General features: G+C 37.3%; 1 protein-coding gene across 3 annotated transcripts; it reads right to left on the reverse strand.

Annotated features, from left to right (window-relative positions):
- Window positions 1–48,294: 48,294 nt before the first annotated feature.
- Window positions 48,295–52,218, reverse strand: LOC127092913 (7-hydroxymethyl chlorophyll a reductase, chloroplastic). 3 transcript variants are annotated; one of them, XM_051031804.1, is made up of 18 exons: window positions 52,032–52,218; window positions 51,873–51,954; window positions 51,646–51,730; window positions 51,061–51,172; window positions 50,784–50,868; window positions 50,626–50,667; window positions 50,450–50,528; window positions 50,268–50,319; window positions 50,107–50,169; window positions 49,883–49,950; window positions 49,739–49,800; window positions 49,597–49,624; window positions 49,437–49,516; window positions 49,221–49,290; window positions 49,087–49,144; window positions 48,922–48,986; window positions 48,737–48,831; window positions 48,295–48,652 (listed from the first exon to the last, which is right to left on the reverse strand). In XM_051031804.1, the coding sequence occupies exons 1-18, from the start codon at window positions 52,099–52,101 to the stop codon at window positions 48,562–48,564; spliced, it is 1,287 nt and encodes a 428-aa protein (XP_050887761.1). In that variant the 5' UTR covers window positions 52,102–52,218; the 3' UTR covers window positions 48,295–48,561. The 3 variants fall into 3 exon arrangements, with proteins under 3 accessions (XP_050887761.1, XP_050887760.1, XP_050887762.1); XM_051031803.1 differs by having other exon boundaries at window positions 49,883–50,016; window positions 52,032–52,216; XM_051031805.1 differs by lacking the exon at window positions 52,032–52,218 and having other exon boundaries at window positions 49,883–50,016; window positions 50,784–50,908.
- Between the last annotated feature and the right edge of the window lie 19,871 nt (window positions 52,219–72,089).

The raw sequence follows: 72,089 nt of genomic DNA on the forward strand, positions 1-72,089 counted from the left end.
TTGACCAAGCCATATGAGTTTCCTCCTCAAATCTAGCATCTCTTGACCAAACCTCTTCAAACCTGAAGATAAACTTCCTCTTTTTCTGATGTTGGATTGGTTTTGCCTCCAACTTAATCGACAACACTGCATGGTTAGAGTTGCTCCTATAAATGTGCCTCACAGAAATGGGAGAGAACCTATTAATGAAAATTGAATTCCCCCACATCCTATCAAGTATGAATTAAATGTCTATGCACCGTATATTCCATTAGTCCACGTGAAAAGTGTACCCAATAAATCCCACATCTAACAACTCGTAGTCCTTAATTGTGTGTCTTCCTCAAGAGAGTTGATTGTTAGTCCTAGCAATGCCTCTAAGTTTGTCTTCTGCACTCATTGGGTCATTAAAGTAACCAAAGAAGAACCACATACCTATGATGGGCTTCAAACTTTGTAGAAGTTTCCAAGTTTGTCGGCTTTCTCTCTCTTCCGAATAGCCATATATTCCACCAAAATGAACCTTCTTGTTGCCTTCTTCCTGTTCAAAGAAGCCACATATGTGGTTTATGGATTATGAGGTGAAGGTTACCTTGACTTCATCTCTACACATAAGAGATAACCCCTAACTCTTTCCTTTCCTTCACCATTACAATCCACTCGTAACCCAAGACTAAAATCATATTTGAGTCTAATCTTTTCACCTCATAAGCTTTAAGTTTTGTCTCCATTCAAAAAACCAAACTCGGATTTTCAATTCTTGTGAGCCTTGACAAGGCTCAAACTATACGGGGATTCCCTAACCCCTAACCTATGGTAAGTTATTTTTGTTGATTTCTCCCTCTTCAATCTCTTGTCTTCTCTTCTTGTCTCCCCTTGATATATTCATAGGGGTCACATTTGTTATTTTAACCTCGACATGTTGCCTTTTTCCCAATTCCACTTCCGTCTTCCTTTCCCTGTTAGTTGTCTTTGTTTTGTTTTCTCTCGGTCATTTCCATTTAGGTGGGGCCTTTTTCTTTTTTTCAACTCCTTCCTTGATATTTCCTCTGCTACTAGAGATCACTACAGCTCCCAGGGATTCCCTTACACTCTCCACTTCTTTTGTTCCCCTAAAATCTTATGCCACTTCCTTATTCCTTTCATTTGATTCTTGTCCCTTTCTCCCTGAGCACTTCTATTGTTCTTTTCCATCTTTTCCGCCACTTTTTATAACACTACACTTACTTTGGTTTTGGGATTCAAAAAGGTTTCTACAAAAGCTCCTAGAGCTTGGTTTATTCTTCACCCCTCTACACAATCTCGTCATAACCCTCCATTCCACCTTCTCTTATCTCCTCGCAATCTTTGAGTTGGTGTCCAATCCTCCCACAAACAAAACAAAAGGTTGGAAGCCTTTCGTACTTAAATAAGACCTTTAAGCTCTTCTCTTGATACTTTAGAATGGTGCCTCGCTTGAGGGGTTTAAGGAGGTCCACTTTAACTTTAATTCTCAAAAACCTACCCATTCTATTTGATTCCTTTTGGTCGATTTCTACAAACTTCCCCACGATGTCTCCTAGTTGTTTTGCCATCATCTCTGACCTCAACTTCAAAGGTTGGTCGTAGACTCTGGTCAAGAATGTCACACCCCAACTCTTAAATAGAGTATATTATTTAATTGTTGGTGTGAATTATTCATTATATCTTATTTGGATATTTTTCAGAGTATGAAGGTATTTTTTAATTTACTAATTATCGGGGTTATGAGATTTGAGAGCAGATAATTAAAATAATATTATTTAGATTATTGCAAATAATTAGGCATATTAGTTATTTGGTAATAAGATAAAATAATAGAAATTATATAATCCCGATTAAATAATTATTTAAGTTGAATATTTATTTAATTTAATTAATAATTTAATTGAATAAATGGGAAAATAGGCCATTTTTGTAAATAGAGAAGAGTATGAGGCGAGAGGAGAGAAATTTAGATTAAATTGGGAAAAAAGAGTAATTTTGAGAAATAAGACCATATAAATTCTAAAGTGTGGAGAGAAGTTAGGTTTTAGAATTTTTTTGGCATACATGAAAAGGAGGCAGACGAAACAGAGAGGATTTTGGGAAGAGAAGAAGAGTCTAGGAGTGGAAACCCAAAAAGATGTTGGAATCACTAACCTTGTTGTGGTGACCAAATGAGATTTGGGATAAATTTCCTATGTTCACCGTAATATGATTTGTTTTTTATAAAACAATATGAGTTTGTATATTTCTGTAATGTGTTTGGCCAAATAAGATTTGAGCAAAATCTTATTGGCAGTGATCGATGAATAACTCAGTATTTTGTTGTATTACTGTAGGTGACCAATTGAGATTTTGGATAAATCCCCAATGACCACCGTAAACATTTTTGTTGATGCATGAACTTATTTGTCTGATGTGAATATAGGTTTGGTTGTAACAATTGTATTGTAATAGAATTTTGTTGGAGTTCGTGTAGTTTTTTTAGTGACCTAAATCGGTCGAGTTTTCCCAAACATTTTCAGGAAACTTTACTATGTACTTTTCAAAAAAAATCCCAAATGTCAGAAACCTATTTTTTTCAAAAACGGGACTTTTTAACGAAACAAAAGAAAATAGAAAAACGTAAAAAAATCGCAGGTAGACTTAGAAGGGGATTGGACACCTTAAATCTCGACATATCTTGAGTTTCAGGAGTCAGTTTGAGATGTTGCCATTTGAGTTGGAAATATAACACTATAATCTTCATTTTGAAGTAGAGAAATTGAGTTTAGAGGCACTACAACTATAGCAGTTTGTTGGTTTTTATACCAGATGCATAGCCAATTTTAGTCTTGCGTTTGTTATCATGTTTCACGCGTAACTTGAGTTTTGTAAGTCCTTTTGGGATGTTATCCGTTGAGTTAGAAAAAGAGCTTAATGAACTTTCAAATTGGAGAGTTTCATAATTTTATCATGTGTATATAATTTTTCGTGCTATTTTGAAGTCAGACATTCCGTTTTAGAGTTTATGCAAGAATTGTCACAATAATGCTAAACTGAAACGAATGGAACTGGAGTTTCGTAAATTCGCTTGACGTGCGGTTAAGTGCATTTGAATGATTGTTTAAAGAAATTTAAAATTGGAGAGTTTCATAATTTTATCATACGTCTATAATATTTGGTTCTGTTTTGAGGTGAGATATTGTAGATTTAGGTCCAAAGCTTTGAGCAAATTTTGGGTGTTTGACCTTTCGTTACCTTTTGATGAGTTTATGGGTCTTATTTTATTTGTTTAGAGTTATTATGGAGTTATCATAGTTTCTTTTGAGTTGGTGAAGTTAGGGATTAGAATATATGATACACTTGAGCTGAGTTTGGAGCACTATTTACATTATAAGGTTACCATTTGGGAAATTTTAAGGAAAATTATCTTATATGTCCTTTGTAGAGGTATCACTCATGAATATTACACTTAGATAAATTGAGTACTTTAGAGTAGTGTAAGACCCCCATTTTGACCCTAAGATCCCTCATGATATCTCATCATATGCATTGGCATTGGGATCACACCTTGACATCTTTCTTACCCCTCATTCATTGGGATTATATTGGGGGAGATCACCAAGCACCATGTGATTGTATCATACTTGTTATTTTATTATTTTTACTAACCAAAATACCAAAAATATGTCTTTGCATTTGCCTAACTCTTTTGTAGGTAGGGTACTTGATCACCCTTGATCTATCAAGTTCACATCTAGGGTTTAAGACCCTCCTTGCTAATAACTCAACCAAGGAATGATCCACAATGGCTCAAGGCATCATATATGAGTCCCTATGATCTTTACATGTTATTTTTTATCAAAAATTCTTCAAGAGTTTGGAATTGGTTTGCCTTGGAAACCCTAGTTCATATGGGTATCTTATGTGACTTCTTCACCAAGCTTATTCACTAATTGGTCAAATATTTCAAAGGACACTTCAAATTTCATCATATGCCTATATTATCTCCCATGAGTCCAAAAAGTCAAGAGAATTGCAAGCTAGCAAGTTGGTTGATGATGGTTGACTAGAGGAATTCATCTGATCTAAACTTGGGTCCCCTAGACCCTATCTCCTACAATTTTTATCATATGAAAATGATTACAAGAGAAAAGTTACTCTCAATTACATTAAAAACAACTTTAATGTTGAGGTATAGATCTAGGTTTTCTTGGAAAGTCATATTTTATGGTGAAAGATTATAGGTCATCTTGTCTAAACCCTAATTTGGAGGTCAACTTCCCAAAGCCATAAGTTGCTCATTGTTTATGATATTAAATATTTCCAAGATGCACAATCAAATTCAAGGTGTCTACTTCAACTTTAATGTTTGGAAGAATAGATAATTAAACTTTTATGAGCATGTGATATGAGGATACATTATAGGTCATTTTGGAACAATACCATTGAACAAGTGATTTTCCTCAACTTCAAAAATGCATAACTCATTCATCCCAAATCCAAATGAGGTCAAATTTGTGACCATTTTTAAGCTTTTTGAAAGAGATACAACTTTTATGAAGACACGTTTCTCATTTCAAGCTCACATAAAAAAGTTACCCAAGGTGGAACAAATGAACATATGGCTTAACACTTAGAATTTTTTTTGACATGTTGAGATTTCCAAACTTCCACCTCAAAATTCATCATGATACAAGCTTCAAATGGAAGCGTGTTAAACATAAGAGTTATTCCTCTCGATCTAACCTTTCCAAAGAGTCCAATTTCATCCATTTTGGACAAGGTTTGAGGGGTTTGCGTATGGTCTGAATATGGCTGCATCATTTGGCAAGGATCAAACTTCAAACAGCTGCACACTTTTGCCTTGCATCCCAATCCACTTTCAGACTCAATTGCACTTGCTTATGGACTTAATTGAGTAGCTTCATGGGCCTGTACATGCCCATGTAAGCTTGCATCATGCATTTGCCAAATTTAGAAACATTTCGGAAGGTGCAAATAAAATTTGAATTGGATATAAATAAGAGCCCTTGGCATCAGAAATAAGGACCTTTGCGCGCCAGCTTTGCCTCCCACACTTGAAACCCTCACATTTGAATGGAAAACTGAGAATTTTCATTTGAAAATTAAGTTTTAATCTCACTGTTTGGAGATTAAAAAACTCCAGGATCCAAAGCTTTGTACCAATCCTAAGCCACTTCTGCAAGCTTCCTAAGCATGATCAAGCACGAATTGAAGCAAGAAAGATCAATTTCTGCAAAGCATTAAAGGTATATTTCATATTTTTTCTTCTCTTCAATTCTCTCTCATTTCTCATCAATTCTCTTAGATCCTTAGTTGTCTGAAGTCCTACCAATGTAGGCAAGAAGATTGATTTTCTTTGAGGTCAAATCGAAGCAGCTCAGTTCATGTACCTCAAATTTCAACTCCATGTATCTCTCAATATACTTGGAGTTGGGTTGAATTGAGGTCATTTTCGTGATCAGTGCCATTTTCTCTTTAAGATCATGTCCTTCTTTTTCATTTTTGGGATGGTGATGAGTGGACAAGTCCGGGCAAGGTCGCCTGAGAAGATGACTGACGCTTTGCTCCGGCAATGAGGTGGCGTGGTCCAGAGCCACATGATCAGTTCAATCTGTTTTAATCTTGAGCGTTCCTTTTGAGTACCATTGTGTGATGCGTTGACTCGTATGTTTGGTGGAACGCGTGTTTAGACCACTTGATCTACCACCTTAATTAATGAGGGAGATCAAGTGATCCACGTTTTTTCTGATTAATTAATTATCATTTTATTTGTTTTATTTTCATTAATTCATATTAAATTTAATATTGATCCAAAAAATATGAGAGTTTCACCAAAAAATTTAAATAAAATCCTCTTCCATTTTCTGAATTAAAATTATTTTTGGATCATTATTAATATTTTTCATGATTTAATTGATTTTTTGAATATTTTAAATTGTTTAAAAATACTTTTAAGTTTCCAAAAATTATGAAAAATTTTCTCCAAGGTTCTTTGACCTTGTTTGACCTATGATAAATCTCATGGACATTTCTTTGGTGTTTTGATGAGGTTTTAGGAAATTGACCAACCATTATTTAATTTAATGCATATTTTTATTATTTTTAATTGATTAAATGCCAAATAAATTGTGTGGAGCCATTTTAATTGACTTTGTGAGTTTGACTTGTGTTGTTGGGCCTTGGTCAAGGTTAATTTACTTTGCTAGGTTAAGATCATTGTATTTAGGGGATTGATGGAATGTACATTCCATCTCCGAAAACGAATGAATGATCTTAATTTGGTAAAAGTCTTCCTTTGATCAATTTGTGTTTGATCCATCCCCCCTCCCTCTTCATTTCATTCCCCTTCTTTATTCATTCATGTCATGGACCTATAATATCTCTATATCCTAAGGCTAGTTGGTTGTAAAATCAACATAAGTATGGATGAGATTAGGTCCCCCACTTTGCATATTCTTTTTGTGTGTGGTATGTTTCATGAGCATAGTCCATTATACTATGTCTCTAACATGTATTAACACCAAAGTTCTATTACCCGACCTCAAATAGTTATGACTTTTACATAAGTCCAATTACGATTGCTTAACATTGCGCTAAATTTGTGACACAAACGGCATAGCATTCTAGTTAGTGAGATTGAAAGTCTCCCCTCTTTCATGGTATTATGTGGAAACTTGACCTTTTTTCCTTCCTTTGAAAGATGTCTTGGTTCAAGGATCCATGCTTGTGATAAGTGGGTTGAGTGTTCTCCAAAGAATGACTTAAACAAAAGCAAAGCAAAAGCAATACTAACTTCTAATCCACTAACAACTAATCTTTAATTTCAAGTCATTTACTTTTAATGCACTTTAATTTTAAGCCTTATTCATTTTCCATTATTCATACCATTCAAGTTGTTTACTTTAATGTCATTTTCACTTTGTCCACTTGGACCATATTTTGTGATATATTGTGTTTGTATATACTTGCTTTTTTGTGTGGTATTTTGACTTTAATGTACATAATAGGAACAAAAACCCTAAAATACATTTTGTGTGGACTGTTGGTTTGATATGAGACTCTTGGACTTAGAATCTAGGCAACACTCCCTATGCAAAGGACTTGGCCAATGCAAAATTTCTTGAAACCAAGTGCTTGTGAAGTGAACTTTCATCTAATACAATATTGAAGATCCATTTGAGTTCATCTGCAACATGATCCTAGTGAAGCTGTTATTTTGAACCTGCGACTAATGTCATCTTTGAAGTCATCTGATACATGGGAATTTGGAAGAAGATCATGGGGTTGCTAAGCTTGGATGTGGCTATCTTTATTTGATGCCTTACTCTTCAACTTGCTATCTGTATATTGATTATTGTTTGATTCAAAAGTCCAAGGGAAATTTCGGTTTCTATATGCCATTCTTGTCTATTGGATTGCATCCCATTGGTCAGATCTTTTCAACTCTCAAATTTTAAATTTATGATTAGGATTAGTCTCTTCATCTCCTCCCTATTTCTTTAATTTCAAAACCTCTCCCTCCTTTCAAAATCTTTTTTGCTTTGTTTGTTTTCTAAACCTTGACTTTATTGCAAATTAGAAACTTTGGCCTTATTCCATTGCATTTTTTAAACTCTCTTTCTTAATCAAACTTGTACAGACACAAGTCTGAAGGTCTTGTCAAACACAAAAATATAATTAATGAATTCTTTTCTCATTCCTCCACTCCATTTTGTTACAGACATCATTTATACAAAAACAAATATGCACACAAAAAGGGCTCTATAGGAGTACCTGGGACACTTTGGGTGTTAACACCTTCCCTCTGTGTAACCAACCCCTTACCTGTAATTTCTGGAATTTTATTAGTTTTGATTTGAAAACTTATTATCTTTGGGTTTTGTTCGTACATTTCCCTTTTTCCCTTAGAAACAATAAAAGCGCGTTGGCAACTCTGGTTTTACTGACGTATAGTTTATCCATAGCTTGATGGTCATGAATTTACCGCTACAAGTAGCTTTGGGGGTACTCAAAGGTTATTTTGAGCATTTTCTGGAGTTTTTGGAGTCCGGAAGCCCTTCGGTGGCATTTTAAAGCATCTTGTGACATTAGAGTCCTTTTGGTGACCTTAGGGTCACTTTTGAGTAAATTGAGGGAAATGCTTGTCATTAACCTGTTGATGGTCTGACATAATAATAATATTGAGTTTTAAGAGTTTTTGAGAAAATAATAAGTTTTTGAGAAACTATGATTCCTTGGGACTTTTTGAGTTGTTTTGAGTAATTTGATGAGTTGAGGACAATTGATAATAATATAACTTTATATTTTGAGATAAATAATTAAATTATTTTGAAAATATATTTTAAGTATAGTAATCCAGAGAGGGATTACAATTATGACCTTGAACGGCGTTTTGAGCATAGTAATCCATAGAGGGATTATAGTGATGGTCGAGTATGTCGAATTATAGGTTCAATAGTGGAACCTTTTGTGAATGCTTGAGACTTGTGTGTTGTTATGATTTTGAGATGATGATTATGTTGCATGTTGTGTTGTTATGATCATGCATTCATGTATTTCGGAGATAAGTAGGACTTCGGTCTATTTGGTGGCCTTAGTTCTATTTTGTGGGATTGTTGGTCTAGTTGAGATACCAAAGGTGGGTCTCATATTTATTTGGTAGGGATCATCGGTTCAGGTGAGAGACCAGAGACCGTGGAAGAAATCAATAACATACCTCTGATATCCATAAAAACTTGGTACCACATGCATTTTAGATAGAGATTGTGGCATTGCATTGCATTTGCATTATGAGTTGTTTGATTGTGTTTGAGTGTGATTGAGAATACTATTATATTCGTTATCACTATCCTATTTTGTTGAATTTCAATGTTACCATTTGTTAGATGTATTCTCACCCCCTTTTTGTTGTTGTGGTGTTTGTACTCTTCGAAAATACAGACAACCAAGTACTCAACAAGAGTAGTTGTTGTGAGTTGGAAGATAGCCTTGGAGGTTGTCTTTGTTTAATTTATTTATCGCTTTTAATTGGTATTTATCTGGTCTGATCTGTAACACTAGGGAAGGGCGCACTATTTAATTTGGAGTTTTCTGCTGAAATTTATTTTCATTATTTGGTGACTTATTCTATTATTGATGCTATGAGGATTTTTTGTTCTCAGCTGCGAGTTTGAAACTGCTTTAATGAAATAAATGATTTGTGTGAAATAATATTCCTAAACATGTACTATTTTCTCTTTTATATTAAGATTAGGGGGTTAGAATGTTAGATAATGGTATCAGAGCAGGTCGGTCCTTCCGACCAGGTTTTGTGATTTTATTTGTTTCATGTTACGCGACATGTGTGTGAAACACTGTCGGTGCTTGTTTATTTTTCTTACTGCTTGCAGCAGAAGAGGGATTGAAACAATTAGGGGAGAAGCTTCTGCTTCTCTAAGATTCTTCTGAAGTGGAGAATTAGTTTAACGTGCCGCTGATTGCAAGAGAGCATGTGTTATTGAGGCTATATTGCTTCTTGAACCCGTAAAGAGTATGGATTCGAGTTTTATTCTGCAGGTCAAATCAAGATTTCATCAAGGGAGAATGATGAGGTGCACGTGATGTTCGCATCCTTGAGAGTGGAATGTAATGTGGTGGCTAAGTGATATGATAACGATGTGTGGGATTCCTGATGTGTCCCCTAAGGACATTGTGACTTTCCATTGAAGAGAGAAGTTAAGTTCGCCATAGATTTAGTAACCAATACTAGACATGTAACAATGGCACCCTACAGAATGTCTCCAGCTGAATTAAGTGAGCTGAAGAGTCAACTGGAAGATCTTCTTAATAAGAAATTCTTCAGACCAAGTGTGTCACCTTGGGGAGCTCCAGTGTTGTTAGTGAAGAAGAAAGACAACAATATGAGGTTGTGTGTTGGTTACTGTCAACAGAATAAGGTTACCATCAAGAATAAGTATCCTCTTCCCAAGATTGACGATCTGATGGATCAGTTAGGGGAAGCATGTGTTTTTAGTAAGGTCGACTTGAGTTCAAGTGATCGTTAGATTTGAGTGAAAGATGAAGATATTCCAAAGACTGTGTTCAGGCAACTATACGGTCACTATGAGTACTCGGTAATACCATTTGGTGTATTTAATTCTCCTGGTGAATTTATGGAGCATATGAATAGGACCTTCCACTCTTATTTAGATCAGTTCATAGTGGTTTTCTTGATGAGATCAGAGAGAGTCAGAAGCTGGATGTAGCCTTGATTGATTGTTTGTCATCAGCTAATGAATACTAAGATTTTATATTCGATAAGAATGGGATCCTTAAATTTCGGGATAAAGTATGCATAATTGATGCGACGAAACTTAAGAAGACTATTTTGTAGGAGAGTCACCAAAGAGGTTTGAGCATTCATCCTCGGGCTATTGAAATGTACCAAGACCTTAAGAGAATGTTTTAAAAAGGGATATTGCACAGTTTGTATATTCGTGTTTGACTTGTCAGAAACTAAAGATTGATCACTAGAAGACGTCTGGACTAACGCAACCATTGGATATTCCTGAATGGAAGTGAGATAGTATATCAATGGATTTTGTGTCTGGATTACTAAATACCCTGAGGGGGTTTGATTGGATTTGGGTGATTATAGATAATATGACTAAATTAACACACCTTGTTCTGGTTAAGATCAGTTTTCCTTTGCAATGGCTGGCGGAGATTTATATTGCAGTGATTGTAAAGCTCCAAGGTATTCCATCTAGTATTATGTCGAATTGAGATCTGAGGTTAACTTCCACGTTTTGGGAGAGCTTGCAAGAAGCTCTTGGTACTGAGTTGAAGTTAAGTTCTGCTTACCATCCACAAACTGATGGTCAGACTGAGAGAACTATTCAGTCTTTGGAGGATCTTTTGAGGGATTGTGTCTTAGAGAAAAGAGGAGCTTGGGAAGGTTTTCTGACACTGATTGAGTTTACTTATAATAACAACTATCATTCGAGTATTGGGATGTCACTGTTCTAAGCATTGTATGGGAGGAGGTGTTGAACTCCTCTTTGTTGGTATGAGCCTAGAGAGAGTGTTATTATTAGACTATAGATTATTCAGCAGACTATAGAGAAAGTGAAGATGATCCAAGAAAATATGAAGGCATCTAGAGTAGTCAGAAGAGCTATCATGATAAGCAGAGGGAGGCTCTTAAATTTCGAGAGGGAGACCACGTGTTTCTGAGAGTCACAAATATGGTTAGTGTAGGGAGGGCTTTGAAGTCTAAGGAGTTCATTCCTTGTTTTATTTGTACCTATCAAATTTCTCAGAGGATTGAAGTTGTTGCTTATAGGGTGGGCTTGCCACTATCGCTTTCGAATCTGCATGATGTGTTCCATGTGTCTCAGCTTTGTAAGTATATTCCTGATCCTTCGCATATTATCTAGATGAACGATAAGCAAGTGAGACAGAATCTGACTGGGGAAGCATTGCCCATAAGGATTGAGGATCGAGAAGTGAAGCAAATAAGAGGGAATGAGATTGCTTTAGTGAAGGTGGTATGGGGAGGAATTACTCGAGGGACTCTAACTTGGGAGCTGGAGAGTCGGATGGAGGAATCCTATCTGAATTTGTTTTCGCCAAATAATTTTCGAGGGCGAAAAGTCTTTTTAAGTGGGGGAGAGATGTCACACTCCATCTCTTAAATAGAGTGTATTATTTAATTGTTGGAGTGAATTTTTCATTATACCTAATTTGGATATTTTTCGGAGTATGAGAGTATTTTTATAATGGGATTAATTACTATACATTGTCAGTGTAAAAAGATTTACACTATCGATTCATCACCATCACCCGTTTGCATTATTTTATAGGTTTTTAAAATAAAAGTCAAACTTATTTCAATATCCAACGTATATAATTAACTGATGGTGTAAAATCATTTTACACTGTCAGTGTATTTCAATTAAATCCTTTTATAATTTACTAATTATCGGGGTTATGAAATTTGAGAGCAGATAATTAAAATGATATTATTTGAATTATTGTAGATAATTAGGCATATTAATTATTTGGTAATAAGATAAAATAATAGAAATTATATAATTCTGATTAAATAATTATTTAAGTTAAAAATTTATTTAATTTAAATATTTATTTATTTGATAAAATAAATGGGAAAATAGGCCATTTTTATGAATACAAAAGAGTATGAGGCGAAAGGAGGGAGATTTAGATTAAATTGGGCGAAAAAAGTAATTTTGAGAAATAAGATCATATAAATTCAAAAGTGTGGAGAGAAATTAGGTTTTAGAATTTTTTGGCATATGTGAAAAGGAGGCAGACGGAACAAAGAGGATTTTGGGAAGAGGAGCAGAGTCTGAGAGTAGGAACCAAAAAAGTTGTTGGAATCACCAACCTTGATGTGGTGATCAAACGGGATTTGGGATAAATTTCCTATGTTCACTATAATATGATTTGTTATTGATAAAATAATATGAGTTTGTATATTCCTGTAATGTGTTTGGCCAAATAAGATTTGGGCAAAACCTTAATAGCACTGATCGATGAATAACTCAGTGTTTTGTTGTACTAATGCAGGTCACCAATTGGGACTTCAGATAAATCCCCAATGGTCACCGTAAATATTTTTGTTGATGTATGCACATATTTATTTGATATTAATATATGTTCGATTGTAATAATTGTGTTGTAATTGAATTTCGCTGGAGTATGTGTAGTTTTATAAGCGACCCTAATTTCCCAAAATTTCCAGAAAGCCTTACTATCTATTTTTTAAACAAATTCTCAAATGTCAGAAACCTAATTTTTTCAAAAACGGGATTTTTTCACGAAAAAAAGAAAGAAAAGAGAATTGCAAGTAGACTTAGAAGGGGATTGACCGCTTTATTTCAGGCATATCTTGAGTTTCATGAGTCGGTTTGAGATGTTGTCATTTACGTTGGAAAGCTAACGCGATAATATTCATTTTGAAGTAGAGAAATTGGGTTTAGGGGTACTTCAATTGTAGTAGTTCACTAGTTTTTATACCAGAGACGTAGTCAATTTTAGTCTTGCGTTGGTCATCATGTTTCACACGTAACTTGAGTTTCGTAAGTCCTTTTGTGATGCTATCAGTTGATTTAGAAAGAGAGCTTAATGATATTTCAAAATGGAGAATTTCATAATTTTATTATGAGTATATAATTTTTTGTGCTATTTTGAAGTCAGGCATTTTGTTTTAGAGTTTATGCAGGAATTGTCACGATGGTGCTGAATTGAAATGAATGGAACTGGAGTTTCGTAAATCCGCTTGATGTGCGGTTAAATGGGTATGAATAAGTGTTTAAAGAACTTTAAAACTAGAGAGTTTCATAATTTTATCATAAGTTTATAATATTTTGTGCTATTTTGAGGTGAGATAATTGTAGATTTAGGTCCAGAGTTTTGAGCAAATTTTGGGTGTTTGACCTCTCGTTACCTTTTGATGAGTTTATGAATCCTACTTTATTTGGTTAGAGTTATTATAGAGTTATCATGGTTTTTTTTGGGTTGTTAGAGTTTGGAGCACTATTGACATTATAAGGTTATCTTTTGAGTAATTTTGTGGAAAATTACCTTATATGTCCTTAGTAGAGGTATCACCCATGAATATTACACTTAGAGAAATTGGGTACTTTAAAGTACCTTTGGGGTACTCGAAGGTTATTTTGAACATTTCTTAGAGTTTTTGGAATTCGGAAGCCCTTCGGTGGCATTTTAAAGCATCTTGTGACATTAGAGTCCTTTTGGTGACCTTAGGGTCACTTTTGAGTAAATTGAGGGAATTGTGTGTCATTACCCTGTTGATGGTCTGACATAATAAAAATATTGAGTTTTAAGACTTTTTGAGAAACTATGATTTCTTGGGACTTTTTGAGTTGTTTTGAGTAATTTGATGAGTTAAGGACAATTGATAATAATATAACTTTATATTTTGAGATAAATAATTAAATTGTGTTGAAAATACATTTTGAGTATTGTAATCCAGAGCGGGATTACAATTTTGACCTTGAATGGCGTTTTGAGCATAGTAATCCAGAAATGGGTTACAGTGATGAGCGAGTATGGAAAATTATAGGTTTAAGAGTGGAACCTTTTGTGATTGGTTGAGACTTGTGTATTTTTATGATTTTGAGATGATGATTATGTTTCATGTTGTGTTGTTGTGATCATGCATTCATGTATTTTGGAGATAAGTAGGACTTCGGTCTATTCGGTTGCCTCAAATCTATTTGGTGGGATCGTTAGTCTAGTTGAGAGACTAGAGACGGATCTCATATCTATTTGGTGGGGATCGTCGGTTCAGGTGAGGGACCGGAGACCGTGGAAGAAATCAGTAACATACATCTAATATCCACATAAACTTGGTACCACACGCAATTGAGATGGAGATTATGGCATTGCATTGCATTTGCATTTTGAGTTGTTTGATTGTGTTTGAGTATGATTGAGAATACTATTATATTCGTTATTACTATCCTATTTTGTTAAATTTCAACGTTACCATTTGTTATATGTATTTTCACCCCCTTTTTGTTGTTGTGGCGTTTGTATTCTCACCTCCTTTTTATTTTTGTTATTTGGTGAGTTATTATGTTATTGATGCTATGAGGATTATTTGATTTCCGCTGCGAGTTTGAAACTATTTTCATGAAATAAATGATTTGTGTGAAGTAACATTCTTAAACATGTATTATTTTCTCTTTTATATTAAGAGTCGGGGATTAGGTTGTTACAAAGAACACCCCAAAATGCATCTCTAAACTCGATGGTTGTTGCTCCCCGAAATTCTTTTCTAGGATATGAAGGTTCCTATCAAAGTTCCAATGGCCTCCCTTTAAAATCGTTTTAGCATCCCTTATCTTGGAGAATCGAAAAAGGAAGAGATTCTTACTGAGATCTTGAGCTTCTACATTGTTCTTTAGTCGCAAAGCTTGGATCATCGTTGTTTTGAAAGCCCTAGCGTTGAATGGACTATCTGTCCATAGTTTTTCGACCAGAGTCCTGTGAAAAACTCCATCGCCTATCTCTGCTTCTCCGTTTACTGTGATATCTTCTTCTTCTTCCTTAGAGAGAGGAACATTCTTCCACCCTTCCATATACCACACTGCCGCTGCAAGAAAAAGGATATTGAAACCCTAGCGAGGATCCACTATATAGGAGGTAAATAGAAAGAGAAGGTTATTGAAACCCTATGAAAAACCAAAAAAACTAGAGGAGGAGTGGTGGAGAACACGATAAGTTAGAGAGAGACCCTAACTTCTCTCTAAAACACGTGGAAATTTGTTTATTTTCTTTTTATTTATCTATCTATACTATTATATAATTCTATAATATTTAAATATTTCCTTCTAAAATATGGATATAATTCTATAAATTTTCTATAAATTTTTCCTTCAAAATATGTATGTAACTCTATAATATTTCTCTAAAATTTTCCTTCTAAAATATGTAAGGATGATTTCGGTTCTTTTATATTGCATGGGTAGATGTCTGGTTGTTATATTAATTCAAAGTGGTGATAATTTATAACTATTAAGTCACTAACATCTTTGTATGGATTTGATACTCCTCATACTCTATTCCTAATATCATTATGTTGGGGCTATCTATTTCCCTAAAAAAAATCAAAGGAGTGTCCATTTTGGAAGGAGAATTTGGGGTACAAGCATTGATCAGGTGACTTCTACCTCCTCAATCTTCTTGCACACTAATCTTAATAAAATTTTATTTATTTTCCTACCAAAATCAGAATTAGTCATAAGACTTTTCTCTTTAACTTAAGACCAAAAAGATACCATCAACTGTGTATGTCCCATATGTAGTACTTAGCACCACAACGAGTTGCAAGTGGGAAATCTAAATATGTGGGAACAGAAAAGGCCCATCGATTTATTCACATCCATTTCTTGAGTGTTCCATGTCAAAGAACAAAGATTTTTACTACTATTAGAATTTGGAATCCATATCTATATTGATTGCAGCCTGCAATTTGTCGACTCACATTATTGAACTTCCAAGGTTATCATAAAAGCTATGCAGCCTTTCATGTAGACATCACATAGGAAAACACATGGCTAAACACAATGCGTTTTATTCTATCACCATCGAAAGCCCATTCCTCCATGTTGTGTCCCGAATTTATTTTACTCATTTTTCTTTATAGATAAATGTATTTATTTTAATACTAATAGGTATTGTTTGAGTACCACATTATCAAATTCACTTCTAAATGATAGGATATTGTTTTGGATTAGCCAAAAGCCTAACTAGTGAAGGTCTAATTAATATCAAATTCACTTCACTTGTCTGAATATAGAATCAATTAACGCGATAAATATGGCTAATTCTCTGACCTCCACTTTTCACTACATTCATCTTAAATCTTGAATTAACTTGGACGTTGGAGTGTTAACTATGTAGGTTCACCCCGCACCGCTGTAGAGGAGATCAGATCCATTTCTGATTCTTAAAGGGAACGGTGGCACCGTCTGTGGGAAACGACTTCTATTTCCTACGATTTCCACGAATTCACATTCACTTTATAACTCCATCGCACGAACATAGAAGTTCTATATATGGATTTCTACGGTTTCAGATCCAACCTTTCATCTACCAATTTGTAACCTCGTCGGATCATCGAATCGAGAGCATTCAAAGTTGAATGCAGAGATCCATCGCATTCAATCCACGGGGTTGTCGTTTTAGCGACGAATCTCCAGATCTCCTGATCATTGATTTCTCTTGGGATCTCCGCGAAGAATAAGAAAGGGTCCTAGATCCAAATCCAGATTTGCGATAGAAGCACCGAAAAATGAAGGCGAGTTCCAAGAAGATAACACTGAATACTCACGTTTTATCTTCCAATATAACATCGTTGTTGTCTCTCGCCTTGACATGGTATCTATTGTGGCGGAGGCGAAGGTACGACGACTTCATACTTAATATAGGGTGTGGATCCAACTAAAAAAATCCTTCTATGGGAACCAAAGAATCTCTGACCCATGCAAAGGCTTTCCTCAAACGAATAGGGTGTCTCCATTATTGTTGGGTTCAGTGCTCTCTATGAGGGTCGGTCCAGAGGAATCGGATATGGAACAAAGGCCTTCGGGTGCAGATATTGTTTGCCTGGTAAGTGCAGTAGTTCCAACAGGGTCGGGGACTGGACTAGGTTGCTCGTAAACATCATCCTTGGAACGACATCGCATAACTTGGATAAATTTACAATCAAGTCCCCATGGTTGGGTCGGAGAAGGTGAAAGGGATTCATCGGCCATAGGCTCGGGGAGAAGGCATCTGAATCCTAACAACTACTTCTGATCTCCGCTCGGCTCCGTTGTTCTAAAGGAAAAACTAGCCGGGAAGAAAATTATGAGTCTCAACCTCTGGTTGAGGAAGCAAGTCTTTCAACGAGCGTCGTCCACATCCAAACGCCTCCCAGATTCAGGAGAAGTCGGCCATCGGGCCGAATGTGTTGGAACAATATACATTTGTCCCATATCCCTTAGATTTTGATGTAACAATTTATTTAAAGAATAATTGGGTATACTAATTGGTTCTGACTCTGAACATTCAAAGAGAAACGTGAAGATTATATTATGATGGATCAGAAGCTGAAGAACTGACTCTGAAGAAGTTATCTTCTAAAGAGGTCAACATTCAAACATCAGAGTCTGAAGGAACCATCCTTTGAAGAACAGACTTTTGAGAAGTCTTCTTCTGGTGATCAGAACCTGAGCCAGTCAAAGTGCAAGGGCCAAGGTGACACTGATATGTCATTGCTCATTTTTGAACATACTTTATCACGTGATGACCTAAGCTCTATTTATTTCATAGAGTCTGCTGGGATACAATTGCTAATTCATTTTGTAGCAAAGGTTTTTCAAACTAGGTTTCAGCTAACCTGTCAGTTTGGTGAAACATCCCAACATCTCTTTTGAAGCTTCTCAATGGACTCTATTATGCTTCATCTTCAACGACTCTTTTTCTTCTCTATTTAAAGATCTAAAAGACTTGAAGAAAAATGTCAAACATTCTTATGAATAACGCATGACAAAAAGAGAAGTTACTCAGTCAAAATAAAAGTGTAAGTTAAACTTAGGATTTCTTATCCTTTATATCTTAGAAATCCTTAAGTGTTAAAAGAGTCCTATTGATTTGTATTATCTATACACCTCTGATTGTATATCAAGTGTATTCACCCAACAGTCATTTATCTGCTAGGTAGATTGTAGAAGTCTATTAGCTAGGTAGATTGTAGATTGTAGAAGTCTCATACTTATTGTGTGAACAAGGAAATCTCTAGCTTGTGTTCTTGAGAAAGGAAGCCTCATACTTGTGTGTGTGTGTGTGTATGTGTGTGTGTGTGTGTGTGTGTGTATGTGTGTGTATGTGTGTGTGTGTGTATGTGTGTGTGTGTGTGTGAGCAAGGAAGTCTCTATCTTGTGCGCTTGAGCAAGGAAATATCATACTTGTCTGTGTGAGCAAGGAAGTCTCTAGCTTGTATGCTTGAGCAAGAAAGTCTCATACTTGTGTATGTGTGTGTATGTGTGTGTGTGTATGTGTGTGTGTGTGTGTATGTGTGTGTGAGTGAGAGAAATGGGGGAGAGAGAGAGATCAAGAAAGTCTCATACTTGTGTGTGTGAACAAGGAAGTCTCAAGCTTGTGTGCTTGAGCAAGGAAGTCTTTTACTTGTGTATTTGAGCAAAGAAAGTTTATTGCTTTTGGGCTTGAGCAAATTGTAATCTTGTGTGATTATAGTGAAAATCTCTTGTAATTACATGGGGACTGTATTACTCTCGAGTTGTGAGAGGAACCAAGATAACCCTGTGTGTTATTCTTCTTTCTTGCACTTTATATCCGCTGCATATATCTAACTAACTCAGATTCTATAACCTTATGTTGAGAATTTGACTTAAGAGTCTTAAAAGATAAGCCAAAGAAGAGAAATTTTCAAAAAGATAGCTTCAAGAACAAATTCAAGAAAAGTATCATGGAAACATGGGATGAACTTGACAACGAAGAAGACTCTACAAAGGATGAAGAGCAAGTCAATCTTACATTGATGACTCTTACATCTTCAGAAACAGAATCTGACTCAGATTCTGGCTAAGAGTATGAGGAAGAGGATGAGGTGTTTTCTAAACTATTTCGTTCTGATTTAATTACTTTTGTTCAAGAGATCATGGGAAGATGTCAAGAAAAATCCAAACATGTGATGTCGCATCTCAAAAAATATGACATACGAGTGCATCACACGTTTGCGGATGACTAATAGATTCGCCACCGAATTTTATTTATTCCCGAGGAAAGGGAAAATAGCGATAAATCCCTAAGGGAAAGAAGGATAATATGATCATCGCAACCAAATATGGATTCTAGAGTCGGTTATGCGAGGAAGGTATTAGCACCCCTTACATCTGTTGTACTCAATGGGAATGTCCTATAGTTCTAAGGTTAAGGAATGTTTGTAGGTGTTTTATTTATTTATTAAAATATTTATAAAAAAAGAGATATTTACAAAAGAAAAGGGAAAAAATGTTAGTTTTTTAATTAGTGTGCTCGCCAGGATTTCAAAACCTCGTTCCTACGTATTCTCAGGTGCAATGAGAAATTCAGAGCTTCGTACTTCATAAAAAAATGTTTGTTGGTTGATTTTATAGGATGAGGTTTAAGTCAAGTTCTTGCATTTAAATGTTGGCTTATATGCTCGCACAATGGAGACTAAAGTGCTCGTTTGTATTTCACGTCGAAATGACTTAACCTATCATTTTTTTATGTGAAAAAAAGTTTGAATTAAGTGCACAAGGGCACAAAAGACATTTGATATGTTGAAGTTAATTTTAGATGTTGTTTTGAATTTGAATAACTAATCGATGCAGCATGTGCCAACCAATGAACTACTCAAGGACTTAGTAGATATGCATTTACTTGTCCATTTATTTTCAAAAATAGTTAGGATTAATTTGATTTATGAAAATAATCATGATTTATGTACAAGATGGTTTATTTACTAATGAAAAGTTGTACTATTATTTTTTTGTATTTTTTTTTAAATTTAAATGGAAAAAAGAAATATTTTTGGTGTTTTTTTTATTATTTTTAATAAATTAAAACTAAATTGGATATTTAAATAAATTAACAAAAATTGAACTAAAGGAGGCTAAGTTAAAAATTAACTAAAAACTAAACAACTAAATTAACTACCTAAGTTGAAAATTAAATTGAAAAAAAGTAACGTAAATAAACAAATAACAAAATAAAACAATTAAATTAAATAACCAAAATAAATAATTAAATTCTAAGGGGGGTGTTTTGGAGTTAAAAGGCAAAAATAGGGTGTGTAAGAAGCAGCGGGCTAGACCCAAGTCTTAGAAGTCCACTTAAAATATCAGAAAAGAGGAAAAATAAAGGAAAATAAAATAAATAAATAAATAAGAAAAAGCATGGGAAAGATGCAACTGTCTGATTAGGGCCCTCATGAACGTCCGGGTCCACAAATGAAGTTTAGAATGAACAACTTTTCAATGCTTCAGTATGGCTACCTCAAATTAAGAAAAGGGAAATCGTAACATATTCTTATGAACAGACATTCATAGAACGGGATCACACAATCGTTAAAAGAGTATCATATATATCCTATTTTCCGACTCCACTGAAAGAGTCAACCATTCCACAGAATCTTCGACCATAATTCCAACTGCATATATACCTAGTCTTACTCCACCGCGATAGGCTGATCTCAAAGATCCAAGTGAGCTTTCACTTCAGCTTCGTTGGGCTCGCAGCTATCAGTCTTCAGGAAAAACAGAATATAATTTTTCGCATGTTCCTTCCTCTTCTGGTTGACTTGTAGATCCTCCTCGAAAAATACATGAGGGCATAGGGACCTCGGCACGATTATTTTTTTGCCAGCGTTTGATCAAAGGTTTTCTTATGAGCCAGATGAAGAAGTTCCTTACTCCAAAGAATCGCCAGATACCCTTCCTGAGTAAAAATTTCTAGATAAGGGTATGATTTATGGTTCTAAGTGATTGTGACTAAGAGAAAGGAGATGAGAATTAGGGGATGTCCCCATCATAGAGGAAGACAAATTGTTAGCTTCATAATTGCTTACTAGGTCAACCATACTAATACTCATCCTGACTAGAAAACATGAAATGTTAAAGATAAAATCTTGAGTTAGGATAGTACATAGTTATGTGATAGTGGTAAAGTAGAACAAGAAAGGAAAAGGTTTTGAGTAAAACACTAAAGATCACTTCTAGTAGTATTCTTAATGAATAGGTAATGAAGACGTTTTTTGAGAAAATAACTGTGAGTTTGAATCTCAAGGGTTGTGAAACTTATAAATACTCAATTCATCCTATTTATAAGCACTGATGACTGAAGGGTTCATACCAACTAGAGAAAGAATTCACAAGATCAATGACTAGGCTTCCCTTTGTGAATACGCACCAACTCTTAAGGTGTGAAAAACATAAGAAATGGGGGTTTGAATTGGGTTTTACAAAACAAAATCTCTTTACCAACTCAAGAACACCACTTAAATGTTACTAACAAAGAGATAGAAACACAAGTATTTTTATCATGGTTCGCTTGAAACTCAAAGCTACTCCAGTCCACCCGCCAAGGTGATTTTGCCTTATACACAAGGACTTAATCCACTATGATCAACTGATTACAATAATCACAAATAATAACCTTCTTTGTCTTCTCAAGGATCTAACTATACCCTAGTATCCTTAAGGACTCACAAAGAATAACCTTCTTTATCTTCTTAAGAATCCGATTATACCCTAGTCTCCTTAAGGACTCAAACAAACAGTTTGAATAATATTTTGTGTGTTACAAGTTGCTTATACAAATGATAAACAATTACTTAAATAAAAACTTTATACAAAATTGATAGTTATTCACAAAGAAACAGACTTGTCAAATTGTTGTAGCACCGACCAATTTCTCAGGAGTGAATCAGCATAGAAGCAAAAAGAACATTGCAACAACAACTTGATATCTTTCAGAACTTCTCATGACTGGCGCAGAAGCAGAATTGGAACTCATTATTCATAAACTGATGACGTTGAACATCATATACTCAGAATCAAAACTGGTTGTTAAAGCTACACAATAACAAACCATTAGGGTACCAAAATTGTTCTCACACAAATACAACATTGTTATAATCAAAACTCAAGATATAGATGCATAACCAAATCTTATTATAACAATATCCCCCTTTTTAATGATGACAAAAACATGTATTTTGATGAACATTTTTGTACAGGGTAATCACATAAGGATACATTTTACAAAAGCACAAAGCTTCCCCTGAGATGTATAACTCTAAAAAGATAAAATCAGAATGAAAGAGCATTTTCCTGATTAACCTTTTTGAAGTACCAGAATGATCTTCCATCAGAATCTGGTTTGTCTTTAGAAGTTGCTTGATGTTGTCCAAAGCACTAGTTTGTTAACATCAACATTCTCATGAACTTAACTTCATAAGCTTAGTTGAGTTCTTTTTGAAGACGCTTCAGAGCCTAGTTCCCTTCAAAAGCTTGAATTTTGGTTCTCTTTGAAATTCTCTTTCAGAACTTGATTACCTTTGGAAAAAAAATCTCTTTGAAAAGACCTTTCAGAACCTGGTTAATAATTCTTCTCAAGATCTTGATTGCCAAGTCTGATTACTATGAAGTTACACTTCCTTAGAGCTTGATGCAGATTTTTCAATTCTTTAAAACTTGATGCCAAGTTCCCCAAGTTCCAAGTTCAGAGCCTAGTTTTTAATTCCTTAAAGACTTAATGCTTGGATCTGATTCTTGGTTAAGATTCTTTCTTAATCATCAGCATGAAAGTTTTTCAGACTCAGATAGTAGACCATTTTCTCATAAACTGGTAACTTACATTCTGATCTTTAAAACTTCAAAAGACCTTCTGATGTTTGAACTTAACCTTCCAAAAACAATTAACAAACTATTCTTCAAAGTAGTTGTTAGCATAAACATTAAACAATGTTTGGGTTCTTATTCAGGAATATAGGTATGTCAAAATCAAATACGATTCTTCCTCTTATATATGTTTCTCCCCCTTTTTCATCAATAAAAAAGACATAGACAAAATAAATAAAATAAAAGATGGAAAGAAACAAACATGATTTTCATTAATCAATGCCAAAAGGTAGACAAGATACAGTTGATTATAAAGACAGAAATACAAAGAAAAACATGATAGAAATGCAACAATTACCCCCAACAAACATAAAAGGCACACACACGTGCGAAGACTATTTTTGAAAACTAAGGATTTTGGGAAGGAGGAGGAGGCGGAGGAACAGTTGGGTAGTCATCTGGTAGATTTAAGGGATCCACCAACGGATCGATATTATCTTCAAGACATATCTCCATGTAGTATGCCAAAATTTCTGGTGGATCGATCTTTGTGAAGATAGGATAGTTTTTTGACGGGATATTACTATCGCTAATTTCTTTATTGGATGGAGGAGTGATTTCAATTGTGACAAATCTAGAAGAAGATTGAGGATGAGCTACTTGCAGTTGTTGAAACTGTTGTTGAATCAGTTCTTGAGGAACAGCCATTGTTCAAGTTGAAGGAGAGGATGAACAATTGCAGAGAGTGTGTTTTAGGTTTGAAAGAAGAAAGTGTGGGAATATTGTGCGCGTAGTGTAAAAATGTGAGTGAAATGGGTTTATATAGAAAATTTTGCAATGATGATAAGGTAAAAATTACACATTCATGGGGGGAAGCGTAATAGATTTTAACCTAATTCCAAGAATTATGAAACCCAGTGTGTCACGTTATTATCACGCATGCTCAGAAAGTGAGACAGTTGTCACCACTTAGAACCACATGATATCAAAAGATATGACAAACATTTAATGCAATGATTGTTCAAAATCAGGAAGACAAATCAATAAGATTGCTTTTAATTAGAACCTTTCTGATTCATAAAACTTCCTTACTTCAGAAAGCTCATATTTTAGAGTTAACAAATATATTCTCAGAATCTAGTCTAGAGTTCTGAAGACTTAAACATTATGAAATTCATCTTTTCATTCTGGACATAAATCCATAAATAAGTTTTTCAGAATGAACACAAATCTATCTTCAGCAAGGGGTTTTGTAAAGATATTATCCCATTGATGGTTTGTATCAACAAATTTTAGGGGAAAATACCCTTCTGAACATAGTCACATAAAAAACGATGTTTAATTTCAATATGCTTAGCCCTAGAATACAAGATAGGATTCTTAGACAAATAGATAGCAAAAGTATTATCACAGAGAATATGAATGTTACTCTCAGATATCTGATAATCTTCTAGCTGACTATTTATCCAGAGTATTTGAGTGTTGCATCCAGAAGCTACAATATATTTAGCTTCGGCTGTTGAAAGCAATTGTTGATTGTCTCTTGTTGGACCATGAAATTAGATTGTCTCCCAGAAATTGACAACTTCCAAAACTACTTTTCCTTTCTATTATGTATCCATCATAATCAGCATCACAATATCCTACTAATTTATATTCACTTGATTTTCTATAAAACAAACCAAGATTAGTAGTACCTTTCAGATACCTAAAGATTCTCTTGATAACAGTTAAGTGAGTCTCCCTAGGATCTGATTGGAAGCGAGCACATAAGCAGACACTGAATAAAATATCAGGTATAGAAGCGGTTAGATAAAGGAGAGAGCATATCATACCTATGAATAGTTTCTGATCTACCCACCCCCCCCCCTCTAGATCTATGTTTATCGTCTAACAGTTGGCACAATATAAAAGGTGGTATGTTAACACGCTTTTAATTGTAGAGGCAACTGAAGCGCAACATGGGAGAAAGCTCTTTAGTGAGAGGAATGAAACGTATTTTTACTTGTCTTTTCATGTGTTTTAGTATTTGACCTAATCATCCCTTTCATACTGGTGGAGTGAAAAGTTTTTCGATTGATTGAAGCCTGTAGATACTGAGTCTTCCAAGAGGGACATGGCCAAGGATATGACTCACGGGGAACATCTTGCAAAGAGGTTCAAGCCAACGCAACATCCCGATGAGAAAATGATCGTGTGTGGAAGCTATAGTGTACCTCATGCTTATTGTCTATAAGACATCCTCATAAACAAATGTTCTCGTACTGTGAATGAGTGCAATTTTGCTTTCATAAAGGGGAATATACTTATTTTCGGAATTTGTCTAACAAGACAAGCAAGATCAATTGCCGAAATAGCTTATAAAATGCATTAGGTTACCCCTTTGATGATAAATAAGGTCGTCGATCGAGGGAATATCTTGGCTCTATGTGACCTAAGCTAGTAGAAGGAGGTCTTAAAGAATCAATATGATTTCTTTAGGAGAAACTGTCCACCTTGCAAAAGGAAATAGAGAAGCATGACGCCCATTTCATCTCTTTGATAAGGTTACCATTTTAGATAGGTCATTGAAGGAAAAGTACAAAACCCTTAGGGAGGTCCTGTCTTATCTGACTAAGGTGGGGGAGTCCATAAAAGGATAAATATTTGGCAAATGTCGGAGGAACTCTTACTTCTTAGTCGACCAAGGTGACTATGGTGGAAGCTCCCCTAAAGATGAAAAAAGAAGTATGTTCCAGATAGTTGTGGGCCTGTGAAAATTATTTTGCGGGGTTGTAGAAGGAACTCAAAGTTTTTGTCAACCTAAGCTCCAAAATCATCCAGACATCCTTCTAAAATTCCTTGATCCAAGTGGAGATATTGTACCCTAGTGTGAAGATCCCCCCGAGAATAGATGGACGCGGAGAAATAAGTGGTGGAGGTGAAGATGGACACTTTTGAGGATTGAAATTTGTTGTATGAAATGATAGGTGTTGTTTTTATTGTCGGTCTTCGGTGTTTGTAATTATTTTTATTGTGAATATTTTCTAACTTCACTTTTATAATTAATGTTGCTCTCTTTCTCTGAATGCGTGATTTTGATTCATTATTCATCTCCACGGGTGGTTTTATTCCATCACCGTACTCATTGAATGATTTTATTTCATAATTTCATCTTAAATGATTTTATTTCATCATTTAGTTTTGAATGATTTCATTTTATCATTTCTTTGATGTGGTTGGTATAATTTGGAGCTTGTGTTGGCCGGGTTGAGAGTCGAACTTTGCTTTGAATTCTCTAGTTCAAGGTTTGGTTCCCCTTTCCTACCCCTAGGTGAAAACCTATTTTGAGTCCAACGTATCCAGAGTTCCACCGCCTATGCTCTAAAGTGACGAGCTACCAAGAAGGGGTGTGCCAAATGTGGCTTTGTTTCCCTCGTTTTCAAATCTCACGACCTTAACTATATGCCTTGTTCTACATTGGAAAAGATAGTTATGCAACTCAATAAAATGTATTACATTAATTGATTCAAGTACATTACATTAAAAGGTATTTTTAAGATTTGCATTTATATAACTTGGGGGAAGACTTAGATAAAATACCGCTAGAGGTTGGTAGCATTCCATGTTCTTGAGACGTGATCTCTGGACAATGTCTCAATACTGTAAGCTTTGTTCTCTGTGCTAGTCTTAATATTATATTGCCCTTCCCATTTGGCGGATGAAGTGTTTGATTGAGAGGATGTTGAAGTTTCATCAGGGGTATGATTAGGGGAAGTGTTTGTTGCCATGATAAAGCAGAAGAAGGAGGACGACTATGGTAAGGGTTAAGTTTGGATCGATAAAGATGATATCGTGTAAGAATTGAATCCCTTGCCTTTTCATTGATATGATTTGCAATAATAAGTATGTCAAAATATTTATTTTCAAACTAATAATATACAAATATAATTATATTAAATGTAGAGATATTCTAATATATTTTTCTAAATATAGATATATTCTAATACATTTTACATTTCTAGCATTGGATAGAGAGGTTGTTTGCCGTGGACATTGGTAAAACTAGTTGTGAAAGCTTATTCAAACTTGCTGCCATAAAGTTGAGCTCTCAAATTTAGAATCTGATCATGACCCTCATCATAATAATTATTTGGAAAGCTTGGCACACGAGAAATGGTATCAGGTTCAAAATGGTAAAATTGACTTTGATATAGATATTCTTCATGTTAAACAATTGATCTATGTGAAATTTACTTCTTTCAAGGGGCACATGTACTCTTCAATTTACGAGTTTGCAATTATGAAGTGCTTTGACATCAAATGTAGACCATATCCCGTACCTAGAATCATATAAGTTAATTGGTGTTTTCCTAGTCATAATTGGATTAAGTGCAACACAAATGGAGTTTAAAAAGGAACTCCTAGAATATCAACTTGTGGTGGCATATTTATGGATGATTTAGGAACATTCTTGGGGGTTTTCTCATATAAGATTGGAGTTCACACCTCCTTTCAAGCCGAATTCATGGAATCATGCTTGCTATCGAATATGCTAATAGGAAGAATTAGATAAATCTTTGCCACGAAAGTGAATCAATGTTGATCACTCGTGCATTTTCTAATGTGAATATTGTTCCTGGCCATCTTTTATTAAATAGAATAATATGTTACACACTATACGCTTCTTCAGATTCAAGATATCTCACATTTTCAAAGAGAAAAATGAATGTGCAGATATATTAGTCAATTGATGAAACTTTGTCATTGCATGTCTTCTGTCGAAGAAACAAAGAAAAACAAGTCGAAGACGGTCAAATTTGATGAATAATGGCCAAAGGCGAAGCAAAAATGACCAAGTACGAAGAATTCGTGACTTAGAGAAATTTCACTAAAAAAGGAGGAAAAGCGAGCAACCCACTGGAATAATTACGCATTGCAATATGCACTATCATGCATGCAATATAAAAGAAGAAAAATGGTATCGCACGCCAACGCGCGCTTGGAAGAGAAACCAAAGCAACATCGCACGCGCAATGCAGTCTATTACGCGCGCGATGGGCTCTTTTGTCTAGAAAATTTCTGACGCATTCTAGCTCAATTTGATGGCTATAAAAAGGCACACTTTGGACTTTTTTAGGGGTTCTGCATTTGGAGACTGGAGAGTACGATTTACAACACTGGAAGTGAGTTTTAGAGCGCGTTCACAACCATTGGAGGCCAGGTCTTCAGAGAATTATTATGAAATATTATTCTTATCAATTGGTATTGTAATTTTATCAATATGAGTAGCTAAACACTTTTAGGTAGGGTTTTTTCTGGTGAACCTGTTTCGAACCTGTTGGGACATATGTTTAATTTGATGTTGCATGAATTTTCTTAGTTATATTTATATTTAATTTCTTATTTTACTTAAAGCTCATTATTTGAGAGACTTTGTTAATGTGATTATGGACGAATAAGGAATACTGACCCTTAGCCTATATGTATGATTTAGGGAAATTATCGTACTTACGCCAGTTGAATAGGGATAGGAGACCTCGAGTAGTGGTCTTAGAGTTAACATATTGTATCATCGTCTGATTTCACTTATGTCGGTAGAATAGGGATAGGAGACCTCTAGTAGGAATAAGTGAGCTATATACCAAGGGATTAAATATAGTGGTAGTTAACTCGTCGTGGAAATATAACGACATCTGATTGATGCAATGCATCATACATCAACAGGGGAGAAATAAGGGATTCTAGGAAAAACTTAACCATTTTCTCTAAATTGTCAGAACACTTCTTTTATTATCAACTGCAAACTCGACCCCCCCCCCCCATTGTTATTGTTTACACTTGCATAACTATTGTTTTGTTAAATAGCAGTCCATGTGGGTTCAATACTCTTTTTATTACTGTAGCGCTATCAATACACTTGTCGAGAAGTCATTAAGTTTTTGGCATCGTTGTTAGGGACTGTTGATGATTTTAACAAGGAAACGTTTTTCTTATTTTGTTTTTTCTTCTATTTTTGTTTTCTAGTAGTTGTTTAATTGGAGTGCTATTGAGGTATTTCTTATTTGTGTATTTGCAACTCAGGATCAGAATTGACATCGCTTGATCCTGAAATTGAAAGGACTGCATGTGCCATTGGGAGAGCGGTTAGAGGGGAGACTCTAACTCACAAGACATTAGTAGAAGACAATTCATTAATTTTCTAGGACTCCGAAAAGGAAATCATCATGGAAAATTTACCACCACCACAAACTATGGAGGACTACTGCAAAGCTACTAATGCAACACAGGTTTCTCTGGGTTTCGTCCCAGCAAATCCACTAAATTTTAACATCAAATATTTTGTGATTTCAGATCTTAGAGAAAAGAAAATTGACGGGAACACAACATGTGACCCATAAGAACATCTAACGCGGTTCTATGAGACAACATGGATGTGTCAACCAGAAGGTATTACAAAGGATCAGGTCAAACTAAAATCATCTAGAATCTCATTGGTGGGGAGAGCTAAGGATTGGCTATTGTGTCTTCCAAATGGAGTAATCAGAACTTGGAAAGAATTGGAAGACAAATTTCTGGAAAGATTCTTCACTACAATACAATTCATAGAGAAAAAAGGCTGAAATTACACACTTCGAGCAGCAAGAAATCGAATCTCTCTATGATTCTTGGGAGAGGTTTAAATTATTATTACGCAAATGTCTTAATCACAAATGCAGAGTTTTTTCAAAGGTTTACAAACTCAAGCACAAATGCCTTTAGATGCATCCGCTGGAGGTACAATCAAGACACTTACTGAACCACAAGTAAAAGAGTTGATAGAGAAAATGAGGCTAAACGAATACATTTTTGCAAATAAAAGAGACGTTAAAAATGTAGAAATAAATAGGAGATCTCATAGTGAGTTGACGTTAGAAGGTTACGGAAAGCTTTTTAAAAAGCTAGAACTGCTGAATCAAAAGTTGAATGTAACACGTACAACTCAGGAGTCTTCAAATGAGGTAGTATTCTTACTTTGTGCTAATTGTGGTGAAGAACATTTTGCAATTAATTGTGTTAGAGAACAACTTATAGGAGAAGTAAAATCTATAACCATAAATCCCAATCAGGGATTGTCGCATTACGCGAAAAACCGGCGGGAAAAGACACAGAGCCGCCACCGTGCGTTATTTATCCCAAAGGCGGGAAAGGAAATGCTCGAAGTAAACCTGGAAAGGAAATGGTCTCGCGACCGGAGATTGATGGGATCGGGAGTCGGTTATGCGAAGGGAAGGTATTAGCACCCCTACGCATCCGTCGTACTCGACGGGATCCACGCTCAGAAAAATAAAGAAAGGTTGCTAAAAAGACTGCTCAAAAACTGCACAAAACTGGATAAAACACAGATGAAAGACGGAGGAAACGGACTCGGCAGGATATCGCATCCTGGGCCTACGTAGTTTATCAGACACAAACATCAGAGTCGACGTAGTTCGGGGATATGGGAAACGTGCTCGCTAGGATATCGCATCCTGTGCATACGTATCTTCTCTAACCAGAGAAAGAATCAGAGCACTCGTAGCTCGGCTAACGCACGCCAAACAAAACACAAACAGGAAACCGACTGCCAATCGCTGGACTTACGTCAGACTCCAGACAAACAAACACACGCAGGAAACCGACTGCCAATCACTGGACTTGCGTCAGACTCCAGACAAACAAACACATGCAGGAAACCGACTGCCAATCGCTGGACTTACGTCAGACTCCAAACAAACAAACACACGCAGGAAACCGACTGCCAATCGCTGGACTTACGTCAGACTCTGAACAAACAAGAGGGTTGAAAAAGAAAAGGGCGCCCGGAGAGATCTGCTCATCTCCTGCCTACGTACCTCATCTGGTATGAGGATCAGGGCGACGTAGTTCCCCGTAACAGGGAAAAAACTTCTATCCTAACCAGAGACTAGGGAGATAACAAGCTACTAGGGAGACTACGACTCGAGCCTAGAAGTTGTCATGCATACGATCCCTATGTTGAGGTCTCTAATCCTAACTCGCACAGGAAGCAAGCTAGCCTAAACATCAATCAAGTAAGCACACACAAGCACAAGAGAGCAAGCACACACACTATATGCAAACAAGTGGCTCATACAAGGTCGGGCTTTAGTCAAGGGGTCAAATCAACCTCGACAAACAAGCCAACTGGAAAAGGGTGTTATTAGCTCTTAACCCTAACATTGAGAGTTAGGGTGAAGCAAATGAAATGGGAAGTGAGGGTAAGACCTCATAGCTCTTATCCCTGGCCTGGGAGAGCTTCAATCAATGAAAGTGTGGGAGTCCAGAATGAGGAACTCTACTCCACATGACTGACTCTATGTACAAGGATCTTGGGTGTTTATTCAAAATGCATCAGCACGTAGTGCGAGTAAGATGAAAGACTCAACTGAGTAGCAGGGGATGGATTGCACATCCCTTCTATCCGCCAATGCCTCTTCACTTAGGAGGTCTTTGAATGTACAAGGCACAAAGATAACCAAGCACAAACATTGCCTCTTAAGGAGGGCTTCAGACAGGTGCCTGCCAAAGATAGCAGGACTTCCTGACTACATGGAGAATAGGAATTTACCTAAGTGGTATGCCAACCACAAGCAAAGCAACTCAAGCAATGAGTTAAAGCGGCTAAAGTACCTGTGTAAACAACCAAACAATCAGTATAGTATTCAGACAAAACAATCAGAGAATCCAACAGTGAGACAACCAATCATCAGACAACATCAATGCAAGGTATAAGATGCAAGCAAACTAAATTGATTCATCATCCACAAGACCTACAAAACAGCAAGGTTAGTCAACCAAAACAACTTGTATCTCAAGTGATGAGATCCAATCAACCAATGTGGCTAATTGTTTGAAACCTGAAACACAAAGTCCAAAAGATGAGAACAAACCACTAGCTCAAAGTCTAGGGTCAAAGGTGGGGCAAAAAGTCAAAACAGAAGCTAAAACTCAACATGAATCACATTTACTCTATCATGAACATGTCCTAAAAAGGACCAAGTCAAAAGCATTAAGCAAAATCATTTTATGAGCAAGACACACAACATGATCATCAATTGGACATACAAAGAGAGAAAATACACATTAAATCAGAAATGACTCAAACAATTCTGGAAATTTTCATGAACATACAACATGTCTAACACAATCACCATGCCAAAAATCAGGATCAATAGAACTCAAATGACCTAGAAATAAAATGCATAAAGCAAAACATCCAATTGTGTGACACACATTGTCACACCTAAAGTATATGTGTCCCAAACAGTGAAGACAATAGCAAAAAAATGCCAAATAAAATCACACAAATCCATCAACATGTTAAGAATCATCATGCAAAATTTCATGGCATTTGGGTCATGTATGAGCATTTTTTGCTAGGATGAATGAAGCAAGGTCACAAAAGCATACATGTTCAATCACTCTAACACAATTTAATTTCCAGGCATGGTAAAATCACAAAATCAAAACCATAAAATTCTAGACATCTCAAGGATCATGTGGAAAAAAACCTGGCATTATTTGGATCATTATTCAATTAGTTATGATTTTTCAAAGATCATGTATAAAATGAAATAAAAATTGCAAAAACATGAAGAAATAATGAAAATGAATTATTAAATTTCCAAACGCGTCCCAAAACGACGCCGTTTTGGATAAGCGAAATTAAAATGAAAAAATAAAACAAAAACACGCTCGGCAGGAATCGAAGAGGGAACCACGGATCAAACAGCGCCTGCAGCGTGTTCTTCAGCCAAGAACCCTAGCGCAACACTCATGGTGGCGCACGGTGGAAACCACCGTCTTCTTCATGAAGACGGTGGATGAACAGTGAACTTCAACCAATTTTTTTCCAGAATTCCATAAAAATAACATCAATCAAAAGCTCTTTCCACGCAGGTTCCAAATCAATCAAAATTACAGACAAACAAGCCATGAATTTGAAGGATCGAGCAAGAACATTTTGATGCACAAAACTTCCATCAAGCATATCTCAGTCATTATTACACCAAATCACACGAAATTTAGCTCAGATTAACCAGCATGATAAGATCTACACTATTATACACATAAAATAGCGAATTAAGGTGATCGAAAATGTGACCTCTTGAAGATCAAATTCTGGAAACGCACGAATCAAGGCCCGGCAAGCTTCCAATACACTCCTGATCACTTTTTATGAAGTTGATGAAGAAATTGAGGCTTGGAACTGTGTATATCTTGCTTAAATCTGAACTGCCATTGCTATGTTCTTGAGCTTGCACCATACAATTCTGGTCCAAATTTGATGATTCAATGCTTGATCTACACCAAATCCACACCAAAGAACAAGAATATGGAAGAATATAGCAAGGTTATGTGAAAGAAATTTGAATTTCAATGGAGAGAGAAAATTGGAGGGAAAGAGAATTTGGATCTAGAAAATGGTGAAGAAGTGAAAATTTTGTTATGATTATGTATATATATGCTCCACTAATCACATCCAAATTGTAATTAGGCAAGGTTTAGTTGAGATTAACAAAGATAGGGTGTGTGATCAAAAATGACAATTTGTGTGGTGCATGGCAATTCCAAATGTGAACAGTACCATGTGCATGGCCAAATTCACTTAAAATCCTCTAATTAACACAATGGCAATGGTGATTTGTTCCCATGATGCACCAATTTTGAATTTATGATTTTTCCTCCAAAATGAGCATGATTGAACCAATGATTATATGATGAAATTTCATGCAATATGATGAATGATTTGGAAAGTTCATGTCATGAGAAGAAATATGCAAAAATAGCCACTCAATTTGGAGTTATGAGTCAAAAGTTATGGCCTTTTGAAGTTCCAAGCACACTTGGTAATGATTTGATCATATCTTCTCAACCATTCATCAGATGCTCATGATCTTGGCTTTTTTGGAAATGGGAGAGAAAGATCTTCAACTTTCATGTTGGGAAAAAATTCATTTGAAGCTTATTTGATGCTGGAAAGTTGAGTTGAAGTTGGTCCAAAAACTTGCCATTTTTGGAAACTTGAAATTACAGGTCACTTTCCATTTTGGGAAACTTTTGATCTGGCTTCAAAATCTTCAAGGCATGAGTTTGATATGTTGATTAAACCTCTTTGGGACATGAATGAAGTGTCTCAAACCATTCCTCCATCTCCTAGCCCTCACTACGCCATAAACTGGAGTAGACAGCGCACCTTAGAGGGCGCTTTATTACAAAAGCGCACTCTAAAGTGAAGCGAAAAAATAAGGAGCGAACAACTGGAATAGACAGCGCACTTTAGAGGGCGCTTTTGTAATAAAGCGCCCTCTAAGGTGAAGCGAAAAAATAAGGAGGAGATAGAGGGACAATAATACAGGGCGCTTTTTAGAAAGCGCCCTCTAAGGTTACCCTTAGAGGGCGCTTTTAAAAAAGCGCTCTATAAGTCCATGTGCATTTCCAGTTTATAAAGCGCTTTTGGAAAGCCTTAGAGAGCGCTTTTATAAGCGCCCTCTTAGGCCCCCTTTAGAGGGTGCTTTTTTTGCACAAGCGCCCTCTAAGGTCCCCTTTAGTAAACATTAAAATTATAACATACTGCGCGTTTTGTTATTTCACTCTCTGTTATTTTCGTTTTTTTCACGTTAGGGTTCTCACTGCTATGATTTTCGCTACTTCTAAGGCGTTCTTCTTCCACCTATGTTAGATCTACGACGTTTCCTTCTTCTATTAATTCGTTGTTAGCTGTTCGATTTTGACACCATAGGTATTTTTCTAATCTTCATATTACTTGGTTTCTCTTCTGACGTTCGCTATTGTTCATTTTTGGTTTCATTTTTCTTGGTTCATACATTTATTGAGTATTCTCAACAATAATTATTGTGTTGCAATGCTAGCAATGGAGACTAGGCATTATGGGTTAAATTTCACCAACTGTTCCATTTGTTTCTCGATGTAGAAAAAGGAGGCAGCAATATCTAAAACACCTTCTACCAATCAAAGGTACACTATGCAGCTTATGAGTGTATTTATTCTAGCATACATAGCGTAGCTAGTAACTTAAGAAGTTTAGGTATGGATGTTATTTGATAGAGTAAATTAGAGTCGACTATTCTTCTGTTAGCTTTCAGTTAGACCATTATACAATTCTACATATATATTTTCTAGTCAATGTTTATCTTTTGTAAAAACTATATGATGATATATAACTATGCTACAAATTAGTGCATACCACTAATGCTTAATGCATGGTTCATACATTCTCATGCTATTGAAGTCAGAGATATCTGAAAATGTTAAGAAACTAACTCAATAAACCAAAATTGTTTTGGTTTTGGGTTGTTGTTGGAGACATGAATGCCCTGCACAGAGACTAACTCAATTAAGCGAAATTGTTTTGTCTCATCCCATTTTTGGTTTCTCTTCTGAAATTGTTTTTTGTTTATTCTAATTAGTAATGGATAATACATGGATGTCTTCCAATCGATTGTCGAGAGAGTACGAGAATGGGGTATCAGAATTCGTTAAGTTTGTCGTTGCGCACGCCGAAGACCCCAGTAGAATGATATGTCCTTGCTTGGGTTGTTGTTATGGGAAACGGGTTGACGCAGTTCAGTTGACATCGCATCTAATGAGGCATGGAATTGATCGAAGTTATATATGTTGGAATTTGCATGGTGAGAAAAGTAACGAGAATGTTGAACCGGGGGATAGTACGACCTATGCGTCAAACTATAGTGGCGCAGATACATACGATTGTGATCGAGTTGAAGAGATTGCAGAAGCACTTGAAGGAGATCTTAAGGATTGTCCCGAAATGTTTGAGAGGTTGGTAAGTGATGCAGAGAAACCTTTGTATGATGGTTGCACTAAATTCACAAGATTGTCTGCGGTATTAAAGTTGTACAACTTAAAGGCGGGCAATGGATGGTCGGATAAAAGGCGAGTCAGTTGCATCAAAAAAAAAGGTATAAACACAATTATATGATATTTATGCATAGAAAATGTTAATTCTTGATCTTATACTTCACCTAACTAATTTTATGATATTTTAGGTTCATGCTATTGATATTGAACAAAAAGAGGTTGTTGCTAAGAAGACTGCGACTAGCAAAAAAAACATACATCTCAGAGATGCTTTTGCTACTTAGTTTTATTTCTTTTTAAGTTATGAATTGGTTGTATATTTAGAATCTTTAGAAGTTAAACGATTATATATCAGTGGATTGTTGTATATGTATGGATTGTTGTATATAAGGCTTGTTGAATGCAATGTGTGAAAAAGGGCTTCAAATTATACAGTTTTAGGTGTACTGCTTCAATATACAGGTTGTCTAAAATAAATAAAAATATATAGCGCTTTTTAAAAAAAAAATTTAAATAACCACCCACTTTAGAGGGCGCTTTCCAAAATAAGCGCCCTCTAAACCCTTTAAATTTCCACTTTAGAGGGCGCTTTCCAGTAAAAGCGCCCTCTAAACCCTTAAAAGTTTCCACTTTAGAGGGCGCTTTCTTTAAAAAGCTCCCTCTAAAGTGGCCCTTAAAGGGCTTAAAGAGCCACTTTAGAGAGCGCTTTCACCAGGAAAAAAAGCGATGTCTTTACCTATGCCAGCGCCAGATTAGAGGGCGCTTTAAAGCGCTGTTATAGGCCAAAAAAAGCGCCCTCTTTTCCCTTATTTGACGTAGTGCCTCAGTTGACTTTCTGTTGACTTTTGTGGGTCCCAGATGACCTGAAACTGCACTGTGGACTTTGAGCATCTAACACTTGGTCAAGTTCCTTCAAAATGAACCTTGGGTTCACATAAGCTAATTGGAACACCCATAGGGCCTTTTTTCTCATGGAAATGCTTTGCTCCTTTGCACAGATGAACTCTCCTGATGCCAGTCTCGGCAGATGAGATGCATGGTACTATGCAATGTTAAATGCAATGCTAATGACCTAAAAAAATGAAATGAATGTACAAATGGGGGGGGCAAATTTAAGGTGCTACAGGGATCACCACAAACGGAAGCAGAAGTCAAAATCTCCTCGTTGGAAGATACGCTGACTAAATTTATGTTGGTAACACAAAATGAACTCTTGCAGGTTAATAGATTATAGAAATTCTTGAACAAAAAGCATGAGGAGTCAATGAAAATACTAGAAGGACAAATATCGAGTTTATCTCAGCAAATCACATCACTAGCAAAGGAAAGATGAGATTGTGACGCAATAGAATTGAGAAATCGCACAGTTCCCTTTGTTTCTAGTGTGAGCGAGCAGAAAGGAATTATGGAAAAAAGCAGTGAGAAGGATGAGGAAACAAAAACCAAACCTACAGAGGAGGAATTCCAAGCGAAACCATTGTAAGGGGAGAGCCACTACACAAATTCTTTAATAAAGACTCACCTTTTAGGAGAACCAAATAACAAATCATCAATGAGTTAACCTCTGACTTACCAGATTACATCAAACCACCTTACCCTTTCATTAAGAAGAAACCGAAGGAAGTAAAGGAAGTGTGGAAGTTTAAAAAGTTCATGGAGATGCTCACAATGTTACAAGTGAATATTCTGTTTTGTGATGCTCTTGAACAAATGCTTGTGTATGCCAAATTCATGAAAGACCTTCTAAATGGAAAACGCAAATTTAAGGATGATGAAAATGTTAATTTAGCTAAATAATATAGTGAAATCATTCAATACAAATTGCCACCCAAACTAATAGATCCAAGTAGATTTACTATTCCTTACTCTATAGGTTCATTAAAAATTTGTCAGACACTATGTGACTTAGGGGCGAGCATCAACTTGATGTCATTGTCCATGATGAAGAAATTAAATGGTAGAGAGCCAAAACCTACGAAAATGACTTTGACTCTGGTCGACAGATCAGTCACATACCCATGTGGAGTACTAGAGGACGTGTTGGTAAGAGTTGATGATTTAATTTTTCCTGTTAATTTTGTCATATTGGATATGCCTGAAGATGTCGAAACACCATTATTATTAGGTAGACCCTTCCTTTCTATAGGAAGAGCTTTGATTGATGTAGAAAGAGGAGAATTGATTCTCGGGTTTAATAAAGAGCAAATAGTATTTAATCTATTCGAAGCCATGAAACACACTCATGAAGATTTGCAAAGTTACCAAATTGATTTAATTGACGAATTAATAGACAATGTCTTGAAAGGAGAGGTTTCATCCTCTCCGATTGAGAAATTATTAGTATAATCTATTGAAAAAATAGATGAAGGTGAAGATAATGTTGAGGTAAAGGAGTTGGTGCTACAATTGCAAGCAGCACAACTGGAGTGCGCTAATAAAAGATTCAAAGAATTAGGAGGCAATAGTGAGGAGAACCAACAGATTCTGAATTAAAAGAGCTTCCTGAACATTTAAAATATGTCTTTTTAAGTCAGGGAAATAAGCACTGGTCGGGAAAATAGCAAGTGTACTATTTTGCCATTTATAATGGGGAAATTCCCCAAATGTCGATCTCAAGGACTGCAAGTCAATATCGAGTTTAGACTATCATTCAATTAAGAAAAAGTATTAATTTGGTTTTTAGTGTAAAAATATAAGAATAAAGGTAAAAGCAAATAAGGATGAAAATAAAGGTTTACAGGGAAAAATGAACAATGCCAAGGAAGGTGTATGATTTATCCCTGTAACAGCTCTGAGTTACTATTGCATCAACAAATATAAATTACTACCAGTTCTCAAGGGTATTTTCTCCCAAGTCCTTGGTGAGAAAATCTTTAATCAATCTACCCTAATTTCTATGTCCATAGGCAATTAAGGTGGAGTTAAGCTTTATAATATCAAGAATACTCTAGTTCATACAGGGTATCCCTAGTCCTAGGTGATATCTACTGTAGAGTAACCTTATGAAAACCTTATCAATGGCGGTCCAGCCTAATTGATAACCACAAATCAATCTTGATTGGTCCGAAAGAGAAAGCAATAAACACATCAAAAGGTTACCGTAAAAATAATATTATAAATGCAAATGTAAACTCAAATTCGTTACAATTCTAAATCAGGGACACCCGCCTAGCATTGGGGGGTTTAGCTACTCATATTGTTTAAAACAAATGCAAGATAAAAATTACACATTACAAGTAATTGGATGACTTTGATCTTTAATCGCTCCCGCTCATGAAAACCTTCAGCTCTCCAAACGCCTTGTTCTCTGTAATACTTGATTGCTTCACAATACTATATTTTGCCTTGTTGCAAGATGCTCTTTCCTTAGGCATAATGTCCTCTTTTATAATGAAAATTCCAAGAAGCAGGTGGAAGTTGTAACAGCCCAATTTTTAGGAATTAATTATTATATTATATTTAATTATTTGGAGTGTTAAGTATTTAAGCGGTTGTGAGGTAGTATAATAATGGATTAATTAACTTAATTAGTGTGGGAATTAATTATTTAGTGATACGAGATATAATTAAATAATTATTAATTAACCTAGTGTGCATAGTGAGTGGTTAATTATTTGAATTTAAATAGAGGTATTTAAATATTAGGTATTATTGGGCCTAGTGATTAAATTAGATGATTTAAGCCCAACTAGAATACTATTATAGGAAGTGAGAATTAGAATTCACTTGAGCACTGAAGGCAATAGAGAAAGAGGAGAGGAAAAGCGAGAGGGGTCAAGGTTTCCATCAAATTGACAAGGTAAGGGGGGAAATCCTTATCATTATGGGGTAGTATGATTGGATCAATGGGTAGGAACATGTTTTAGGTTGAAATCCTTAATTGGCATGGTTTTGGAATTATTAGGTCTTGATAAATACTCTTAAATTGTGATGATTAAATTATGCTAAAACTGTGAATGAATATATAATTGGATGAGTCATAATTTTCTGAACGTGTAGCTTTTTACGGAATCGAAATCGGAGGTCCGGAAGTCCTCCAACGATGAAAAATACGGGGAAATCTGCATTCTGTTTCGTGTTAGCGCAGGAACAGCTTTCTGTTTTGCGTTAACCGGTTAACCTAGGGCGTTAACCGGTTAACACTGTTACGATATTGAAAAAAATGAATTCTGTCTTGCGTTAACCGGTTAACCCAGGGCGTTAACCGGTTAACACTGTTAAAAATTGCCAAGAAGCGCATTCTGTTTTGTGTTAACCGATTAACCCAGGGCGTTAACCGGTTAACACTGTTTGAAAAGTGAAAAATTGATATTTAAATGTTGTGTGCGTTTTGGAAAGAAATCTATGTGTACATATTTGATGATTGGTCTATATTGGTGAATAATATATTGTATGAATGTGTATGTATACCATTATTGAATTGTGAATGATTTATGGTTATGGATGTGTATATGTAATCGTAATTGATGTGTTGTGATGAATGTGTATATGTACCAATTGTGAGTCATGGTGATATGTGAGATGTTAAGACGGTATATAGATGGTCTTAATTGCATATGTGTTGGTATGTGTGCATTCATTCATAGCATGGTTGACTTCATTGTGGAAGTGGTCAAGCGGTGATCCTTAATTGGAAACAGACGTAGCAGACGTTAATCCTTAATTGGGATTAGGCGTAGTATTTAAGCGGTGATCCTTCATTGGAAACAGACGTAGCAGACGTTAATCCTTAATTGAGATTAGGCGTAGTATTAAGCGGCGATCCTTTATTGGAAACAGACGTAGGGCTTTGGTCTTGTCCGGATCGGAAGCGTGGCTTGGATTCTAGATATTGAATCGGAAAGCGGTGAAACTTTGAGTTCACATTGAGGTACCACATGCATAGAGTCACATTGTCTTGCATCGAGTCGTTTATAGTTATGTGATCATTGAGTGCATGTATTGATGTGGGTGTGATGCATGTTTGAAGCATGTGAGATGATTGTTTGTTGATATCATTGATATAATAATACAAGTGTGATGAATTCTTAAATTGTGTTTTAATTCATTGTGCCTTATTATGCTATTTCATAATGATTTGGAATTCTCACCCTTTCTGTTTGAATGTTACCTTTACATGGGTATCGTGCAGATACTACAGAGTAGTATTGCTGGAGTAGGTGGACGGCAGCTCGCTCAAGATTAGCTGGAGAGTTTCCGTATTTAGTTTGAAAATAGGTAATGAGTCAATGCTCTGGTCATGTAACACTGGGTAGATTAGTGGTATTGAACTCGTAGCTTATTTTGATATGCTTTATGTCATTAATTGTTTTATTTTATTTGATCATGGTATGGGACATGGATCATCTTATGAAATACATGAGTATTCTTTATTTTCCGCTGCGAACGCATATTGCTTGAATATTCATGAATGAGTGAAATGTGTTATTTTGAATGACCAGGTGTATTGTTGGTTTTTGAAAGTTTTAAGTTTCGAAAACGTTGATGTGACGCCCTTTTCTTTATATGCGTGCTTATTTACTCTGATTATATGCTAAATAATTTGGGGTAGAAAAAGGGGTGTTACAGAAATGTCCAAAAATCTCTCTGAAAAGCCCGACGAACAAAAGCCCGAGAAAAAGGGAAATTTTGGGCTTGGGCTAACACGGTCCATGTCAGCACGGGTGGCCGTGTTAGCCTACTGTTTCAAAATCCTCAGTTTCTTGTTGGATCAGTAACGAAAACTTAATGCAAATGGTGACTGATCACAACCCTAAACTTAGCTTATTGCTTGTCCTCAAGTAATGTTTAAGACAACACTGTGTGTCACTCCCCATGATTCTTGTTTCCTAACACTACTGAGACCATTCGCTAACACCTTCCCTCTTCCTTCCATAAGTCCTGCTTTTTCCTTGTTAGTTTTCAATCACACTTCCACCTCAAAGCACCGTTTCACCTGTCAGCTTATATCATATTCTCACTAATTCTCTCGGGGGTTAAGTGCTTTCACTCATAATTCAGAATATGCAATATCAACTCGCAAGTTTGAATAATCTCTCTTTTCATGTCACCTACACACAACACACAAACTTTTGAGGTCTTTAGGGTGTGGATATTCAAACAAAAATGGGAAACAAGTGGTTTTTGGTTCAGAGTCGATGTTACCTACTGTGTTGGTTTTTTTTGTTTTTTCGCTCGGTTTTCTCTTCTACCGAGTGCCCTTTTTTGTGCTTCTTTTGAATCTTCGAGTTTATAATAATTGTTTTTCTTTTCTCTCGATGATTTCCTATTTCACTTTTCTTTTCTCTTTTTGTTTTCGCACTTTCTTGGGCTTTTGGAACTCTTGGGGTTTTTACCCCAAACTTAGGTTTTCAACACAGTTTAAATGTATTAACATGACTCTGAACAGGGTAAGGAAGTGTTTTGGACAAGGGGTACATTTATGGGGTTTAAACAAACAAATGGATACAGGCTCAAATGGGGTTTACAAGGGATATACTTATTTAGGATGGCTAGAAAGGCCCGGGGTTAATTTCAAACAACGTGCCTTAGTGTGTGTAATCATGCAGTGACAGTCCCAGAGAGTCTACGCAAATTTAGAGTGATAAAGACAAACCTGAATATCGCTCATGATGATCAATGTGTTTGGCTTTTTATGACTCACCCTGTCTGGTTAAGCTTTAATAGTATCCACAGTATTCTTTAGCTTGGTGCGACTTCTTTCTTACTTCGGAATGTACATGACACTTATGTTGGTTAAGCTATATACGTTGCGTCTGATCTTTCTTTTTCAGCAGTGTCAACTACCTGGGGAGATCCTTCACAATAAGCCATGGTAAGTGGCGTGATCCTTTCATCCACTCTCACTCGTGATCATTACTATTTCCGAAATATCACCACAGACTTGAAACACTCGCAGCATAATGTACCTTCAAACAGAGAAACCAAATCTAGAATGCAATAAAGTAAAATAACACCATACTAAAATAAAATAACAAAATACTAAAAATAACAATAAAAGGCATAAAATCTCCCCCACACTTGAACTAAACATTGGCCTCAATGTTTGCGAACAAGAGCGAAGGAGGACACTCACAGTACCCTACTGAAGAGGTGGTTGTAGAAAATGCAACATCAACTGTCGCATCATGTTTCTCATCTCATCCAACATTGCCCCCTGTCGGGCTTGCTCAATGCCTTGTCGTTGTTGTTCCGTTCTTAAGTCACCTATTTTGGTTTGTACCCAGGTCCATTGGTCAGTGGACCAGGAAGAGGAACCTGTCTCCTGTTGGGTAGGTTCCTGATGTGGTGGTACAAATTGTTCCTGAGGTGTTTGAGGTTCCTCGTCTTCTGCCTCTGTGGCATCCACCTGGTTATCTACAAACTGCTCACCTGCAGTAAAATGGTCAGTGTCGTGGCCTTCCTCCGCGTCGGGGTCAGTGCTCACATACAACCAGTAATAGCAACTTTGTCTGAATCCGGCAGAGCTATAATAAACCTCTTATGGATAAGCACAGAATAGTAAGTAGGGGCAACAACAATCATACCTTGTTGAATTAGAGCTGACATGTCAATTTTGGTCTTACCTGCAATTGGCATATCTTTGAGTAACACAACTTGATACCCGAAATGCTCAACTATTTGGGTGATCATGTCACCCACGGAGATGCCTCTGGAGTCTGCTCGGCCAACTCTGCCCAGATAGTCAGCTGCAAAGGCAACTACATTTATGGCTTTGTTTTGTGCCATCGAGTACATAAAAAAGCTATCTCTGAGTAGCTACCCCTGTGTTATCGCCTGTTCCAAATAGGGTGTAGGCCAAACCCTTCTAAACATACCGGAAACATGGATTCTGGATGCCGGAGGCCTTAGCACCTTTGGAGGTGTAATTCGTCCTCCCGGTGATGGAAATCCATAAATCCTTAGTTGAGAACCCATCTGGGACCGCTCCTGGTCCGTACAAAGGGAGTCGGAGTATCCCTGCCAATTCCTCAACCGATAATTCATGATAATTATTAAACAAGTGGAAACACAAAGTGCCGAAATAATACCTGGTCGTATCTATCAACCTCTTTTCGAGTTGAAATTCCAACGTGCTGACGAATTCGAGCGTGATGCGCTCGTATGTCGGCGCTTCCAGGCTCATGAACTCCAACATTCCTAAAACGTGGAACATCCGGTATACCTCAATTTTGAGCCCTAGTGCGTTCAGAGTATGCTCACACATGTACCTTATCGGTGTGAGTTTCCGTTTTCGGTGAATTTGATACCTATTTTCTTATTCCGGATTGTCAAACATGATGTTGTGTGGATTTGGGTTCCGGCTTGGTCGCTTCCGTGACCTTGCCATCTCCGCAAGCTGCTGCTTTCCATTGAGAATTCTCCTCGGGGGCATTTTGGACCTGTAAAAATAGAAGTTATTTGAAATAGGGAGTTAGAAAATTCTGAAATCGTGGTTAGAACGGGGATGACGAGTGGAATAATATTTGTGAAGGGTGTTTTTGCAATAGGAAAGTGGAAGTGGTGGTTATGGAAGCTTTTAGGTAATGGGGTTTATGAGGTTTAATGGGGTTTGTGAGGTTTAGAGAGAAAAAGAGTGAGAATGATGATAGTGATGAGAGAGAGTGATGAGAATGTAATAAAAAAAAATCTGATAATGATAAGGTAAATGGGGTAAAGTGTTGTTAAGGTGGAGTAAATAGGTGGGGTCCACTGCAAAATTTGGATTTTCAAAAATTCCGCCTTCCTGACACGGCCGTGTCAACTGACACGGATGGCCGTGTCAAGCTACTATCCATCACCATATTTTCAATATTTCCTTCAGTGCTCCTGACACGGTCCGTGTCAACTGACACTGCCGCCCGTGTCAGGCTACTGTTGACAAAATTTTCCTTTCCCTTTCAGTGTTCCTGACACGGCCCGTGTCAGCTGACATGGGTGGCCATGTTAGGCCACTGTTTTTCACATCCTTGGCCTGATTTTGCACCCTCCTGACACGGCCCGTGTCAGCTGACACGGGTGGCCGTGTCAGGCTTCCCTTTTGGCCGTTTTTTGGCTTTTTCTCCTGTTCAACCTCTGGTACCCATGTTTATTATCCTTTTTCATGACTTAGACATTTGTTGAAGTGATGTTCCCTCCTTGTAGAGCTCCTGTGTAAACCTACAAACATATATAACTGATTAGATTTAAAATGTGTGGGTTGCCTCCCATGAAGCATTACGTTTAACGTCGCATGGCTCGACGGTTCTCCGTCTTTTTAGGTGAGACAAATTTTGTATATTAGACCACCCTCTTGTTCTTGTAGGTACGGTTTGACTCTCTGCCCATTCACCTTGAATGTGTCTCCGTTTGCGGGATTTCTTAGTTCAACGGCTCCATGCGGAAATACTTTTGTATCATAAAGGGTCCCGACCGTCTTGACCTTAGTTTCCCTGGGAATAACTCCAACCTTGAATTAAATAATAAGAACAGTTGTCCTTCCTGAAGTTCTTTCTTCTGAATGCGCCTATCATGCCATGTTTTGGTTTGCTCTTTGTATATCTTGGCATTCTCATATGCTTGATTTCTGAATTCTTCCAGCTCTTGTAATTGAAGGATCTGAGATTTATCTGCTTTGGACAGATCATAGTTGAGAAATTTAGTTCGAGCGGCAGATGACAAGTTTTACCATAGACCAATTTATACGAGGACATACCTATTGGGGTTTTGAACGTTGTTCGGTATGCCCCAAGTGCATCATCTAGCTTGATTGACCAATCTTTTCGTGAGGTGCTAACTGTCTTTTCTAGGATTTGCTTGATCTGTCGATTTGATACCTCAACTTGTCCATCATTCTCACACGTTACTCAAACACTATCTATGTTTTCTTTAACGAATGACTTTGCTACTACTATTTATTTCAGATTTATAAAAATTACAATGTTAGCATTGAACAGATGAACCAAAAGCACCATCAGATGAAACTTGATCGTCAGGAAAGTGACTTACGAATTGAAAGCAAAGGATGAAAAAGAAATCAACATACTCGTACTCAACCTTCGGCTACTTCAACTAGTAAGGTTTGAGCCAAATAACTTTCATTGTTTACTATTCCTTTCACTGGGTGTGTCTATGTGTATTGTTTTATCAGGTTTGAATTATTTTTATTTCAATTTGTCTATTTTTATTTACAAACACATAGGAACTTGTTTGCTATGAACTCTGAGCCTTTTTTAAACCATCATGTAGTAATAGGTAAAGTCTTTTGCTAACCACTTTGAGCTTAGCCCTTATTTTGGTGACTTAGACTTATTTATTAGTCATATGACTTAAAAGATTACATCCTTCCACCCTCTCTCTGAAGTTAGGTAGAAATTTTTAGTTCTAAATTTGTATTTAAAAGAATAATTTTTTTGTTACTCTCGGAAGTGAGTAAGGTTTAAGTTTGGGGTTGGGGTACTAAAGAAAAAACGGTCCAAAAATTAAAAAAAAAAGGGAAAATAAGAAGTTAAAAATAACTTCTTCAAAAAAAAAAGAATGCAAAATGAATATGAGACCACAATAGCGATATCTCTAGTACCGTTACTCAGGAAAAGAGTTGGTATGATAACTATATGAGAACTATGTACCTAACTCCAAAGGTTTAAACCTACTTTCCTTAAAAATGTCCAACTCGAACATAAATCACGTTACAACCGAAAAAGTCCTCAAGTGTGTGTGTTTTGATTTCTTTGACGAATTCTATTAGAACATGATCAAACTCATTATAAATTGTTTTGCGTGTTGATTGAGAGACTGCCATATCAATTGAGTGAGTCATGGTGAGATGATAGACATGTTGAGTACTTGTCAAAGATTGAGGATGTTTTCTGAATTTTCCGGATTGCAGTTGGAATCTAGAATAGTGGTCAGGTAAACCAAATTTCATATGGTGATGTTCATTTGTTATTGTTGTAAATTATTTTTCTGTTTGAAATTTGCAGTGCAGACAATTTAGTTGAGGACAAGCAATAGTTCAAGTTTGGAGTTGTGATGATATTGTTTCATTGCATGTTTTTTGTCAAAGAAACAAAGAAAAACAAGTTGAAGATGATCAAATTTAATGAATAATGGTCAAAGAACGGAGCAAAAATGATCAAGTATGAAGAATTTGGGACTTAGAGAAATTTTGATGAAAAATGAGAAAAAGTGAGCAAGCCACTAGAATAATTACGCGGTGCATTGTGCGTTATCGCGCGCTCGATAGGAAAGAAGAAAAGTGGTATCACGCGCGTAGAAGAGCAGCCAACACAGCATCGCATGTGATGGGACCTTTTTCTAGGCAACTTCGGACGCGTTCTGGTATGATTTGATGGCTATAAAAATGCAGACTTTTGACTTTTTTAGGGGTTCTACGATTAGGGATTGGAGAGTACGATTTACAACACCAGAAGTGAGCTTTGGAGCGCATTCAAAGTCATTGGAGGCCGGATCTTCAAGGAATTCTTATGCAATCTTATTTTTATCAATTGGTATTGTAATTTTATCAATATGAGTAGCTAAACACTTTTAGGTTAGGTTTTTTCTGATGAACCTGCTTCGAACCTGTTGGACATATGTTTAATTTGATGTTGCATGAATTCTCTTAGTTATATTTCTATTTAATTGGTTCTTTTAGTTAAAGTGCATTATTTGAGATACTTTGTTAATGTGATTATTGACGTATAGGGAATAATGACCTTTAACCTTAGCCTAGGTGTCTGATCTAGGGAATTATCGTACTTATGTCGATTGAATAGGAATATGAGCCCTCGAGTAGTGGCCTTAAAGTTATCGTATTATACCATCGCTTGATTTCGCTTACGGCGGTTGAATAGAGATATGAGACCTCTAGTAGGAACCAATGAGCTTTACACCAAAGAATTGAGTATAATGGTCTTGTTCACTCGTCGTGGAAATATAACGACGCCTGATTTATGTAATGCATTAGACATCAACAGGGGAGAAATAAGAGATTCTAAGAAAAATCTAACAATATTCTCTATATGAACACTTTTATTTTCAATTGCAAATTTGAAAAAGAATCAATTGTTATTTTTTATACTTACACAATTATTGCTTTATTAAATCGCAGTCCCTATGAATCCTTGTGAATTTAATATATTTTTTTATTATTGCGGCACTATCGATACACTTGCCGAAAAATCATCATCACTACAATTATTTTTGTTGATAACATTACTTTGTAGAACTCACTTCTTATTGGTGCTTTTGAAAGCTTTTTTTTTTTAAATGTTGGACATATACAACTATCAATTTTGCTAAGTTTTTTGATAGATTAAGTTTTATGTCACCATTCTTTTTATTTTTCTTTTATTCAATAAATTATCTTTATTAAAAAAATCACTTTTATTTATTGGAATATCTTTATCATTGTTTTAGTTAGTAGAATAACTAGATGAGTTCATATTCAATAAAAGAAGTATATTAGTGTAGTTAGTATTTCAAAGTTGCATTTATTTTAAAACAGAAAGATATTACAAATGAAATATTTTGTATGAGAGGGACATAGTTATTAATGAGGCCATAAATTATGAAGAAAGAATACCATAGAATAAGTAATGGGATTGAATTATCTTGTCCTATTGTTTCATCAAACAAGTGTCAAGTGATAATAACAAGATAGCATAGTTTATCCAATCATACCTCTCCTATCTACATATATAACCATGTCCACATTACAAGAATCCTTGTGGACATTGATCATTACAACCATGCTCTCAAGTACATCATTTCTCACTGCCATAGTTCATATCATTTGGAATATTTGCATCACTATTCATCTGGACTATATACATTTGATCCTTTAGAGTCACTTCTCAGAGAGCATCTTGTCAATTTGACCATTTTGGTTGTACAGATCCACAATTTTCTTAGCATATGTAGGCATGTGTCTATCAGCCCTGCAACCATTTACGTTTCATCAATACAAACAAATCACACTTTTGCATCAAAGACAAAGGTGGCAGTAAATTTATTCTACATACCTTTCCTTTCCCCACAACCGATTTACGTATAAATAGTTCCGAATGGTATGATAATCAAGCGAATAACGTGCAAATTCAATACCCTTTGGACCAATCTAGAAGCAAGAAACAAAAATATCACTGTGTTTGCCATGTAAATGATGTACCTATGCATGAAAGGAAAACAGTTTTAACAGTCTTTTTACCAAATTTAGTATAAATGCAAGCAAGTTTCCAACAAACTTTGGAGCAGGCTGAGAAGGACCTTTTCCTGATTAAATAAACAATCAAATATTCAATGTTCATCAAAACAAATAGAGTAACAGAAACTTCTATAATGTAAATATATTACAAACGAATGTTAAGTATACCGAGTTTAGCTTTATCATCGGCCTTAACAGTCTCCATGACAAATGGTCGCCTATCCCCCTGAACAAAACAACCAAAATTATACGTTTTTTTCATAGAGGTAGTATTCGTCAGAGAAACAAAGCAGATAATTTACGGAGTTAGTTGTTGGAGTAATCTCGAGTAAGTTCTCTATAAGACTCAACATCTCTCTTCCTCGTTCGTTCCTGTCATTTCAAGAACAAATATGCTTAATCAACTTCTAGTAAAATCATATTCCTTCAATAAACAGTAACGCATAATTTGTTACGGAAATAAACATTTGTGTATGACAATTCAAGAACCTATGCAAGTATCTTAAAAGTAGTTTAACCTGACAGTAATATATTGAGGATGTTGTGTCATGCTGATTCCGGAGTATTTCGGCACGCCCATATATCCAACAACCAAGTCCTAAAAATGTTTACACTGTCTAATAAAAGGAAAGTATTTTAACATGAAAAAATAACATAGTCGAGAAAGAAGAGACTTACTGCTAAAGCATTTGTATAGTCAAAACAGCTGTAAAAGAGATTCTGACAAATTAATGCGACATAAAATGAAGGAACGGATAAGAAATTGAAACAAAACCAAACTCATGACTCTTAAGATAAAGTAAAAGAGAAAATAAATAACCTGTAGCAAGATGGAGCAATAACGTCAACTAAATCATTTGCTGGTAGACAGAAATAAGGAACCTGTTCAAGTTAAAATTTGAAACTGAATGAAGCTTTTTGTTTGTGAAACCATGGACAACCTAAAATAAAGGATGTTTTTTACCTCCTCGATACGGCCGTCCAAATGCTTCAAGTGAACCTTGTAATCTTGCATAAACTCATAATGGAGAACTGTTTCAGGTGAATCACTCGCAGCGTTTAGAAACTTATCCAGTCCTTCTCTAGGTCCATTATCCACTATGGAATAAGAATTTTCAAATTACTCCAATACATTGTTAATTAATCGAACATTCAAAAAAAAATATAGAAAACAGAAGGCCTCCATACCACAGTTAGTGCCTAAAACATAGAGTTTATCCAAATTCAAGTGGTGCTCGACAGATCTTAATGCTGCAATTGAAGAAATTTATTCTGCATTACAATATAAATAGTCACAATGGAGAAGGGGCAGGAAACTAGCGAAGAATACGTCATTAAAGAAGTGGCACCTTGCACCTGGCAACCTACACCACAGAAAAGAAGACGCTTGACACCTGCAGCCTGTCAATAATGAAAATCCAAGCATGTATAGTATGAATATAAACCGTTGTTGTTGTTGTTGAATGCAATTGAAAGATTTAAACGGTATTTATATGATAAATTCTCCAACAAAAAAAGGATTCACACACACCTCAACAAGTGCAAGGGTATTAAGGTTAGGAGATAATGTTGGTTTGACACCTCTAGCAGCCAACACTTCTTCCGGTGTCCTGCAAGTAAACAAATGAGGTATTTTAATAAGCAAACCTATATACTGAGAGATGATTATTAACGTGTTCGTTAAAAAGAAATACCAAAAATGCAAACCTTGCTAAAACAGGTCTTGGAGCAAATCTGTCATCAGGATCACTATGATACACAAAGTAACATCAAAGTTATTTATTACACAGAAAACGGTTAGATTTAAAAACGAAAGATATTTAGAAACAGGTTTCTAATCAAAACATGTAGACTCTTTCTGATACCTTTGTACGCAAATGACAGCCTCAACCATGCCTGATTTAAGCATCTCAATTGCAATGGTTGTAACTATACCAGTCCATTGAGCTCCTATCAAAAGAACGAATTTTACAAGAATAAATAGGAGGTCCTGTCAAAAAAAGGAAAAGCATAACAAGACGATAGTTTCATCTCAGAAACATGAGCACGCTAAATACACTGCCCTCAAAGATACTTCTGACGGGGATAACAGACGTAATAGCATAAGAGTTAACAACTTTCAATTCAGAGAAGAGAAGATACCTTCAACAGGGATAAGTTTCCGAGCATATAGAAGTTCCTCATGGACTCCTAAGTAGGTTTCGTCTAATGTATCTGTTTTTCTCCCTCTACCATGAACAACAGGTTCCAATTTCTGAAAAGAGTATTAACGCATACAAAATATGAAGTTGCAACACCTTGTTAATTAGTTAATCATCAATTGAATTGCGTGTTAACCAAACCATCTAATTTGATGTTAAATTTATGTGTACAAATAACACTACAACAACAACAACAACCAAGTCTTACCCCACTAAATGGGGTCGACTACATGCTTCAACTTCCGCCATAATATTCTATCTAGAACCATACTTTATCCAAATTGTTAATCTCGACCTCAACCTCTAACCGTCTGACTCATTTCCATCTAATATACTCTCCTTACCGCAGAATATACAGGTCTTCTCTCTACATACTCAAACCAATTAAGTCTATTTTCCTCCCTCTTTTCTTTTCTACTATAGGTGTACTTCAACACTCTCTAACACTACTCTATAAAAAAACGGATAAATAGGGAAGTGGTGAATATAATAGAAATAGAAAGGAAAAAAGAAAAAAAAGACTTACTTCAATCCTAGACATTCCATCTCCCAAGAAAGCACAAGCATTCTTAACATGAGCAATATAATATGTATCACACAAACCGCAACGACTATCCATAAGAAGAAGAAGAAAAATACAAGTCAATTCACATAGAAAATCAAGATTATGCAATAAATGAACAAAGGAACATCACAAATTGTTAGTTAAATTCAAAGATAAGGAAATGAATGAAACAAACACATACTATATACCTGCATTGATCTTTAGCTGGGTAGGTTCCACCTGGTGGGATAGGTTTGGACCTTTTTCTCCAGTCCTGTTTTACAGTACCATCTGCTTCCGAAAGAGGAAGAAGATTGTGATGAGAAAAAGGAAGAGAAGAGAAGAAAGGTTGCATGCAGAGGAATTACCTTGAGATGAAGAAGAACGAATGGAGAGAGAAAATGGTAGAGAGGTGAGTTTGGGAACGAAGGAAGACATAGCTTAGCCGTGAATGAAAACTGATGTGGCTTTTTCTGTTCCACACAACACAGATGAAATAATAAATAATTTATATGACAAACACTTAAGTGAGCTTGTGAAGCATCTATGTTGTCACTTTTTTTCTTTTGGCAGGAAATTAGAGGATAGGATAGAAAATATATTAGACATTTATTAAAAAATTATTATTTATAATAGTGATTGAAAGTATATTACTTATCAATATATTTATAGTATTTATTAGAAAAGATGAATGGTGCATTGCTTAGATCAAAACCCAAATATAAATAGCAATGGCCACAACAGAAAATCCTATTGTCATTGTCAAAGAGAGAAAATCATATGTTAAGAAAACATGTAGATATCTCATTCTTTTAGACAAACAAAAATTATATTAGATAAAAATGGAGAAATACGAAAATTAAACCTGACCTAATTAGTTCAAACAAATGTGTAATCAAACTAAATAGAAAAGTACACAAATAACCTAACTTTAATTAATTTTAATAAATAAAAATTCAACAGAGCACAACCTAACGAACCCGTGTACAGGTACGAAACCAAGTTGTAAAAAAGATGAAGAGTAATTGTTTGAGAGTCTCAACCAGAGTTTAAAAAATGACAAATAAACTAGTCGCCAACATGGAATCGATCTACGTATCATCAATTTCATGTCAAAACAACCATAAAGTCTGACTTCTCCAGAGTCTGGTCCTCATACTCTTTGCGCTTTGACTGACTTTAGATTTTGATCTTCAGAAGTAGACTTGTTCAATGTCTGATCTTCAGAGTCTGACTTCTTCAGAGTATGGTCCTCATACGTTGACCTCTTCAAAATATGATATTTAGAAGTAGACTTTTCAAAGTCTGATCTTCGAATTCTGATCTTTAAGCTTCTCTTTAGATGTTTACTAATAGAACCAATACTTAATTTATTCCTGAAATTTTAGTCTATGGTTCTGCACACTTGAACAAATATTAGTATATCCAATTGTTCTTTGAATACTTTGTTATCATCAAAACCTAAGAGATATGGTACAAAACAATTTTGTTCCAACAATCTTCCCATTTTTTCTGTTGGTCAGTTTTAACTAACTTGACAACATCAGAGTCTGAGGTTAGTAAGCTCCCCCTGAGTGTAATAGTCTAGAGGGTGAGGTTTGTAAGCTCCCCCTAACTACTATCCAGGTTAATTAAATTTAAACTTTAAAGCACAGTTAATAAATCTTCAGAATTTAAGCATAAATAATAACTATCAGATTCAGGCACTTAAATACTTCATTATCTACTCCCCCTTTTGTCATCAACAAAAAAAAAGAAATATAAAAGATACCAAAGAGAATATTAGAGAATATTTTATTAACCAAATAAGAAGAGAGTCAGAGTGCAAAAACATGTTCAAAATGATTGAGAAGACAACACAAAAGGGTTTGTTATATCCTAAAGGCTAGGGTCTTAGCTTCAGAACCTCCAGAATAGCTTTAAGATCAGAAGCTATGCAATCTTGCCTAGCAATCACCGTCTTCCACTGAACATCCATCTCTTCTTAGTTAGCAACCATGACCTCTTGAGTGGTAGCTACAGAAGCCAATTTCTCCTCTAAATGCTCATGTTTTTTACTGAAAGAAGCTACAGACTCATATGAGAAAGACTTGAGATTTTGCAGAACTGTATCCACAAGAAGTTTTGAGAGTGTCCCACTTAGTTGCATAAGTTATGGGATCAGATGCAATGAGCCTATCACCAACCATATTTTGAACTATATTACAGATAACAACTTTAAACTCTTCCATTTGGTAGTTGATATGAGGTTTAGATTTAGGTTTAGAGTGGGGTGATGTGTAGAGGGAATAGATAAAGTTATTGTGCTAGATTCTAACACAACATATGCTTCTCTTGAAGGAGAAAGGTGATGATCAGATGGTTGAGGTTGTTGATTAAGTTGTATTTCTGGTACAATTTGGTCTTTAGTGACTTCTAATTGAGGTTAGTCAATGATTTAATGAGTTTCAAGTATGGTTAGTATTGGCATTTCTTATTCAAGGTTTTTAGGCTAAACAAAGTTGGTTAGGTCAGGTTTAACAACACTGGTTTGGACATTTTGTTGAGTGTCAGAGGGTGTGGTTTCAATAGGAATGACTTGGGTAAGAATGGCTTGAAGAGGACTAAAGTCTGATTCATCAGAGTCAGAAATTGAGCTCGAGCCTGTAGACTTAGAACTGGAAACCTCAATAGGGGGTTCAAGCATGATGTTTGGGGGTTAAGGTTGGTCAGAATTAGAGAGACATGCTAGTTGGTTTTGTTTAGAAGGTAACTCACCATCTAGGTGACTTGTCAAATTCTCTAAGACAAATGCATTATTATCACACCCCAATTTTGACACTGAATCGCCAAATTGGTACATACATTATAACTTTTGCATCTTTGCATATCATAACATGCATTCTATACCGCATAATATCTAGAATGTCAGTCAAAATAAATTTTTGGATCTATAGCCAGACTGGTTGAATCAATTTTAAAATGTGTGTCAAATCAGCGGGCGAATTTTTTTTTAAATCGAGTTTGTAGACATCAGTTGTGTTGATCTACGTTCAACGTAGTTTAACTTGGTGTACTTGTTTGATTTCTCGACTACTTTTTTGGTCATATTTTGATCCGCATGGGCATTTTAACAAGACTTTTTTATTTCAAAATTTGATCAAAACTTGTATCTTTTCGAGAACTTTATTTCGCACTAGTCATTATGGTGCAGTCATTTTAATTTTTCGAACATTTTGGCGCCCGACTTTTATTCATTTTAAATTCTTTTATTTTAATTCTTTTTACCAATATATTCAAAATAAATAAATAGCTTTCACTTTCTGGACCTTTTGATTTATTTTAGTTATTTGATTTTGTTTGAAATTCATCTTTGTATTTGTTTTAGGTTTTTCCTTTTTGTCTCATAAAATGCCCAAAAGGGTCATTGTTGTCAATTAAAAAATTGAAAAAACCTAGTGCACTCATATACATATTAGTGGCATCACTGAAATTGAGAAAAGGAGAACCCATACATTAATCCCATATGGAGCTATGCTAAGGGGGTTTTTCATTTTGGTTTTCACAAAAAAAAAGACATCAGACTTGAAAAAAAAAGAAGAGGAAAGGGTGATTCGAAATTGATCTTCTCCTTTGGTCATCAAAACTGAACCAAAAAGAGAAAACTACATTGTTCCCTTCCGCTCTAACCATAAACACCATAGTAAACACTCACGCGACCACACCTTTCCCACCACCACCAAAAAAACAACCATAAATTGAAACCACCTTCAATCTTTTTCCCCCCGTCTCCAGAAAACTCACAAACAACCACTCACAAAACTCCAATGCAACGACGCAACAACAATAATTCGATGTTCGTTGCTGAGAATAATTTGGAATCAAATAACTCAAAATTTTGAACACCGGCTTATTCCCAATCTTGATGTTCTTCACTTGACCAAAATCATCATATTTGAGGAACATGAGTTGCTTGATCACACTTGATTATGGGTTGTTGACTTTTGTGTTCAGAGCACATCTTCCTTTGTTGTCCATACCCATAAGTTTGGCAATGTGATTATGAGTGATGGTCACTTCTATCCTCATCACAGCAGACCTGATTTCTACCTCCTTGAAATCTTTCAGACCCATTTAATCCCTAAATTTCCCTTTGAAATCTTTATTCTCATCAATCTTTTGATTTTCTTCAAAAGCTGCACCACCTTCATCAAAGACCTTAGCCTTAACCCAAAAATATTTCACCATGTAGGGATAGGTTAGACCATTAATCATATCAAAGAATGTTATCCATCCTTGAGCTTCGAAATGTTCTTTTAAAGGATACCCATTAACCATAAAAGATTCAAAGTTAGTAATCTATTCTACAATCAACTTTAGACGTTCCTTTCTGAGCTTTATAGTTCTAGTCTTAATATGGAGATTATTTTCAGAATCTCTAACCATGGGATCTCAATTTGAGGTAGATGCCATTGTAATGGAGCTTTCGGGTTCTAAAGGGGTTTAGAGAAAAATGATTTTTTTTTAGAAAGTTTAAGAATAAAAATGTGGGTTGTGAAGTGAGAAAGAGTGTGTGAAATGCTAAAATGCTTAAGTTCCTTGAGTGAAAAGATGGTTTTGTTTTGAATAAAACAAAAGTTAAGGACAAATGGGCGTGAGACACAATATTCAAAAAAAAATTCATCACTATCCAATAGTTATTACCCAATAGCTGAAAAAACACGTGTCAGAAGACCTTTCAAATTCGTGACACATAAGTGGATAGGTGTTAGAAAAAGCATTTAAAAACTTTTCCACTTGTATGTTTTCATAGGGAAACTAATCATATTATGAGCCTCAAAGGCTAAGATGCTTCAGAGGCTACTACTCATCAAAAGTTAGTTCAAAGCTTAATAACTTTTGATCATTATTAGACTATGATCCTCCATTCAGAAGCAAGCACTATTCTTTTACAAAACTCATGTTCATATTCTTTTTAATAAAATCAAATCTTTATATAGTAAGAGGCTTGGTAAATATATCAGTCCATTGATGATTAATATCAATTAATCGTATATCTATCACACCCTTCTGAACAAAATCTGTAATAAAATGATGTTTTATTTCTATGTGATTGGTTCTTAAATGTTGAATAGAATTCTTTGTCAAACAGATAGCAACATTATTATCAAAAAAAAATTGGAATACTGCTTCCACATATCTGATAGTCTTCCAATTGATATTTCATCTATAGTAATTGTGTGCAACAACTTGCAGCTGGGATATTTCTTCCAATTGGTTGTTCCCTTCTGTAGCACCTCAAATTTGCACCTCCCATTTGTACATTCATTTCATTTTTAGGTCATTAGCATTGCATAACATGTTGCATTTCATCAGTCAAAACTGATCAGGAGAATCCATCTGTGCAAGAGATCAAGTTTTCCATGAGACAAAGGCTCTATGGTTGTTCCAATGAGCTTACATGACCCAAGGATCATTTTGAAGTAATTTGGCCAAGTGTGGAAGGCTCAAAGTCCACAGTGCATGATCAAGTCATCTGAGGCCCATAAAAGTCAACTATAAGTCAACTAAGGGCTAGGAGATGGAGAAATGGTTTGAGACACTTCATTCATGTCCCAAAGAGGTTCATTCAACATGTCAAACATCTACCTTGAAGATTTTGAAGCCAGATTGAAAGTTTCCAAAAATGGAAAATGACCTGTAATTTTCAAGTTTCCAAAAATAGCAAGTTTTTGGACCAACTTCAACTCAACTTTCCAATATCAAAGAAGCTTCAAATGAAATTTTGTCCAACATGAAAGTTGAAGATCTTTCTCTCCCATTTCCAAAAAGTCCAAGATCATGAATTTCTAATGAATGGTTAAGGAGTTATGATCAAATCATGACAAAGTGTGCTTGAAAATTCAAATGGCCATATCTTTTGAACCAAGACTCCAAATATGGTGGTTCTTTTTGCAAAATGTTTCTCATGTCATGTATTTTCCAAATACCTCATCACATTGCATGAATTGTTATTGCATGATCATTTGCTTATTCATGAAGTTTTTTGAAGGAAAATTGCCAAAATCATTTTGGTTGATCACATGCATGAAATTCCAATTCTGATTGGTGCATGGGCTTATTTTGGATGAATTTGGGCCTTGGTGGTGCACTGTTCACGTGGCCATCTCATGCATGGAGTGAAAATACCAATTGATGCATACACCTTGTATTCTCTTAATCTCAATTAACCATGGCTTAAGCATACTTTCAGAATCATTAGCAAGACATATATAAGCATAATCACAACTGCATTTGCCATTAACAACATTTTTCAGATCTAGATCTTGAAATCAATCAAATTTTTCTCTCACCAAGAACTTCCAATTTCTTCACACAAGGACCATTTCTCTTGATGAATTCATGATTATGAAGTGTTTTTGAGGCAAATTGAACGTGGATTTGGAGGAATTCGTGCCAGTTTTGACCACACTTGAAGCTTGAAGGTTCAATGGAGTTTGCAAGTTGAGCTAGATTCATACGTGCTGGAGCTTCCAATTCTTCATCAACCATCATAACAAGGATTATAGAGGAGATTTGGACCATTGTTGAGCCTTGTAGCACGCGTTTCCAACTTGCTGTTCTTCAAGAGGTCAAGTTTCGAACCTCATAATTCTCAAATTCATTGTTATATTTGTGTAGATCTTGTGTTGGTGATCATTCTGGTGAAAAAATCAATTGAAATGGTGCATTATTCATGAAGTTATGTGTGTTTGAAATTTGAATGTCCATTTTGATTTTCTTCGATTCAAGCTTGTTATGATGTTTTAGCATGATTTGATTGTGGATCTTTAGTGTACATGAAACAAGGATTCGAATGGCGTTAAAATTTTTGGATTCTGGAATTTTCTGGAATTTGTATGAAGTTCATCTTCATCTTCATCTTCAACCTCATGAAGAAGATGAAGATCATGAGGTTTTTCCAGATTAGCTACGAATTTCTGGAATTAGCTACGAATTCTTCATCATTAGCTACGAATTCTGGAATTCTTTTCCAGGCTTAGGGTTAATCAAAACGGTGCCGTTTTGGAAGCGCGCATTTTTCAAATCTGGCCAAGGTTCGATTCTGGCCGAGCGCATTTATTCAAATTGATCATCATTTTCACATGTTCCCTCCATTTTCCATGCTTTGATCATGTTTTGACTTCAAATTTTATGCCAACTTCATAAAATCATATAAAATTGAAAAATCATCCAATTCAATCCCAATTTTTTGCAAAATGCTCCTTAGAATGTCTAGTTTTTTATGATCATGAATTGGAAAATTGTGCATGGCTGGAAATTAATTGGCTCTAGGTTGATTGAACACATGTACATTTAGGACCTTGCCTTGTTCAAACTATCATGAAATGCTTGTTTTTAATCCAATGGACTTGAAATTTTACATGCTGATTCTAGACACATTGATGGACATTTTGGATTTGGTTTGGTATTTTTCTCATGCACCATTTCTGTTTTATGCTTGTGTTAACATGGTCTGACAATTTGTGTCACACCTTTTGATGCCCAACTTGTGCAATTTGATTTCCATGCCAAATGACCTCTAATGCTTCTGATTTTTTTGTATGATGGATGTTTTGGGTGTGTTGAATGATCATGATTTTTTCCAGAATTATTTGAACCATTTTTGATTTGATTTGGAATTTTGAATCTCATTGTCCATTTGTATGCCTTGAATTGGTCATTGACTTCTCTTGCCTATTACATGGACTTGCTTATTGATTATGGTTTGGTCCTTTTTAGGACTTGTTCTTGATTGGTTAAATATGAATCGTGTTGAGTTTGAAGTTCTGTTTTGGCTTTTTGATCCCCTTTTGACCCTAGGCTTTGACCTAGTGGTTTGTTACTTACATTTGAGTTGTGAGTTTCAGGTTCAAGTGTGCATTTCCATGATTAGAGTGACTCCTTCATTTAAGTTTGGTCATTTGTTATTATTTGCTAACCTTTGTGTGTTTTGTAGGTTGAGGATAATTCATTTGTGTTTGCCTTGTGGATTACTCATTGTTGTCTGATGATGACTTGTTGTCTGTTTGATATTGACTGTTGACTGTTGGTCTGAACTGTGTACTGATTGGTTTAGCTGTTTCCACAGGTACCTAAGTTGCTTTAAGTTCATTTGAACTTGCTTGGCATTGCTTGTGGTTGGCATACCACTGAGGTATAATTCCTTAATCTTCATGTAGTCTGGAAGACCTACTGTTATTGGTAGGCACCTGTCTGAAGCCCTCCTTAAGAGGCAATGTTTGTGTTTGTTTAATTTTGTGCCAAGCAGGTAAAGTCCTCTTAGAAGGCAATTGGCAGATAAAAGGGATGTGCAATCCATCCCCTGCTATTCAGTTGTGTCACTCACTTTGCTCACACCATGTGTTGATGCATTGTGAGTAAGAACCCAAAATCTAGTCCATAGAGTCAGTCATTTGTGGAGAAGAGTTCCTTCATTCTGAACTCCCACACTTTCTATTTGATTCAAGCTCTCCCAGGCCAGGGATAAGAGCTGTGAGGTCTTACCCTCACTTCCCATTTCATCTGCTTCACCCTAACTCTCAATGTTAGGGTTAAGAGCTAAAAACACCCCATGCCAGTTGGCTTGTTTCTACAGCCTAGCCTTGTATGAGCCCATTGTTTGCATATAGTATGTGTGCTTGCTTTATTGTGCTTGTACTTGCTTGATTGTGCTGTTTAGGATAGCTTTCTTCCTGTGCAAGTTAGGATAGAAACCTCAACATAGGGATCGTATGCATGACAACTTCTAGGCTCGAGTCGTAGTCTCCCTAGTAGCTTGTTATCCCCTTTGTCTCTGGTTAGGTTAGAAATTCTTTCCCTGTTAAGGGGAACTACGTCGCCCTGATCCTCATACCAGATGAGGTACGTAGGCAGGAGATGAGCTGACCTCTCCGGGCGCCCTTTTTCTTTTTCAACCCCTTTGTGTGTGTTTGGAGTCTGACGTAAGCCCAGCGATTGGCAGTCGGTTTCCTGTCTATGTCTCTTTGTTTGGAGTCTGACGTAAGTCCAGCGATTGGCAGTTGGTTTCCTGTGTGTGTTTTGTTGGTTCGGAGTCTGATGTAAGTCCAGCGATTGGCCTTCGGTTTCCATGTTTGCCTGTTTATGTGGAGTCTGACGTAAGTCCAGCGATTGGCAGTCGGTTTCCTGTGTTTGTGTTGTCTGGCGTGCGTTAGCCGAGCTACGAGTGCTCTGATTCTTCTCCGGTCAGAGAAGATACGTATGCATAGGATGCGACATCCTAGCGAGCATGTTGCCCCTGTCTCGAACTACGTCGACTCTGATGTCTGTGTCTGACAGACTACGTAGGCCCAGGATGCGATATCCTGCCGAGTCCCGTTTCTTCCGTTTTTCTGTGTTTCCTTCCAGCCTTGTGCAGTGTTTGAGCAGTCTTTAGCAACCTTTCTTCTATTCTTTTGTGCGTGGATCCCATCGAGTACGACGGATGCGTAGGGGTGCTAATACCTTCCCTTCGCATAACCGACTCCCGATCCCATCTATCTTTGGTCGTGAGACCATTCCTTTCCAGGTTTACTTCGAGCGTTTCCTTTCCCTCCTTTGGGATAAATAACGCACGGTGGCGGCTCTGTTGTTTCGTTTTCCCGCCGGTTTTTCGCGTAATGCGACAGCTGGCGACTCTACTGGGGACTACTAGAGAAGTTGACCTCTTACTGGTCCATCTTCCCTAAGTGAGTCAGTCCTAGCGCTCTTTAGGATAGTGTTGGTTGCTTTTACGGTTTCATTTATTGCATTTATTTGTTGATGTTTGTATTTATGTTTGTATTTATGTTTGCATTTATGTTTGCATTCATCAGGCTTTCATTGTGCTGGCTGTGTGTCTGTCTCTCTGTGCGTGGGAGTTACAAGAGGTAAAAGGCCCAATACCCAGGCCATGAGTGAACTTTAGGACACCTAGGAATAAAGTGATTCATGGGAAGCGGGTGGTATTGCGCCACTTAGCGGAACATGATATCACGAGCAGTTCAAACTCTGATGGGGTATTATCGGTGCATACATCTGGTGTGTACAGGATGATATTCTTGAAAGGGTTGTTTATCCTGCGTTTCTCTTGACCTTACCCTGGCCTAGATGCCACCCATGAATGGGGAGGGGATGAATCATTACAGGTACAGTTGGTGACTATTGATCAGTTGGTGACTATTGATCAGTTGGTGACTTGATCTGTTGGTGACTATTGGTTCCCGTTGGTGACTTGGTTCAGAGATATGGGTTTCAGATGACTTTGTGGTTCCAAATTCAAGCCGAAAATTTGAACCTGTGCTCCGTGATACACAGCCAACCAGTCGTGTTTGCATCATTTGCATCATAGCATGTTTATTTTTGAAAAATAATGCAATAAAAAAATGATGATAAAAAAGGAAAAGAAAAAAGCTAATCTCCTCATGCATATCATTTCTCAGGTTCATTCAGGAGTCTGTTCACTGTGAGAGATGGCAACCATTCCAGGGTCGAAGAGGAAGACTTGCACCTACAGTTTTCACCGTGAGCCATTGACATCCTTGATAGAGTTGAGCAATCTGGTGACCGGTTGTAATCAGAAGATGTTTGGTGACCAGTATGGGGATATTCTGACACTGTTAAAGATGGTGGTAGATCCAGTACCGTTGCAGACTCTCATACAGTTTTATGATCCAGAGCTCCGTTGCTTCACTTTCCAGGATTATCAGTTAGCGCCCACTCTCGAAGAGTATTCTATTCTGCTGAATGTCCCGATCAGATTCCAGGTGCCTTTCCTGGATGTGCCAAAGGAGGTTGATCTCAGGGTTGTTGCTAAGGCTCTTTATTTGAGTATCAAGGAGGTGAGTGACAACTGGAAATCAAGTGGTGATGTTGTGGGTTTGTCTTTGAAGTACTTGGTGAGCATGGCTAAGGAAGAAGCGAAGAAGGGGAATTGGGAAGCTTTCAACGCTCAGTTGGCTGCCATGATCTATGGAGTTGTGTTGTTCCCTAGCATGCCTAATTTTGTGGACCTTGCAGCAACTACTATTTTCATTAGAGGAAACCTGGTTCCTACCCTGTTAGCTGACACTTACTATGCTATCCATAGCAGGCATGGTAAGGGTGGAGCTATCAGGTGTTGTCTCCCATTGCTACTTAGATGGTTCTTGTCTTTTCTGCCAACCAGTGGACCTTTTATGGATACTTAGAACACTCATAAGTGGACTCAGAGGGTTATGTCACTCACATCCTATGACATCAGGTGGCAAGCTTACAGGATGAATGTGCACAATGTCATCACGAGTTATGGGGCGTTTCGTAATGTGCCACTCATAGGGACTAAGGGTTGCATCAATTACATCCCGGTTCTTTCTCTTCGTCAGTTGGGGTTTGTTATGAATGGAAGACCACTAGATGCTGAGATAGCAGAGAGTGTGTATTTTGAGAAGCGGAGCGACCCTGCTAGATTGGAGCAAGTGGGAAGAGCTTGGAAGAACATAGGTGTCAAGGATGGAGCTGTTCTGGGGAAGAAGTTTGCAGTTGTCATGCCTGCTTACATTGATTGGGTCAGGAATAGAGTTGTGACTTTGTTGTTGCCCTATGATAGGATGGAGCCATTGCAAGCGCAACCACCTTTGATCCTTGCTGAGAGTGTGCCTGCTGAGCATTACAAGCAAGCCTTAATGGAGAATCGTCGGTTGAAAGAGAAGGAACAAGATACCCAGATGGAGCTTTACAAAGCCAAAGCTGAGAAGTTGAACTTGGCTCATCAACTCAAAGGCATGCAAGGTGAGGGTGCTAGCAGGTTGGGAAGCAAGAAGAGGTCCTACGAGGAGGTAGAAGCAATGTTGGATGGAGAACACCGTGAGCGCTTGAGGTTGCAAAGAGCGGAAGCCAATTACCAGAAGAAGATACGAGACTTGGAAAGGCAGCTCAAAGACAAGGATGTTCAGTTGAAGAAGGAGGTAGACCTGAGGCTTGCATCAGAGAACCAACTTGGAGAAGAAGTTGTGGAGCTCAGAAGGCAGCTGACGGAGAAGATCACCCCTTTACCTGATTGTTCAGAGTGCGACCGTTTGATTGATCAATGCCAGTACCTGAAGACTCTCATTCCTGGAGGACGATTTCCGTAGTTTATCTTATTGTTTATTTTGAGAATCACCTCCAGGATTATTGGATGGGATCCCTTATTGTACTCTGATGTTATCTTTGATTGAACTATGTTTGTATGACCTTTATTGCTCATGTCTATAGATGAGGTTGTTGATGTTTCACCTTTTGTTCATTATCCTGTGTAGGTTGTTTCTTTGGTGTTCTTGCTGCAGGTTGCCATTTTCCCAAAGTGAATAAGGCTCTTGAATGCTTGAGGAATGATAAAACATATCATGTGCATCATACGCATCATTAGCATCATACACATATCATTCTTGCATTACAGGTGTTCTTGAATAAGACTTCTCATTCTGGTTCCTGTTTCAGGCAGGATTGCTGATCAACGTCCGCACCGCTACTCTACGAGGTTGAATCAACAGAGGAGTATGGATCAAGTGCAAGCTGAGTTAGCAGAGATGAGGGCTAACATGGCCCAGTTTATGAATATGATGCAAGGGGTTGCGCAAGGTCAAGAAGAACTGCGAGCCTTGGTTCAGAGACATGAAGCTGCAATTCCACCTGTCAACCATACTTTGCCAGAGGGAGGCCCAATTAATGACAACGTTACTGCTGCTGTTCCCATCAACAACTATGTTGTGGGTGATGAGTTGAGGGGTATCAGAATCAACGGTCAACCTATTGCTCCAGAGACAGCTAATGCCAGAGTGACTCGTGCTCCAGTCCGTAATCCTGCTCCATTGGTTGATAGGCAGGAGGATATGTTTACTCTCCTCAGTGAGGATGATGAAGTTGTGGGAAGAACTGACGAAAGGGATAAGAAGGTTGATGCCCTAGCTGAGAAGATCAGAGCCATGGAGTGTCAGAACTCTTTGGGGTTTGATGTTACAAATATGGGATTGGTTGAAGGGCTGAGGATCCCTTATAAGTTCAAAGCACCTTCTTTTGACAAATACAATGGTACTTCCTGTCCTCGCACCCATGTGCAGGCTTACTACAGAAAGATCTCTTCCTACACAGATGATGAGAAGATGTGGATGTACTTTTTCCAAGATAGCTTATCTGGAGCGTCCTTAGACTGGTACATGGAGTTGAAGAGGGAGTCCATTAGAAGCTGGAGGGATCTCGGTGAAGCCTTCTTGAGGCAATACAAGCATAATATGGATATGGCTCCCAGCCGAACTCAGTTGCAAAGCTTATGTCAGAAATCAGGAGAAAGTTTCAAAGAGTACGCCCAGAGGTGGCGGGAATTAGCTGCAAGGGTGCAACCTCCTATGCTGGAAAGGGAGTTGACCGATATGTTCATCGGGACTTTACAAGGTGTGTTCATGGACCGGATGGGGAGTTGCCCGTTCGGTAGTTTCTCTGATGTGGTAATTTATGGAGAAAGGACAGAGAGTCTCATTAAAGCTGGAAAGATTCAGGATGTTGGTTCTTCATCTTCAAAGAAGCCGTTTTCTGGGGCACCCCGCAGAAGAGAGGGAGAGACCAATGTTGTGCAACACAGAAGAAATATGAATAGCGGACATTACCGTCAGGTTGCTGCTGTGACTATCCCAGCACCTCAACAACGTCAACCTCAACAACAAAGAGCACCACCACAACAACAACAACAACAACATCCGTTTCAGCCGAGACAGAGAATGTCGGATCGTCGCTTCGACCCGTTACCTATGACATATGCTGAGTTGCTGCCCGAATTGCTCAGGTTGGGATTTGTTGAGCTATGCACTATGGGTCGGTGACGAAGATACCTGCGGGGTATGATGCCAACGTTCGTTGTGACTTCCATTCTGGTGCACCGGGGCACCATATTGAGAACTGTCGGGCTTTTCATCATAAGGTCCAGGACCTGATTGACGCCAAAACAATCAATTTTACTCATGTGCCTAATGTTGTGAACAATCCTATGCCTCAACATGGTGGGCCCAGGGTAAATAATGTGGAAGGTGAGGAGGCCTTGGATTTGGTGGTTGATGTTGAAGATATTCAGACGTCGCTGTTGGTTGTGAAAGAGCGTCTGCTGAATGGGGGAGTGTTCTCGGGCTGTGATGAGGATTGCTCAGGCTGCGAGGCTTCAGAGAATGGGTGTATGCAGTTGAAGACTGGTATCCAGGGTTTGATTGATGAGGGTTATTTGCAGTTTGCTAGGGCTGTGAGAGAACGGGGGGTGGTGTCAACTGTCACCATTTACTTCAAACCGTCTGATTCTGGACGTGGCCAGAGAACTGTCAATGCACCTGTAACCGTTGGTACTCCAGTAACCATATCTGCACCAGTAACTGTCAGTGCTCCCACTACTATTGTTGCTTCTGGAAGGAGACCTGTTGAGAATAGTAGGGCTGTTCCGTGGAAGTATGATAATGCTTATCGCAATAACAGAAGGGCAGAAAGTCAGATCAGACCTGTGAGTCAGGTTCCAATGACTATTGGTTTGCCGAGTAGAGCTCCTGTGATTGTTGGTCCAGTTGTGGACAATGTAGGGGGACCAGGAGGTTTCACGAGAAGTGGTCGTCTGTTTGCATCCCAGACCTTGAGAGACAACAATGCTGAGGCTCTCGCCAAAGCGAAGGGTAAACAAGTTGTGGTTGAAGAAGAACCTGTACAGAAAGAAGCGCCTGAGGGGTCGTTTGAGAAGGATGTGGAGGAGTTTATGAAGATTATTAAGAAGAGTGACTACAAGATTGTAGATCAGCTGAATCAAACTCCGTCCAAGATTTCTATACTCTCATTGCTATTGTGCTCTGAGGCACACCGTAATGCCTTGCTAAAAATGTTGAATCTGGCTTACGTGCCTCAAGAGATCTCTATCAACCAGTTGGAGGGTGTTATTGCTAATGTGAGCACAAGGCACGGTTTGGGGTTCACAGACTTGGATCTGACACCTGAAGGTCGCAACCATAACAAAGCCCTGCATATCACCATGGAGTGCAAAGGCGCAGTATTGTCACATGTGTTGGTGGATACTGCCTCGTCATTGAATGTGCTGCCCAAGAAGACTTTGAGCAAGATAGATGTTGAAGGGGTTGTCCTCACTCCTAGCGATCTCATTGTCCGAGCTTTTGATGGATCCAAGCGGTCTGTTTTTGGTGAAGTCACATTGCCTGTGAAGATTGGCCCGGAGGTGTTCAGTATTGTCTTCTATGTGATGGATATCCAACCAGCATATAGTTGTCTTTTGGGGCGTCCCTGGATACACGGGGCTGGGGCAGTTTCGTCAACTCTCCACCAGAAGCTGAAGTATGTGTGGAACGGTCAGATTGTAACAGTGTGCGGCGAGGAGGACATTCTAGTGAGTCATTTATCCTCTTTCAAATATGTGGAGGTGGATGGCGAGATCCATGAAACTTTATTCCAAGCGTTCGAGACCGTTGCTATTGAGAAGGTGGCTTTCGCTGAGCAAAAGAAGCCAAGTGCCTCGATTGCATCATACAAGCAGGCTATGGAGGTTGTCAACTCGGGCAATGCAGAAGGCTGGGGCAAGATGGTTGACCTGCCCGTGAAAGAAGACAAATTCGATATTGGCTATCAACCCCTGCAGGCAGAGCAGGGTGAGCAGAAAGGGCCGAGTACCTTCACCAGCGCTGGGCTGATGAGGCATGGTGACGTCCTTGCAGCCAGTAGTGAAGACTGTGATTTGAACAACTGGGTTCGCCCGTGCGCTCCAGGGGAGTCGATCAACAATTGGACAGCCGAAGAAGTGGTCCATGTTACTCTTCAAACAGAGTAATTTTCTTTTGTTTTTCATTTTGCACAAAACCCTACGTTCTGCCCAAGGCGTAGTGGTTCATTGTAGGGCCTCATCATGTTTTTCAATAAATATCATTAATAAAGGATGTTTTGCAAACAATTTGGTGATCCCTGTATTTCCGTTTTTGTTTTTCATTTTTCAAAACAATAAAAATGGCAATGTTTTTGTTTTTGTGACTTTTTTGAACTCTTTTTTCTAAAATAAAGCATTAAACATGCAGAATCGATCTTACGGACTCCACTATAAACAGTTCTGTTATGGCTCAGTATGATTTCAATAATCCCATCTACCAAGTTGAAGAGGAGAGTGAGGAAGATTGTGAACTCCCCAAGGAACAGGTCAGATTATTGAAGCAGGAGGAAAGGGTCATCCAACCTCATCAGGAAGAGTTGGAGACTATTAATCTTGGTACTGAGGACGCCAGAAGAGAGATCAAGATCGGGGCTGCTTTGAAGGAAAATGTCAAGAGAGGGCTGATTGAAATGCTGAGAGAATATGTGGAGATATTCGCCTGGTCGTATCAAGATATGCCTGGGTTGGATACAGATATTGTGGTGCATAGGCTACCTCTCAGAGAAGATTGTCCTTCAGTCAAGCAGAAACTTCGCAGAACTAGTCCTGATATGGCTGTCAAGATCAAGGAAGAGGTTCAGAAGCAGTTGGATGCGGGTTTTCTGGCAGTGACCAATTATCCCCCGTGGGTGGCCAACATCATTCCCGTGCCGAAGAAGGACGGTAAAGTCAGGATGTGTGTCGATTACCGGGATTTAAACAGAGCCAGCCCGAAAGATGACTTCCCATTACCTCACATTGATGTATTGGTTGATAATACGGCTCAATCCTCGGTTTTCTCTTTCATGGATGGTTTCTCTGGTTATAATCAGATTAAGATGGCGCCAGAGGACATGGAAAAGACGACATTCATTACACCTTGGGGCACGTTCTGCTATAAGGTAATGCCATTTGGGCTGAAGAATGCCGGTGCTACCTATCAGAGGGCTATGACGACTCTCTTTCATGACATGATGCACAAAGAGATTGAAGTGTACGTGGATGATATGATTGCGAAGTCGCAGACAGAAGAGGAGCACCTGGTAAACTTGCAGAAGTTGTTTGAAAGGTTGAGAAAGTTCAAACTGAGGCTGAATCCAAACAAGTGTATGTTTGGGGTGAGATCTGGAAAGCTGTTGGGTTTCATTGTCAGTGAGAAAGGGATTGAGGTTGATCCAGCGAAAGTAAAAGCTATACAAGAGATGCCTGAACCGAAAAAAGAAAAGCAGGTTTGTGGGTTTTTAGGGAGATTGAACTACATTGCACGGTTTGTATCTCACCTAACTGCCACGTGTGAACTGATATTCAAATTGCTAAGAAAGAATCAAGCAATCAGGTGGAATGATGACTGTCAGAAAGCTTTTGATAATATAAAAGAGTATTTACAGAAACCTCCAATCCTTATACCTCTAGTTCCTGGGAGGCCTCTGATAATGTACCTGTCAGTGACTGAGAACTCGATGGGGTGTGTATTGGGACAGCATGACGAGTCTGGTCGAAAAGAGCATGCCATATACTACCTTAGCAAAAAGTTTACCGACTGTGAAATAAAATATTCACAGCTTGAGAAAACTTGATGTGCTTTGGCCTGGGTTGCTCGCCGACTGAGGCAGTATATGTTGAACCATACTACCTTATTGATTTCTAAGATGGATCCAGTGAAGTACATCTTTGAGAAGCCGGCTCTCACCGGGCGTGTTGCTCGTTGGCAGATGATCTTAACAGAGTATGATATCCAGTACACGTCACAGAAGGCCATAAAAGGTAGTATTCTGTCAGACTACCTTGCCGATCAACCGATTGATGATTATCAGCCGATGATGTTTGAATTCCCTGATGAAGACATTATGTATCTAAGGATGAAAGATTGTGAAGAGCCCCTTGTCGAGGAAGGACCGGATCCTGATGACAAGTGGACACTGATGTTTGATGGGGCTGTGAATATGAATGGCAACGGTGTTGGGGCAGTGTTGATTAATCCAAATGGGGCTCACATACCTTTTTCTGCCAGATTGACTTTTGATGTAACTAACAACGAAGCTGAGTATGAGGCTTGTATCATGGGGATAGAAGAAGCCATCGATCTAAGGATCAAAACTCTGAACATTTATGGAGATTCCGCTCTAGTGATTAACCAGGTCAATGGAGATTGGAATACTCATCAGCCGCATTTGATTCCTTATCGAGACTATACCAGAAGGATCCTGACTTTCTTCAAAAAGGCGAAGTTGTATCATGTCCCCCGAGATGAGAATCAGATGGGTGATGCCTTGGCTACTTTGTCTTCTATGATCAAAGTCCATTGGTGGAATCATGTGCCACATGTTGCGGTGAATCGACTCGAGAGGCCTGCGTATGTGTTTGCAGCCGAGTTTGTTGTTGATAAGAAGCCATGGTACTTTGACATTAAGAATTTCCTCAAGAGTTAGGAGTATCCTAAAGGAGCGTCAAAGAATGACAAGAAAACCCTGAGAAGGCTAGCTGGAAGCTTTTATTTGAATCAGGATGACGTGTTGTACAAGAGGAACTTCGATATGGTTCTGCTCAGATGCGTGGATAGACACGAGGCAGATATGTTGATGCAGGAAGTGCACGAAGGATCGTTCCGTACTCGTGCTGGTGGTCGTGCAATGTCCAAAAAGTTGTTGAGAGCCGGTTATTACTGGATGACTATGGAATCCGATTGTTTCAAATATGCTCGGAAGTGTCATAAATGTCAGATCTATGCAGATAAAGTGCATGTGCCACCAAGCCCTCTGAATGTTATGAATTCGCCTTGGCCATTCGCGATGTGGGGCATCGATATGATTGGGAAGATTGAGCCTACTGCTTCTAATGGACATCGCTTCATCCTGGTTGCGATTGATTACTTCACCAAGTGGGTGGAAGCAGCTTCCTATGCCAATGTTACAAAGCAAGTGGTTGCCCGATTCATCAAGAAGGAAATTATCTGTCGTTATGGGGTTCCTGAGAGAATCATTACTGACAATGGTTCGAATCTCAATAACAAGATGATGAAAGAGCTTTGCAGAGATTTTAAGATCGAGCATCATAATTCTTCTCCTTACAGACCAAAGATGAATGGTGTTGTAGAGGCGGCAAACAAGAACATTAAGAAGATTGTGCAGAAGATGGTCGTGACGTACAAGGATTGGCATGAGATGTTGCCTTTCGCTTTGCATGTGTACCGTACCTCAGTACGTACGTCGACCGGGGCAACCCCTTACTCCCTTGTGTATGGTATGGAAGCAGTCCTACCTGTTGAAGTGGAGATTCCTTCTCTGAGAGTCCTGCTGGACGTCAAGCTAGACGAAGCTGAGTGGATTCGAACAAGGTTTAATGAGTTGAGCCTTATCGAAGAGAGGCGGTTAGCAGCTGTGTGCCATGGGCTGTTATATCAGAGAAGGATGAAGAAAGCCTTTGATCAAAAAGTGCGTCCTCGAAGCTATCAGACTGGTGATTTAGTTTTGAAGAGGATCCTTCCTCCCGGTACAGACAACAGGGGCAAGTGGACTCCGAATTATGAAGGTCCATATGTTGTTAAGAAGGTCTTCTCCGGTGGAGCCTTGATTCTTACAACTATGGATGGTGAAGATTTTTCGTCCCCTGTTAACTCAGATGTAATCAAAAAATACTTCGCATAAATTGACCCGCTGGACAAAAAAAATAAAAGAGTCCAGGCAAAAAAGGGCATCCCGGCGAACCGAAACAAAAAGGGAAAAGGTTCGGGAAAAAGTTAGGGATAAAGAATGAAAAATATGTACACCCGGTAAGTCGAAAACCCGCAAGGGCGGCTTAGGCAAAAATGGGTATCCCGGTGGATTGAAAACTTGAAAAGGCGATCCATGCAAAAGAGGGATTAAAGTGAAGACTACAGTCTGAGTTATCTGTACTTCATCGCGCTTCAACGTCTACCGTCTCGAAGGATATGACCGGTCCAATCATTCTTCTCAGAAAGTAAGGAATTTGGGGGAAGTTGAAGATCTGTGAGTCATAACAGAATTGGGAAATAGTGGATGTCGTGTTCACATTGCCAATAGGATAGTTTATTTCCTTTTGCACGCAATTACCTCTTCCTAGGAATTGCTTCCTGATGTATTTGCCTTTATAGGCTCATTTTCAATCAATAAAAGTCGTTATTCAGATAAATTTCTCTCTCGTTTTTATTTTACTGTTTTGTTTGCAAAAAACGTCCGAATTTTTGATAAAACATTGCATATAAAAACATGAAGGCTAGACAATAACGTGCAGAAAGATAAACATTTGAAAATCATTTTGAATGTTAATTACACTTGGGTGTATTTTGTCTGTACAATCCCCTGGGCCGTGTATGTCTTGCTGTTTTGCAGATCACTATCTTTTGATTGCTGGCTAAAGCAGGTGAGCCACAGTTTGTTCAAAAGGAATTTCAGCACTGTCCAGTAGTGTGAGAGGTTGGGTTGTCCCAGGCAGGTTCAGGGTTTGTATCCCCAGCGAAGCAAAGATCAGGGTTGCCTCTGCAGGCAGGCCTGAAATTGGTTGCAAATCCCCAGTAGGG

This window comes from Lathyrus oleraceus, chromosome 6 (genome assembly GCF_024323335.1).
Source record: "Lathyrus oleraceus cultivar Zhongwan6 chromosome 6, CAAS_Psat_ZW6_1.0, whole genome shotgun sequence".
In the NCBI taxonomy this organism is placed as follows: domain Eukaryota; kingdom Viridiplantae; phylum Streptophyta; class Magnoliopsida; order Fabales; family Fabaceae; genus Lathyrus; species Lathyrus oleraceus.

What these genes read in the sequence shown, in the direction of transcription:
- LOC127092913 (XM_051031803.1), bottom strand. Translation starts at nt 52,101, where the DNA reads ATGTCTTCCTTCGTTCCCAAACTCACCTCTCTACCATTTTCTCTCTCC. An exon ending in GAAACTTATCCCTGTTGAAG is followed by an intron (nt 50,869 to 51,060) that starts GTATCTTCTCTT and finishes TTCTTTTGATAG; the next exon opens with GAGCTCAATGGACTGGTATA. An exon ending in GCTGTCATTTGCGTACAAAG is followed by an intron (nt 50,668 to 50,783) that starts GTATCAGAAAGA and finishes TGTGTATCATAG; the next exon opens with TGATCCTGATGACAGATTTG.